The sequence below is a fragment of the Salmo salar genome, chromosome 04, assembly GCF_965601325.2.
Source record: "Salmo salar chromosome 04, fSalSal1, whole genome shotgun sequence".
In the NCBI taxonomy this organism is placed as follows: Eukaryota; Metazoa; Chordata; class Actinopteri; order Salmoniformes; family Salmonidae; genus Salmo; species Salmo salar.
In genome coordinates, this window is record NC_138294.1 from 72,904,386 (window position 1) to 72,965,333 (window position 60,948).

At 42.6% G+C, this 60,948-nt stretch overlaps 3 protein-coding genes and 1 long non-coding RNA gene across 4 annotated transcripts; 1 reads left to right on the forward strand and 3 right to left on the reverse strand.

Moving 5' to 3' along the window:
- Positions 1-2,076: 2,076 nt before the first annotated feature.
- exoc3l2a (exocyst complex component 3-like 2a) lies at positions 2,077-27,273 on the reverse strand. Its single transcript, XM_014197686.3, has 13 exons — positions 22,983-27,273; positions 20,951-21,442; positions 18,982-19,202; positions 16,079-16,808; positions 14,742-14,856; positions 12,647-12,757; positions 12,366-12,466; positions 12,152-12,262; positions 9,509-9,644; positions 9,137-9,259; positions 8,712-8,867; positions 6,571-6,692; positions 2,077-4,511 (listed from the first exon to the last, which is right to left on the reverse strand). The coding sequence occupies exons 2-13, from the start codon at positions 21,415-21,417 to the stop codon at positions 4,193-4,195; spliced, it is 2,712 nt and encodes a 903-aa protein (XP_014053161.2). The 5' UTR covers positions 21,418-21,442; positions 22,983-27,273; the 3' UTR covers positions 2,077-4,192.
- A 7,079-nt stretch (positions 27,274-34,352) lies between these two features.
- Positions 34,353-40,113, reverse strand: LOC106603698 (protein phosphatase 1 regulatory subunit 14A). Its single transcript, XM_014197690.3, has 4 exons — positions 39,813-40,113; positions 37,442-37,522; positions 37,285-37,317; positions 34,353-36,435 (listed from the first exon to the last, which is right to left on the reverse strand). The coding sequence occupies exons 1-4, from the start codon at positions 40,008-40,010 to the stop codon at positions 36,259-36,261; spliced, it is 489 nt and encodes a 162-aa protein (XP_014053165.1). The 5' UTR covers positions 40,011-40,113; the 3' UTR covers positions 34,353-36,258.
- Positions 40,114-40,597: 484 nt separating this feature from the next.
- On the forward strand, positions 40,598-43,784 carry LOC106603697 (uncharacterized). Its single transcript, XR_001328473.3, has 3 exons — positions 40,598-41,030; positions 42,414-42,534; positions 43,574-43,784. It is a non-coding gene; the product is annotated as an uncharacterized LOC106603697 (long non-coding RNA).
- Positions 43,785-52,489: 8,705 nt separating this feature from the next.
- On the reverse strand, positions 52,490-58,690 carry dlb (deltaB). Its single transcript, XM_082974708.1, has 7 exons — positions 58,412-58,690; positions 58,071-58,310; positions 57,903-57,960; positions 57,533-57,790; positions 56,068-56,429; positions 55,531-55,747; positions 52,490-54,268 (listed from the first exon to the last, which is right to left on the reverse strand). Exons 1-7 carry the CDS (start codon positions 58,460-58,462, stop codon positions 53,547-53,549), a joined length of 1,908 nt encoding a protein of 635 aa, XP_082830834.1. The 5' UTR covers positions 58,463-58,690; the 3' UTR covers positions 52,490-53,546.
- Positions 58,691-60,948: the final 2,258 nt, after the last annotated feature.

The following is a 60,948-nucleotide window of genomic DNA, read 5'->3' on the forward strand; positions in this document are numbered from 1 at the left end:
TCAGGCCTTTATGGTAGAGCGACCAAACGGAAGCCACTCCTCAGTAAAAGGCACATGATAGCCCGCTTGGACTTTGCCAATCAGCACCTAAAGACTCTCAGACCATGAGAAACAAGAGTCTCTGGTCTGATGAAACCAAGATTGAACTCTTTGGCCTCAATGCCAAGCGTCACATCGGGAGGAAATCTGGCACCATCCCTACGGTGAAGCATGGTGTTGGCAGCGTCATGCTGTGGGGGATGTTTTTCAGTGGCAGGGACTGGGAGACTAGTCAGCATCGAGGAAAAGATGAACGGAGCAAAGAACAGAGAGATCCTTGATGAAATCCTACTCCAGAGCGCTCAGGACCTCATACTTGGGCGAAGGCTCACCTTCCAACAGGACAACGACCCTAAGCACACAGCCAAGACAACGCAGGAGTGGCCCAGCCAGAGCCTGGATTTGAACCCGATCGAACATCTCCGGAGAGACCTGAAAATAGCGTTGCAGCAACGCTCCCCATCCAATCTGACAGAGCTTGAGAGGATCTGCAGAGAAGAATGGGAGAAACTCCCCAAACACAGGTGTGCCAAGCTTGTTGCGTCATACCCAAGAAGACTCGAAGCTGTAATCGCTGCCAAAGGTGCTGCAACAAAGTACTAAGTAAAAGGTCTGAATACTTATGTAAATGTTATATTTCCTTTTTGTATTTTGAATACATTTCTAAACATTTCTAAAAAAACAGTGTTTGCTTTGTCATTATGGGGAATTGTGTGTAGATTAATGAGGGAAAAAACATTTGAATCAATTTTAGAATAAGGCTGTAACGTAACAAAATGCGGAAAAGTCAAGGGGTCTGAATACTTTTGGAAGGCACTGTATATATACATTATGTATTTACAGTGACAGCGTGAAAAGAAGAAAGTCTGTACAGAATAAAAATATTCCAAAATACTTGTATATACTGTGCCTTCGGAAACTATTCAGACCCTTTGACTTTTTCCACATTTTGTTACGTTACAGCCTGATTCTAAAATGGATTAGGTGTCTAGAGCTTTGCACACCTGGATTGTACAATATTATCACATTATTATTTTTATAATTCTTCAAACTGTCAAGTTGGTTGTTGAACATTGCTAGACAGCCATTTTCAAGTCTTGCCATACATTTTCAAGCCGATTTATGTCAAAACTGTAATTAGGCCACTCATGAACATTCAATGTCATCTTGTTAAGTAACTGTCTCCCAGTGACTGTTAGAAAGCAGACTGAACCAGGTTTTCCTCAAGGATTTTGCATGTGCTTAGCTATATTCCATTTCTTTTTATAAAAATAAAAACTCTCTAGTCCTTGCCAATGACAAACATACCCATAACATGATGCAGCCACCAATATGCTTGAAAATATGTACAGTGATGTGTTGAGTTGGATTTGCCCCAAACATAACGCTTTGTATTCAGGACATAATGTTTGCTTCTTTGCCACATTTTTTGCAGTATTTCTTTAGTGCCTTATTGCAAACAGCACGCATGTTTTGGAATATTTTTATTCTGTACAGATTTTCTTCTTTTCACTCTGTCATTTAGGCTAGTGTTGTGCAGTAACTACACGTTGATTCATCCGCAGTTTTCTCCTATCACAGCCATTGAACTATGTAACTGTTTTAAAGTCATCAATAACCTTGTGGTGAAATCCCTGAGCGGTTTCCTTCCTCTCCGGCAACTGAGTTAGGAAGGACCCCTGCAGCTTTGTAGTAACTGAGTGTATTGATAACCATCCAAAGTGCAATTACTAACTTTATAAAAAAATGTTTTACCAATCTACCATTAGGTGTCCTTCTTTGCGAGGCATTGGAAAGCCTCCCTGGTCTTTGTGGTTGAATCTGTGTTTGAAATTCCCTGCTCGACTGAGGGACCTTACAGATAATTGTATGTGTGGAGTACAAAGATGATGTAGTCATTCAAAAAGCATGTTAAACACTATTATTGCACACAGAGTCAGTCCATGCAACTTATTACGTGACTTAAGCAACTCTTTCCTCCTGATTTTATTTAAGCTTGCCATAGCAAAGGGGTTGAATACTTATTGACTCAAGACATTTCAGCTTTTCATTTTTAATTAATATGTGAAAAATTCTAAAAACATAATTCCACTTTGACATTATGGTGTATTGTGTGTAGGCAAGTGACACAAAATCTAAATGTAATACATTTTAAATTCAGGCTGTAACACAACATGTGGGAAAAATCAAGGGGTTTGAATACTTTCTGAAGACACTGTAGGTAAAGACCAGATAAAATTTGTGCGGTGTCCAAGACACCTACTAGAACTTCTTCGGGATCGGTGTCCCTTCCACGGGACGGTTGAGCTAACATAGGCTAATGCGATTATCATGAGGTTGTAAGTAACCAGACAATTTCCCAGGACATAGACATATCTGATATTGGCAGAAAGCTTAAATTCTTGTTAATCTAACTGCGCTGTCCAATTTACAGTAGCTATTACAGTGAAAGAATACCATGCTATTGTTTGAGGAGAGTGCACAATTTTGAACATGAAAAGTCAATAATAAACAAATTAGGCACATTTGGGCGGCCTTGACACAAAATTCTGAACAGAAATGTAATGGTTCATGGGATCAGTCTAAAACATTGCGCTTACACTGATGCCATCTAGTGGCCAAAGTCTAAATTGCACCTGGGCTGGAATAACACATTATGGCCTTTCTTTTGCATTTCAAAGATGATGGTACAAAAAAAATACAAAAAAACTGGGTTTTTTTTCTTTGTATTATCTTTTACCAGATCTATTGTGTTATATTCTACTACATTCCTTTCACATTTCCATAAACCTCAAAGTGTTTCCTTTCAAATGGTACCAATAATATGCATATTCTTGCTTCAGGGTCTGAGCTACAGGCAGTTAGATTTGGGTATGTCATTTTAGGCAAAAATTGAAAAAAGGGGCTTTGTCATTATGGGGTATTGTGTGTAGATTGCTCAGGAAATTGTTTTATTTAATCCATTTTAGAATAAGGCTGTAACGTAACAAAATGTGGGAAAAGCCAAGGGGTCTGAATACTTTCCGAAGGCACTGTATATGTTTCATAATGCTTTTGAATTACACTTACGGTTTTTGCAGGAAATACCGGGTTACCCAGAAGATTAATGATTTATTCTTGAGATGGAACATTTGTAAAATACCGGGAAAATATTCAATCCTAGTGCTGCAGCACCCTCAGCACCCCTACTTCCTGCGTCTAGCAATTTGAGTTCTAGACAAATGAGCTTCAGCCTCTCGCCATTTGAGTGACATCTTGCAAGATGAAGAGCGAGAGAGAGAGAGAGAGAGAGAGAGAGAGAGAGAGAGAGAGAGAGAGAGCGCAATGACGTAGTGCACATTTCTGCACATACTGTATGTGACATAGTGTGCAATTTCTGGGGACCACTTTTGGCTCATGAGTGGTACTTTCAGAACTACTGGCTAAAAAGTATTCAAAAGTACCAGAGAATTTATTTAAATCGGTAACACTTTACATTAAGGTGTACTTAAAATTATTTACTAAAGGTTTATAAGTATTTTATAAACTATTAGTGTTTAGTTATAAACAGTTATAACACATTGGCTAAAATTGTGCAGTCATGTAAGCTATCTTTAAACAGTTTATTAACTACTTATAAATGTATACAATTACACCTTAATGTAAAATGTTACCCAATAAGGTTTACAAAATGATTGTAAACATGAAGAAAAATCTGAGCTTGAAGTACAGTAGATGGGGTTGGATCTGTGGTACCTGATATCAAGTTCTTCTTATCGCATTCCATTCAAATGTCTGTAAATGAGTGGGAAGATCATTTACAGATGAATTAAAAACATTTCATTTCATGTTTCTATGGGGACTTTGCATTTCTTATCAGTAGTAGTAAGTTTCACAGTAGTTTGTGATTCTGCCCCATTGTAGTAGTCGCAGCACATACAGTAATATGACAGAATTTAAGATTGAGTACTCTTTGAAGTGTCATCATCAACAAACCTCTACCTCTCTTATTTAAAGCAGAAATCCAAACATCCAAAAATCCAAATTCGATCATAAAGCTCCATCAGTATCAAGTAGTCATAGAAATGCACACATGGATACAGAATTACAGGTGAGCGAGCCTCTGTTCTACCAAACACTTTATGTGCATCAACTCCATATGATTTCCTTGAAGTCAATCATAATCCATATCCTTGTCCTCTTTCAGGTGTTCCGGTGGCAGCGTGGTTCTGTTTCTGGGGCTTCTCTTACGGTGTCGTCGAAGCCGGGCCTCTGAGAACCAGTTGGCGAGGGTCATGGCAACACGGATGAGGCCCAGGTTGATGCAATGCACCTCAGAGGTGACAGGGATGTCCGAGAAGAGGGCATGATCCCTGCTTGGCAGGGTAGAGCCGTTGCTGCTCTCAAAGTCTCGGACCACGTTCAAGATTTCCTGGCGCTCCGCCTGACGTATCATCCCCCGCACATTTAGCAGGGTGGAGATGTGCTTCTTCCTGCGGTAGGATGAAGGGAGGAAGAGAAAGGAAAGATAGAGAGGGAAGATAGAGACCGATGTTAGTGTGTTTCGGTGGTTTCAGTAACCTTCATGATCCAATCATGTTGTAGAGCAAAGGGCCATGACTTATTATGTTCAGTTGATCTATTGATAATTTTTAAAATTATATTTCACCCCAAATGGACATATGGGGGAGTCCCAGTGGTAAACGGCAGACTTTGATCTATGAAAATACAAGCGGCTAGTAAGAAAACAAAAGAGTGATGCTTGCAGAGACTCCTTGTGCCTGAGTGAGTTAACATGTGTCCAGGTTGTCTTGACCTGCTCCAGCTCCCTCCTTTGATTCCAGAGCATGGCACCAGACTGTCTCTCACAGGTTGGCAGGAACAGGAAGTACTCTGCAGCAGCTTCCTGTCTGCCTGGCTACGGGTCATGCGTCACACATTGGGTACGCTGCCAGCTAGCCAGCCCTTAGCTGACCCCACAAAACCCACAAACAACGAGGGGCCTGGGACCTTGTGGGGCCCTCCAGCCTCTGCCACTCAAAACAGCCCCTTGGTCCTCTCCAAGAATAAAGCCAGTACACTCAACCTATATGGACAGGGCTAAATTGAAATGTTTCTTACAGAATAAATATGAAATGCATATGCACAACCATGGTAGCAATTGAAAGGAAACAGTTTGGAGATTATGGGAAAATTATTAGGACAAAGGTGAGGACGCAACAGTTCACCTGACACAATACTGAATCCAATGATTTTATGTGCATTTTACATTTACTGTACTTTTCGTCGCATTTGCTGATAACAAAATCTGACAATACTCTGGATATATTCAGTAATATGATAAGAATATTCCTGGAAAATGTGGGGTAGGTGCGACATAAGCCAAAACTAACTACAAGGGTTTGTGTGAGAGTGGCCACACACCTCTCCAAAGTGTTCACAGTTCCTAAGTCATTTTAATGCACTTTTATGACTCAAAGTAGAGTCTTCAACTATAAGGTGTTTTTTTCAGCTCTCCTAGCTGTGCCGTTGAGGAACTACAGAAAGCACACTTGTAGGTTTTTTTGTTTGGAACACAACCCTGCATCCCAGCACTCACACAATTACTGTTGTTGTTTATGCAATCCAAGAACAGTCCATTATAAATTGCTATCTGGGCCAGGTGGGCATCATTTTTAAGCATGTTCTATTGCCAACATGACTAGCTAGGTTATAAAATACGATATTACAGCGTTAGGCTTTCACAATGCAATTCAGGGAATCAGATAATGTTAGTGCTTGTTCCGTGCTAATTGTCTTCACAATAGACAAACATATATACTCATTCTGTTCAGAACAAACCAGGGTATGACGCCATGTCATCTTGTAACTGTACATCAAACATAGTGAACCTAAACATTGACGCTGTATATGACATGAGTTTTATGATATGGAAATGTGAAGTGCACATTTGGACTCATGGGTGTTTGGCTTGCTTGAATGACATCAAAGCGGTATTTATTATAGTCCTCTTAATTTACAGCATTTCCCTCACTCAGACAACAAAACATTTGCAAAAGTTACCCAATTTGTGGGAGGGATGGGGGCAACTTCTTGTCGCGCAAGGTGATCAAGTTCAGAACGCCTGTCAGTCAAAACCCATACAGCGTTGTTAAGCTCAGAGCCAGAGCTCTGACATCATGTATAGCTTGTTATTTTACAGAAACTGCGTTCCAATTTAGTCGTTTATCACTGCCCAAATTCGCCATTTTCAACTTGTATACAGGCAGGAGTGTAAAGGGTTAATAATGGTATGTTCCCACTTTCTGCTGACCTATTGCGTCAACAGAAACTCTATACGTGGACTTAATTTCGGCTACATATGTCCAGATGTCAAAAACAGCACTTTGTGAAACTGCACCGTGGCATGTATGTTCTGGGTACTGTGGCATAGTGTATTTAGGAAATGGTGACCAATGAACGACATTTGCCAAATTTGTTCATTGTTTTCCAACTCTGGACTATCAAAGCATTGCGCAATACTGTATTCCCCAAAATGATGAAAACCCTTACCGTATATCTGGAAACTCTTTCACCAGAACAGCAACCTCCATCTGGATGGACGGAGTGTCCTCCAGGAGAATGATGTCAGCCAGGTGAGCGAGGACACTGTCCAGCCAAGAGGATCCTGACTCCTGAAAGAGGAAATATTATGTAAAATAAGTAATTATAAACGTTTGTAAAACAATTGATATGGACGAGTTGCATAAGTACAAAGGTCAATCATCTCATTGTCCATCAGCCATCAACAGATAGGTGCAATCCATCATTTCCTGACACAAAAGCTCTGTGTGGACGTACCCATAGAAATTAATACCAACATCATGCACCAAAATCATCTATCAAGATTCGTAGTCCTAGATTCTTAGAATAAAAGGTGCTATCTTGGACCATAAACGGTTAATTGGGTTTACAAAACAGTTGTTGGGAGTGTTGAGCTAAATCATCTTATCGCGTTCAGATACAGTTGAAGTCGGAAGTTTACATACACCTTAGCCAAATACATATAAACTCAGTTTTTCACAATTCCTGACATTTAATCCTAGTAAAAATTCCCTGTCTTAGGTCAGTTGGGATCATCATCTTTATTTTAAGAATGTGAAATGTCAGAATAATAGTAGAGAAAATTATTTATTTCAGCTTTTATTTCTTTCATCACATTCCCAGTGGGTCAGAAGTTTACATACACTCAATTAGTATTTGGTAGCATTGCCTTTAAATTGTTTAACTTGGGTCAAACGTTTTGGGTAGCCTTCAACAAGCTTCCCACAATAAGTTAGGTGAATTTCGGCCCATTCCTCCTGACAGAGCTGGTGTAACTGGATCAGGTCTGTAGGCCTCCTTGCTCGCACACGCTTTTTCAGTTCTGCCCACATATTTTCTATGGGACTGAGGTCAGGGCTTTGTGATGGCCAGTCCAATACCTTGACTTTGTTGTCCTTAAGCCATTTTGCCACAACTCTGGAAGTATGCTTGGGGTCATTGTCCATTTGGAAGACCCATTTGCGACCAAGCTTTAACTTCCTGACTGATGTCTTGAGATGTTGCTTCAATATATCCACATAATTTTACTTCCTCATGATGCCATCTATTTTGTGAAGTGCACCACTCCCTCCCTCCTGCAGCAAAGCACCCCCACAACATGAAGCTGCCACCCCCGTTCTTCACGGTTGGGATGGGGTTCTTCGGCTTGCAAGCCTCCCCCTTTTTCCTCCAAATATAACAATGGTCATTATAGTCAAACAGTTCTATTTTCGTTTCATCAGACCAGAGGACATTTCACCAAAAAGTACAATCTTTGTCCCCATGTGCAGTTGCAAACCGTAGTCTGGCTTTTTTTATGGCGGTTTTGGAGCAGTGGCTTCTTCCTTGCTGAGCAGCCTTTCAGGTTATGTCGATATAGGACTCGTTTTACTGTGGATATGGATACTTTTGTACCCGTTTCCTCCCGCATCTTCACAAGGTCCTTTGCTGTTGTTCTGGGATTGATTTGCACTTTTCGCACCAAAGTACGTTCATCTCTAGGAGACAGAACGCTTCTCCTTCCTGAGTGGTATGACGGCTGCGTGGTCCCATGTGGTTTATACTTGCGTACTATTGTTTGTACAGATGACCGTGGTACCTTCAGGCGTTTGGAAATTGCTCCCAAGGATGAACCAGACTTGTGGAGGTCTACAATTGTTTTCTGAGGTCTTGGCTGGTTTCGTTTGATTTTCCCATGATGTCAAGCAAAGAGGCACTGAGTTTGAAGGTAGGCCTTGAAATACATCTACAGGTACACCTCCAATTGACTGAAGTTATGTCAATTAGCCTATCAGAAGCTTCTAAAGCAATGACATCATTTTCTGGAATTTTCCAAGCTGTTTAAAGGCACTGTCAACTTAGTTTATGTAAACTTCTGACCCACTGGAATTGTGATACAGTGAATTATAAGTGAAATAATCTGTCTGTAAACAATTGTTGGAAAAATGACTTGTGTCATGCACAAAGTAGATGTCCTAACCGACTTGCCAAAACTATAGTTTGTTAACAAGAAATTTGTGGAGTGGTTGAAAAACAAGTTTTAATGACTCCAACCTAAGTGTATGTAAACTTCCTACTTCAACTGTAGTTGTTTATGGTCATTACGACCGTAAATCAGAGGGATGACTGACCAGGTCTTTAAAGAGCCCTTTGAGCTGCTTGGCCTCGTCCTGCAGCCGGAATGCCATCCTCTTCCTCATCTTCGATGATGTGCAGATGACCCGTCCTCGCATGATCGCACGCAAATACTCCACCAAAACCCGCCTGTGTATCTCCCCCACCAGTATCTGTCAATCAAACAGTCAACCACTCAACCATTCAGTCCCTCAATCATAACATACAGTGCCTTCAGAAAGTATTCAGACCCCTTCACTTTTTCTACATTTGTTACGTTACAGCCTTATTCTAAAATGGATGAAAAGTAAATAAAAAATCCTCAGCAATCTACACACAATACCCCATAACGGCAAAGCGAAAACAGGTTTTTAGAAATGTTATTGCATGTATTTTGTGCAACATGTTATCATGTGTTAGGTGTGTGGTCATTGGTGGAGACCTGATAAGGTGGGCAGTCCATTCTTCTGAACTTCTTAAAGTGTTGTTTGACGCTTGCTTCGATGGCCTCAAAGGCCTCAGTGTTGTTTAGCCACTTCCTTTTCACCAGCTTGTCAAAGAACGGCTGGAACAGAAATACACAGCTTTGACCCACATGAAGTGATGAACATTATGCTCCTATTGTAAAATGCACATCTGTGTAAACGTTAGAGCATGTGTGTTTGATCAGTCATATATGACTGTGGAACTGGCAAGTTGTGTGTTGGGGAAGGAATGTTTAGATACATTTATGTTTTGTGTCAATAAATTGTAAGGAAAACATTTTTTTGCGCCCTACCAAAGGAGGATACATTTAAAAAGCACATTGCCTCACCCTGATGTGCTCAAATAGTCTTTCCGTCAGAACCCGCACTGATTGGTTAACAATCCTGTCCAGGGAGGAGTTAGCTCTCTGTGTGGACTCCTCATTGCTCTGTGGGTCACACTGCCTGCAACGCTGTACAAAGGATCTACACAAAAAGTGGAATGCAAACACTGTTGGTGAGTTCAGGTAGTGTCAGAATGATCTGAAACTCATATTTCTGACTTGGAAAAACCGTTTGAACCATTTACAACCTTAATAATGTGGATAACCTAATTTGACCATGTGGTCTATTTGTCCCTTTGTCAACAACAGTTGGTGCATGATCATTAATATTAAGGAAGTCTGAAGGTTCTGCTTGCCTGAGTTAAAATTCCTCATGATAAGCTGCATACCACACTATTTACCAAGAGAGATTTCATCTATATTTTTCGTAGCTGTCTATTTACCACCACAGACCGATGCTGGCACTAAGACCACACACAACAAGCTTTATAGGGCCAGAAGCAAACAAGAAGATGCGGCGCTCCTAATGGCCCGGGGATTTTAATGCAGGGAAACTGAAATCTGTTTTAACTCATTTCTACCAGCATGTCTCCTGTGCAAATAGAGGCAAAAAAACTCTACACACAGTGGGGCATGCAAAGCTCTACCTCACCCTGCATTTGGCAAATCTGATCATAACTCCATCCTCTTCATTTTTGCTTACAAGCAAAAGCTCAAACAGGAAGTACCAGTGATATGCTCAATACGGAAGTGATCCAATGAAGCGGACGCTAAGCTACAGGACTGTTTCGCTAGCACAGATTGGAACATGTTCCAGGATTCACCCGATGGCATTGAGGAGTTTACCACATCAGTCATCGGCTTCAATAATAAGTGCATCGACGATGTAGTCCCCACAGTGACGGTACGTGCATACCCTAACCAAAAGCCAAGATTACAGGCAACACCTGTACTGATCTAAAGGCTAGAGCTCCCGCTTTCAAGGAGAAGGTCACAAATCTGGACGCATATAAGAAATCCCCCTACGACCGACGAACCATCAAACAGGCAAAGTGTCAATACAGGACAAAGATCAAATCCTACTACACCGGCTCTGACGCTAATCTGATGTGGCCGCAGGGCCAGACGGATTACCAGGATGCGTACTCAGAGTATGCGCTGACCAGCTGGCATGCGTCTTCACAGACATTTTCAACCTCTCCCATATGGGTCTAAGCAGACCACCATAGTCCACGTGCCCAAGAACGCCAAGGTAACCTGTCTAAATGACTATCAACCCATAGCACTCACATTTGTAGCCATGAAATGCTTTGAAAGTGTGGTCGTGGCTCACATCAACACCATCATCCCAGACACCCTGGACCCACTCCAATTAGCATACCGCCCCAACAGATCCACAGGTGATGCAATCTCTATTGCACTCCACACTGCCCTTTCCCACCTGAACAAAAGGAACACCTACATATGTGAGAATGTTGTTCACTGACTACATAGTGTCCTCCAAGCTCAACACTAAGCTAAGGACCCTGGGATTAAACACCTCACTCTGCAATTGGATAATGGACTTTCTGACGAGGGTAGGCAAAAACACATCTGCCACACTGACCCTGAACATGGGGTCCCCCCGTCCTTAGCTCCCACCTGTACTCCCTGTTCACCTACGACTGTGTGGCCGCATATGACTCCAACACCATCATTAAGTTTGCCGACGACACAACGGTGGAGCGTCAAGTTCCTCTGTGTCCACATCACTAAGGACATATCATGGTCCAAACACATCAATACAGTCGTGAAGAGGACACGACAATGCCTCTTCCCCCTCAGGAGGCTAAAGAGTTTGACATGGGCCCTCAGATCCTTGAAAAGTTCTGCAGCTGCACCATTGAGAGCCTCTTGACTGGCTGCATCACCGCTTGGCATGGCAACTGCTCGGCATCCGACCGCAAGGCACAACAGAGGGTAGTGCGTACGGCCCAGTACATCACTGGGGCTGAGCTCCCTGTCATCCAGGACTTCTATACCAGGCTGTGTCAGAGGAAGGCCCTAAAAATCTTCCGGTACCGGAAAGTCAAGTCTGGGACCAAAAGTCTGCTAAACAGCTTCTACCCCAAATCCATAAGACTGCTATACAGTTAATCAAATAGCTACCCAGACTTTTTGCTTTTACCCCTACCTACATGTGCATAGTACTTCAATCAATCACCTAACCAAACCTACATGTATATATTACCTCAATCAATCACCCCAACTACCTCGTAACCCAGTACATTGACTTGGTACCAGTACTCCTTGTATACAGCCTGTATATAGCCTCGTTAATGTTATTTTATTGTGTTACTATTTTCTTTTTTATCTATTTGCTAATTGTCTTACTTTTTAACTACATTGTTGGGAAAGGGCTCGTAAGTAAGCTTTTCATGGTAAAGTCTGCACTTGTTGTATTTGGCGCATGTGACAAATACAATTTTACTTATCAACTTTAGCAAGATTGCCAACTAATTGTAAGCAATCTTAGCTAGCTAACTGGAGACGCTCTCGTCTCATTTACCACTTCACCAACTGAAAAATACACGTTTTCGATAAGCATTTGAATGGAGCATCAGTTAACACAGATGCCACAGGAGATGACTTCTCTGTCTGGGTATCTACCTGAGAGGCGGGCAGCAGTTGACCAGAGAGATGGTCCTGGAGACATATCCATCACCCCGGTCCCCAAACTCAGCCTGGGTCTCATGGAACATCCCCACCTTTCTCTGGAAACTGGACATAGTAACATTATGAAATTAAATCCATATATTGATTCACATTGAGGTTGTTGATTGAACTCAATGTCCATGTCTTTATAAACACATCTTCTCCTCACCTATATAGGAAGTCAGACAGTCCATTAAGATTGCAGCGGGCCACCCTGGCCCCCAGAAACTGGCTTACAGCTGTTGATCTGTCCAGGTCTACCTTTAGTCTCTGTAACAACCACGCACAGATACTGATCAGAGCAGGAACTTCAAAATCCAACCATCCAAAATAGGTCACTCCTATATTAATGGGAGATTTACAAATGTCTTTGAGTTGTTTGCCACAATGTCCAATGGTGACCTACAGATCTAATGCACAGTAGTGTCTGTGAGTGATAGTGTGACAGACCTGGATGACAGAGCGGGCCAGATTGGACTGGTACTCCTCTATGTGCAGCGTTTGGGCCCACCGCCTCTCCTCCTCATCCAGAACCTGAGTGAGCTCTGTGGACACCTTCTCCTGCGATAAACAGAACACACACAACCATAAAGTCCATTGCCTACCCAAGAAACAAGTATGGGAAGTTTCAGTACCGTTAGATTAGTGCCAGAACCATTACCTCTGTAGGTGGGATTTTTTTTCCCCCTGACAGTGTTCAGTATTAATGGACAATTCCACCACTTTTCAACCTAATTTTCATTATCGCCATCACAATACCAGTCTCTACATATGTGAAAATGGCGCATTTCTGTTTTGTAGAAAGATATATAAAGGTTCTACCTGATGATATCATCGGAAGTTAAAGCAATGATTTTCAAACACTACTGTATGTGTTTTGCGGTGACTTGGGGAGCAAGAAAATACATTCCAAATAATATTAAATAAAATGTTATTTGTCACACGGGCCAAGTACAACGGGTGTAGACTTGAAATGCTTGCTTACGAGCCCTTCCCAACAATGCAGAGTTAAAATGTATAATAAAAAGAAAAATAGTAGCACAAGAGGAATAAAATGCACAAGAATGGAGCTATATACAGGGAGTACCAGTACCAGATCAATGTGGAGCTATATACAGGGAGTACCAGTACCAGATCAATGTGGAGCTATATACAGAGAGTACCAGTACGAGATCAATGTGGAGCTATATACAGGGAGTACCAGTACCAGATCAATGTGGAGCTATATACAGGGAGTACCAGTACCAGATCAATGTGGAGCTATATACAGGGAGTACCAGTACGAGATCAATGTGGAGCTATATACAGAGAGTACCAGCACCAGATCAATGTGGAGCTATATACAGAGAGTACCAGCACCAGATCAATGTGGAGCCAAATACAGGGAGTATCAGCACCAGATCAATGTGGAGCTATATACAGGGAGTACCAGTACCAGATCAATGTGGAGCTATATACAGGGAGTACCAGTACCAGATCAATGTGGAGCTACATACAGGGAGTACCAGTACCAGATCAATGTGGAGCTATATACAGGGAGTACCAGTACCAGATCAATGTGGAGCTATATACAGGGAGTACCAGTACCAGATCAATGTGGAGCTAAATACAGGGAGTACCAGTACCAGATCAATGTGGAGCTATATACAGGGAGTACCAGTACCAGATCAATGTGGAGCTATATACAGGGAGTACCAGTACGAGATCAATGTGGAGCTATATACAGGGAGTACCAGCACCAGATCAATGTGGAGCTACATACAGGGAGTACCAGTACCAGATCAATGTGGAGCTATATACAGGACGTACCAGTACCAGATCAATGTGGAGCTATATACAGGGAGTACCAGTACCAGATCAATGTGGAGCTATATACAGGGAGTACCAGTACCAGATCAATGTGGAGCTATGTACAGGGAGTACCAGTACCAGATCAATGTGGAGCTATGTACAGGGAGTACCAGTACCAGATCAATGTGGAGCTATATACAGGGAGTACCAGTACCAGATCAATGTGGAGCTATATACAGGGAGTACCAGTACGAGATCAATGTGGAGCTATATACAGGGAGTACCAGTACCAGATCAATGTGGAGCTATATACAGGGAGTACCAGTACGAGATCAATGTGGAGCTATATACAGGGAGTACCAGTACCAGATCAATGTGGAGCTATATACAGGGAGTACCAGTACCAGATCAATGTGGAGGCTATATACAGGGAGTACCAGTACCATATCAATGTGGAGCTAAATACAGGGAGTACCAGTACCAGATCAATGTGCAGGGGTATGAGGTATTTGAGGTAGATATGTACATGAATGCAGGGTAAAGTGACTAGAAACAGGTTTTGAAAATCACCGTTTTTCTTACTTTTAATCCTATCCCTGTGATGTAACAGAGAATCATTTTTTAAGACCTTTCTTCTTATCTTTTTAACCACAGATCATATAAATGCGGCATTTTCACACATGTAGACACTAGTATGGTGCTGGAGATAATGAATATGAGGTTGAATTGCACTTTAAAAGCAATGTGATTTTACCCTGACAGTGTTCAGGCAGTCCTGTTCCAGTTGGTCCACTGTGTCTTGGTGCAGTAGGGGTTCCAGTCGGGAGTAGTTAATTGGGGTTTTCATGCCAACGGTGCCCAGGACATCCCTTAAAAAAGACGAGAGGGAGAGTGAGGAAGAGATACTATGTGTCACTATGCAGTCAAGTCTCACATTTCAGATCTGAACAAATACCTGTAAAGATCTATGTTAATATTCACGTACATGGACTTCCTTGATGTTCTTATCTTACACTCTTATATAAAAATATATATTTTTGTCCCCATAGGTGAACCCTTTGGTGGTGAAACAGGTTCTACTAAGAACGTATAACATTGTATTAATGAAAGGGTTCCACTGGAACCAAAAATTGATAATGGGCGCGTTTGAGTTGTAAGGCTAACGTAGCCGACTGTAGACGAATGTCAACAAGAGCAGTCAGGGGAGGTGCATCTGCAACAGCCGAAAATGGCGGACACTGTTGTGGTTTTCCTAGATGAACATGGCAGTGTCAACATAGTTGCCATTGTTTGTGAATGTTTTTCTTTATAATATCAAAATAAGCATGTCTCTAACCCCCAGATCACACAGTCACAAACTGAAATCATATGTGGGTACATTGTACAATCAATTGATGAGAGAGAGGTCTCAAATATCACATTCATTTCTGAACTATTGTCCAAAGTACCTGTACATCCATGAATGAGTTTCTATGATTTGTAACTATTTTTGATGTATGTAATGTGATGTATTAATCAGTATTATTCATTCATTATTCTACCATTTCATGTATTTTTATTCATTTATTTTTGTTTATCTCATGATTGATTTTACATTTGCTATTAGATTGCCGAATGGGGGGTGGGAGTTTTTAAATACATGAATAGAAATAATAAAAACTTGATGCGAAAAACTATATTACATTAATTTGTATATATCCAATGTATACCAATGGACTTTCACGTGGGTCAAACAAAAACACCCTAATGATTGGTTGACAATAGAGCCTCCCACAATGCAGGTGATGGCTGCAGGATGAAGTTGGTGAAGAGAAACTGCAGAAACTTGCAGTTGACTACAGTCAAAACGTCATAACCTTTGATCACGTGGTACATGCAGTCGACATGTAGGCACAAGTCTGAAAATGTTTATACACATAATGCAACACACTTTGAAAGGCAACTTGACAAAATTGATACGCTCGAACGCAACCATTTTCATAGGGTTTTCCTAAGGGGACAATTAAATAACCCTTTATGGTTCTAGGTAGTACCTTCTTTTCTAAGAGTGTATACATTTAATGTTGTTATGTTATGACTTCTGACACTGACCTGTTGTAAATGTTGTAGAACCAGTCCAGCATAGAGTAGACGTCAGTGATCTGAAGCTGGGAGCTGGTAATGATTTTCAGGCGTCTGGCCACCGCCCGGTGGTAGCTCTGTACATACACCTGGAAGGCCTGGAACTCCTCCGGGTAGACCGACACCACGTTCCTCCGTGCCGCGTCCAGGTCGTCCACCATGCGTCCCCTTAACCTCTCCAGGTACGAGGCCAGCTGCCCCGCCTGAGTGTCCACCTGCTGCGGCAGGCTCCAGTCTGCCGCCTCCGCCACCGCCTGCCGCCATTTCAGCTTGAGCTGACGGGGCCTCTGGCTATGATGGGGCTGGAGGCCCTCCCTTAAGGGCTGGGTCTGGGTCTCCTCTCTCTGGGCCTGGGCAATGTCAGCCTGCTCCTCCTGCTGAATGACCAGCACCACCAGTCCCAGGTTGGGCCCGGCTGTGGGCTGGCGGAGGGACTCCCTCACCACGTCCCACATCTCCTTCTGCAGGGCCTCATACAGCAGCTCCACATCCTTGGCCTTGCGCCTGCTGGCGTCCCGTGACGCGTTGGGGCTGGAGGGGTTGTCGAAGGACCCGGGAGGGGTCACTCCTGGGGGTGTGGATGGAGACGTGGGGGGGTGTGGCAGGAAGGCCAGCAGCTCGCACTCGTGCTCCAGCTCCTGGATGTGTGTGTCGGCCAGGAGGAGGTCCCTCTGGTTGACCAGCTGTAGGATCTCCAGCACTGAGGGAAGAGAGGGAAGGACAGATAGAGGAATCCCTTTCAAACTGTTTAGTATATTGGTTTGTACAGAGTATTACCGTATGGGTAGGAACAGGTGGGGTAAGTGAGGAGAAAAAGTACATGTTTTCATCAGGCTATATTGTGTATGAAATATCAACATTGACATATTGAAGGATGCTGATACAGTTGAAGTTGGAACTTTACATACACCTTAGCCAAATACATTTAAACTCAGTTTTTCACAGTTCCTGACATTTAATCCTAGTAAAAATTCCCTGTCTTAGGTCAGTTAGGATCACCACTTTATTTTAAATGAAATGTCAGAATAATAATGGAGAGAATGATTTATTTCAGCTTTTATTTCTTTCATCACATTCCCAGTGAGTCAGAAGTTTACATATCCTCAATTAGTATTTGGCAGCATTGCCTTTAAATTGTTTAACTTGGGTCAAACGTTTCGGGTAGCCTTCCACAAGCTTCCCACAATAAGTTGGGTGAATTTTGGCCCATTCCTCCTGACAGAGCTGGTGTAACTGAGTCAGGTTTGTAGGACTCCTTGCTTGCACATGGTTTTTCAGTTCTGCCCACAAATTTTCTATGGGATTGAGGTCAGGGCTTTGTGATGGCCAGTCCAATACCTTGACTTTGTTGTCCTTAAGCCATTTTGCCACAACTTTGGAAGTATGCTTGGGGTCATTGTCCATTTGGAAGACCCTCTTTGCGACCAAGCTTTAACTTCCTGACTGATGTCTTGAGATGTTTCTTCAATATATCCACATAATTTTACTTCCTCATGATGTCATCTATTTTCAAGTGCACCAGTCCCTCCTGCAGCAAAGCACCCACACAACATGATGCTGCCACCCCCATGCTTCACGGTTGGGATGGTGTTATTTGGGTTGCAAGCCTCCCCTTTTTACTCCAAACAAATCAATGGTCATTTTTGCCAAACAGTTCTATTTTCGTTTCATCAGACCAGAGAACATTTCTCCAAAAAGTACGATCTTTGTCCCCATGTGCAGTTGCAAACCATAGTCTGCCTTTTTTATGGCGGTTTTGGAGCAGTGGCTTCTTCCTTGCTGAGCAGCCTTTCAGGTTATGTCATTATAGGACTCGTTTTACTGTGGATATAGATACTTTTGTACCTGTTTCCTCCAGCATCTTCACAAGGTCCTTTGCTGTTGTTCTGGGATTGATTTGCACTTTTCGCACCAAAGTACGTTCATCTCTAGGAGACAGAACGCTTCTCCTTCCTGAGCAGTATAACGGCTGCATGGTCCCATGGTGTTTATACTTGCGTACTATTGTTTGTACAGATGAACGTGGTACCTTCAGGCGTTTGGAAATTGCTCCCAAGGATGAACCAGACTTGTGGAGGTCTACAATGCTTTTTCTGAGGTCTTGGCTGATTTCTTTAGATTTTCCCATGATGTCAAGCAAATTCGCACAGAGTTTGAAGGTAGGCTTTGAAATACATCCACAGGTACATCACAATTGACTCAAATTATGTCAATTAGCCTATCAGAAGCTTCTAAAGCCATGATATCATTTTCAGGTATGCGTCTCCTTCCTGAGCAGTATGACGACTGCGTGGTCCCATGGTGCTTTTACTTGCGTACTATTGATTGTACAGATGAACGTGCATTTGTAAATTGCTCCCAAGGATGAACCAGACTTGTGGAGGTCTACAATTTTTTTTCTGGGCATGCTATATACTACACTGTCCTTTGACTGTCCCTTGTCTGCTTTGCTCCCTACGGAGCTCTGTGAACAGTTGCTCTGGATTAAGTTTTATCTGAAGGGATCAGCAGTGGGAGGAAGTGCAGTCATTTCCTGCTTTCACAGTCTGGTGCTGATTGAACCCGATGACTGAGGGGATCTGGGGACCGCTCACAGCTCATCAGAGACCAGCGTGGGATTGGTGGAGGAAGTACTGCAGGAGCTGACCAGGAAGTTCCTGAGTTTCCGACTTAATAGACTCAAGTGAGGTTGGACTCGTAATGTGAACACTGAAACGTACAACGCTGACTGACATGCCACAGACAGAGGTAACCTGCTCTGATCCTTACATGATTCAGAGGTTTCAGATTATGTGCCCTGTGATTGGCTGAACCAGCAGAACACATACCATATCTCCCCACTTGATTGGTTTGTTTTGGAGCACCTTGTATACCTGAGAGTGGTTCCCTAGGTTTGACCACTGGCTCTTCCTCCTCCAGCTCCTCCTCGGCCTCCTGGGAGTTGTGGTCTGACAGGGACTCCCTCTTCAGTTTGCTAAGGCTGACCATCCTGAGGAAGGAGGGCCGGCGGCGAGACTCATCCTCGCTGTCAATGCCCAGGTCCCCGCAGGGCAGGCTCTCTCTACGCTGTGTCTGCTTCCGCCGCCCTGCAAATCTAGAAGCAGAAGAGAACCATCAGGAGAGAATAGGAACTATATTATGGCTTGTTACACTGTCAACCTCATAGTATGGCATTGAAGAGAGAGAAGAGCTATGTGTGGATTCCCAGAGTCAGAGATATTGTGTGGGAATTAAGGTTCCATCTCAAATATAAATGGAATGGGATACATACGTGTTATCAAATACTGAAAGGTTCAATGCTAACAGGTGACTACCATATCCAGACTATCATATGCTATAAATAAGCAGTTATTTACATGCTTGTGAGGTGATTGTAGCTCTAAGCCAGGGATGGGCAACTGGGGGCCGCAGCCCCCCTTTTGAAGGCCCTCAGTTAAATTTCCAAATTTCCCAGGAACTCAGTCAGGGTCTCAACTTACTGTTGCGAGTTAGAATAGTAGAACACACAAGGTGCAATTTTGAAATTTGGTTGTGCATCAGAGGTTTCTCATTATGTCAGTCACTGATGGTCAGTCACTGATAATCAATTGTGGGTTGGATGTGGGTATGGATGTAGGTACACAGACCTGCGAGAAACTGCGGCCCCTCATGAGGAGTTCTGATTTTTTGTGGCCCCAACCCCCATCAAAGTTGCCCATCCCTGCTCTAAGCAATCCAGATTGGAATTTTTGATGGCTGCCTTTCCCTGACTGCAACAGTCAAAGTGAAAACAATGTCCCGGTTATACGTAGTGCCATTCACTCAATGCTTAGGTACACAAGATAGCATTAGCAAACAAAGGGAGTTCCATACATAAACATGGTGAATTTTTACATTACATAACCAATTAGGAAATGATTATGCTATACGCTGTGAGCATTTCCGTCATTTCGTTACAGCTATCACAGTGCTACAAAATAGTTTCTAACTGAGTCATATTACAGTGCCTACAGAAAGTCTACACCCCCTTTAACTTTTTTCACATTTTGCGGCCTTAAAATTGTATCTAAAATGGATTAGAATTGTTTGTTTTTTATGGGTATGCTTGTCATCGGCAGAGACTGGGGAGTTTGTCAGGATTAAAATAAATATGAAAGTAGCAAAGCCCAAGTTAGAGTAAAACCCACCTCAGTCTTCTGAAAACCTAACCCTAGGATAGGGTTTTATTTTTCAGAGAGACAATTACACAAATATTTATGCAGAAACACACCAGAATAGCTTTCCAAAAGGTGTTGAGTGGTTTAATCACAGTCTTGACTTAAAATTGCCTGAAAATCAGAGACAACGTTTCAATATTGCTGTTCATCAATCATTCCCAACCAAACTAAATGAGCTTGAGCAATTTTGGAAAAAACAATGGATATATGCTGCCATAAGAGAGTGCAAAATTGGTAGAATCTTATTCCAAATGATTCACAGCTGTAATGGCTACCAAAAGCTGCTTCCACCAAGTATTAACTCTGGGGTTTGAAGACAATCAAAACAATCAATAATTTAGAAAAAGTTACTTTCTTTCAATTTGAAAATGTGGACTAGGTTGTGTAGATCTGTAGAAACAAATTAATTGAATCCCTTTTTAGATTACATTTTAAGGCAGCAGAATGTGAAAAAAGTTAAAGGGGGTGTAGACTTTCTATTGGCACTGTATATATAGAGAGACATTACATTTATGTTAATCTGTGGCTCTGGACCCGTATTTATAAAGCGTCTCAGAGTGGAAATGGTCCTCCCTGTCCATGCAATCTTATTCATTATGATCTAAAAGGCATCTGATCCTAGATCAACACCGTCCATCCCACTTACCGTAGCAGGGTCATGATCTCCTCTGAGCTCCTGCGGATGCCCTTCCTCTTCTCTTTCTCTGGCGAGGGCGAGTGGGGGTCCGTGGGGCTTCGTAGGGACGGGCTGGTCCCCCACACGCTGCACCCCGACATACGCAGCCCCTTCCCCAACTTCTCCAGGGTTTTCAGGGGGGAAGAGCCGCAAAGTCGCTCCAGAGTCCCCCTCAGGGGTCTTCCCCCTTTAGGGGCCCCGGTGCCGTGCCTCTCCATGTTCACCTCATTCTCCTCCTCTTCCCCATCTCGCGACAACCTGCACTGGAGGGATTTTGCTCCACGGCCCACCAAAATGGGGGGTTCGCCCTCGTTCCTCTCCTCCTCCAGGTTCACCTCCTCGAAGGGACTCAGGCCCAAGTTTAACCTGGGCAAGATGAGTTCACTGTTCCCATGGTTACTCCTGGTCCTCCCTGGAAGGTTTTTAAGGATGGGCATGATGCTTGTGCTCAGGGATCTAATACTGCAAGGACACAAGGCCACTTAGTTAGAACAGAGAAAGAGATCACAGATCATATGAACAAGCTAGTTAGGCTAGCAATACCAAGACCTCAATATGAGTGTGGGCTGGAAAAGGTTGAACAGAACACCCCAGCTAAAACCAGAATGAATGAGAGAGTAACGTTGTAATTGAGGACCTACAGAATATTCTAATAGCATAAGAACCGTTGCAATGAGACTATTCTGTACAGGCTTTACTCAGCGATTAAATACAAACACAGACGATTACCCAGCAGCTTTCTCAAGTTACCGACAGTACAACATGTGTATGGGTAACTGGCCCACCCCGGGGGTGCCAGTTACCCCAGGAGAAGATTATGGCATGGGGTTTCACACTAGTGTTAAAATCCTTTAATCAGTTTTACTTTGAAATTCTTTAGTAGGTAATACTTAAAAGCTATAAGTCTAGTTGTCTTATTTTAATTATTTAAATAAAATATTGGGGAGGAAATGATGTTGCACATGTCACAATTAATATCCACTCTATGTGGAGATTTGATGTAAAGTCCCTCTTTTTAACTCAGGAAATAAAAAGTGGTGTCTGTCTGCGGCTGGCTACATTATTTTGTTTCACTAAAGCACTTAAGAATATAAACAATTTGATATAACATCGGTCTTGATGAAATCACTTAAAATTCCTCCCTAAATTCACGGTGAAAGAATTGATTGGGTCAAGTGGTTTTAGTGCTTGGCTGCCTGGGACACTAGTTTGCTGACACTGCATGTAATTACACTAAGTACTGTAGACTACTATGTAACAATGTGTCCTCATACACTACTGTACAGGTATTATAGCCACACTTATTATAAAGTGGAACACAGAGGTTTTTCTCCAGAAATAACCATGCAAATGCATAGTAACTAGTTGTTCTTAAAGTCCTGGTAAATGGAAACATTAAAGGTATATGAAAATAATTGAATTACTAGCCCTGTCTAGAAATATATCATATTGGTTATAAAACTTGTTTTTCCCTTTTTGTTCCTTAGAAACCTTGTCAGCGTCTGAAAAGGCCTACATTGAAATTGTTCATTATGACCCTGTATGTATCAAATCCTAGGATTTAGTTACCAAATTGTAGTACCAAACAAATAGTACAAAGTATTACCTTGTTATTTTCAAGTACTTATAGCATAGACCATAGATGATTGTAAACAAACATCTACCTGTTTCTGAAGAACAGCAAAACAATCCACAGTGGCACATACTTCATTTTTTCTTTCCTTGTAACAAGGTAGACTTTATGAGCTATAAATCTAAAGGACTTCCTGAAGATACAATACTTATGACAGAGAGACTACAGTAGGGTATCCTTCTCAATCAAACGTTTTGATATCTCATGAACTCTCAGTTTTTTAGAGCAAACCAGAACACACCATCACAACGGTAATGCAAAGCTATATGCATTATTGTATCGGCTTTAAAGATTTAGAGAAAGGACGGCAAGAGGCACAGCAATCAGAGGTGCACCATAATAAGATAATAAGATCTTAATTCCTCTTACCTTGTGTAGTTAATGCACAGTGTCTCAGTAGAATGTCATCCCGGTGTGTGTATCTCCACTGTTGCTCAGGGGAGCACTGTGCTCACCCGGCTTCCTGACTGGTTGTATTGTAGCTGAAAATGATGCTTTTTCCTGAGGAAACTGTGTGTGTGTGTGTGTGTGTGTGTGTGTGTGTGTGTGTGTGTGTGTGTGTGTGTGTGTGTGTGTGTGTGTGTGTGTTGTATTAATGTCTGTCTGAGCTTCAGTTGATAAGTCTGTGTGGTGCTTTTACATTCTGAATTGACCTGAGTAACAGAGAATATCTTCAATGGCTTCCAAGCAAATTTACTCTATGAAGCATTTAAACAATCGCCTGCACTGCTTCGACATGCGGTCAGTCTAACATATACAATATTCCGGAAAATGTCAAAAACTGTTTGTAATATAGATCTCGAAGAGATCATGTGAACAGATAATGGGCTGGTGTGTTTGATATCTTCAATGACAAATCAAAAGTATTTTGAGGCCCACAGTGCGTCAGGAATCAGACATATAGAATTGATATTTAGCTCATATTCAAAGATACTAGTTACATTTCTTAAGATGGTTGCTTTGCTTAGAAACATTTACAGTGGAGAGTTCACTTTAGTGCCTACTTACAGTTTAGCATGTCAACACTAATAGATTCCATGCAAACTTCAAAAGCAGTGACTTCTAACTCTTGGACCACCAGGGATCCATTTTGTCCCCCTGTGCCCTCTAGTGGTGGAATTGTGGACCATCGCTCCATTCCTACATAACCAACAGAAAGGGGGATGTATTGCGGCAGGTGATGTTTGTATTAGTTGAGGATGTTGATATAATCTGGCTATGGCTTTCTTAATTGCCCCTGATTGGGTAAATATAGTTGTATTTAATTGAAGAACACAGCTGTCTCAGACCAGTGTCTAACAATCATACAAAGACAATATTTGAACTGCCTGTTAAGTCAAGGTCCTGTATTTTGTTTTTAGAGTTAATATCCAAATATATTAAAATGAGGTGTCCGACTTCCATAGAATTCTCATCTGTAGAGTCTCAGTATGCCCTAACCTAGTACACATGCATGTAAAGTGTCCTTTGAATGTGCTTTCAATTAAGTTGGATTTGATTTGACTCTACAAAAGCCAGCCAGAACACTGATAGGGAACAGAGGTTTGTCTTCTAAGCCAATCAGCTCCCTTCTATTGTGTGACTTACATAGTAACGGTAGCATTCCTCTCATACTACCCTGACCCAGCCCTTTCCTGTCATGCAGACAAACCTGTACAGAAGAATGACGAGCTATAGACTACGTCACATGCATGCCCAGAGTAGTAACACTGTTGCCTCTCTTTGAACTAGGGCCATAGATTAACTGCTTACAACAGTGCATGTAAGCATGACAATCACAGGCAGAGGAGTTTTTTGTCATTTTACCGGTAGGCCAGTTGAGAACAAGTTCTCATTTACAACTGCGACCTGGCCAAGATAAAGCAAAGCAGTGCGACAAAAACAACAACACAGAGTTACACATAAACAATAACACAATAGAAAAATATATGTTCAGTGTGTGCAAATGTAGAAGAGTAGGGAGGTAAGGCAATAAATAGGCCATAGAGGTGAAATAATTACAATTTAGCATTAACACTGTGGTGATAGATGTGCAAGTAGAGATACTGGGGTACAAAAGAGCAAGAGGATAAATAACAATATGGGATGAGGTAGTTGGGTGTGCTATTTACAGATTGGCTGTGTACAGGTAGTGATCGGTAAGCTGCTCTGACAGCTGATGCTTAAAGTTAGAGAGGGAGATATAAGACTCCAGCATCAGTGATTTTTGCAATTCGTTCCAGTCATTGGCAGCAGAGAACTGGAAGGAAAGGCGGCAAAAGGAAGAGTTGGCTTTGGGGATGACCAGTGAAATATACCTGCTGGAGCGCGTGCTACAGGTGGGTGTTGTTATGGTGACCAGTGAGTTGAGATAAGGCGGGGCTTTACTGAGCAAAGACTTATAGAGGACCTGGAGCCAGTGGGTTTGGCGACGAATATGAAGCGAGGGCCAGCCAATGAGAGCATACAGGTCACAGTGGTGGTTTGTATATGGGGCTTTGGTGACAAAACGGATGGCAGTGATAGACTACATCCAGTTTGCTAAGTAAAGTGTTGGAGGATATTTTGTAAATGATATCGCCGAAGTCAAGGATTGGTAGGATAGTCAGTTTTACGAGGGTATGTTTGGCAGCATGAGTGAAAGAGGCTTTGTTGCGAAATATTAAGCCGATTCTAGATTTAATTTTGTATTGGAGATGCTTAATGTGACTCTGGAAGGACAGTTTACAGTCTAACCAGACACCTAGGTATTTGTAGTTGTCCACATATTCTAAGTCAGAACCATCCAGAGTAGTGATGCTAGTCGGGCGGGCGGATGTGGGCAACAATCGGTTGAAGAGCATGGATTTCGTTTTACTAGCATTTAAAAGCAGTTGGAGGCCACGGAAGGAGTGTTGTATGGCATTGAAGATCGTTTGGAGGTTTGTTAACACAGTGTCCAATGAAGGGCCATATGTATACAGAATGGTGACGTCTGAGAGGTGGATCAGAGAATCACCAGCAGCAAGAGCGACATCATTGATATATACAGAGAAAAGAGTCGGCCTGAGAATTGAACCCTGTGGCACCCCCATAGAGACTGCCAGAGATCCGGACATCAGGCCCTCCGATTTGACACACTGAACTCTATCAGAGAAGTAGTTGGTGAACCAGGCGAGGCAGTCATTTGAGAACCCAAGGCTATTGAGTCTGCCGATAAGAATGCGGTGATTGACAGAGTCGAAAGCGTTGGCTTTTATTGATGGCGGTTATGATATCGTTTAGGACCTTGAGCATGGCTGAGGTGCACCCATGACCAGCTCGGAAACCATATTGCCGAGTGGAGAAGGTACGGTGGGATTCAAAATGGTTGGTGATCTGTTTGTTAACTTGGCTTTCGAAGACCTTAGAAAGGCAGGGTAGGATAGATATAGGTCTGTAGCAGTTTGGGTCTAGAGTGTCTCCCCCTTTGAAGAGGGGGATGACCGTGGCAGCTTTCCAATCTTTGGGGCTCTCAGACGATACGAAAGCGAGGTTGAACAGGCTAGTAATAGGGGTTGCAACAATTTCGGCAGATAATTTTAGAAAGAGAGGGTCCAGATTGTCTAGCCCAGCTGATTTGTAGGGATCCAGATTTTGCAGCTCTTTCAGAACATTAGCTGTCTGGATTTGGATGAAGGAGAAGCGGGGGGGGGGCTTGGGCAAGTTTCTGCAGGGGGTGCTGAGCTGTTGGTAGGGGTAGCCAGGTGGAAAGCATGGCCAGCCATAGAAAAATGCTTATTGAAATTCTAGATTATTGTAATTTATCGGTGGTGACAGTGTTTCCTGGCCTCAGTGCAGTGGCCAGCTGGGAGGAGGTGCTCTTATTCTCCATGGACTTTACAGTGTCCCCCTTTTTTTAAATTAGTGCTACAGGATGCACATTTCTGTTTGAAAAAGCTTTCCTAAATGACTGAGTATATTGGTTCCTGACTTGCCTGAAAAGTTGAAAATCGCAGGGGCTACTCGATGCTAATGCAGAACGCCACAGCATGTTTTTGTGTTGGTCAAGGACAGTCAAGTCTGGGGTGAACCAAGGACTATATCTGTTCTTAGTTCTACATTTTTTGAATGGGGCATGCTTATTTAAGATGGCAAGGAAAGCACTTTTAAAGAGCAACCAGGCATCCTCTACTGACGGGATGAGGTCAATATCCTTCCAGGATACCCGGGTCAGGTTGATTAGAAAGACCTGGATAGTACAGTCGTGGCCAAAGGTTTTGAGAATGACACACATATCAATTTTCACAAAGTCAGCTGCCTCAGTTTGTATGATGGCAATTTGCATATACTCCAGAATGTTATGAAGAGTGATCAGATGAATTGCAATTAATTGTTAAGTCCCTCTTTGCCATGCAAATGAACTGAATCCCCAAAAAAACATTTCCACTGCATTTCAGCCCTGCCACAAAAGGACCAGCTGACATGTCAGTGATTCTCTCATTAACACAGGTGTGAGTGTTAACGAGGACAAGGCCGGAGATCACTCTGTCATGCTGATTGAGTTCGAATAACAGACTGGAAGCTTCAAAAGGAGGGTGGTGCTTGGAATCATTGTTCTTCCTCTGTCAACCATGGTTACCTGCAAGGAAACACGTGCCGTCATCATTGCTTTGCACAAAAAGGGCTTCACAGGCAAGGATATTGCTGCCAGTAAATCAACCATTTATCGGATCATCAAGAACTTCAAGTAGAGCGGATCAATTGTTGTGAAGAAGGCTTCAGGGCGCCCAAGAAAGTCCAGCAAGCGCCAGGACTGTCTCCTAAAGTTGATTCAGCTGCGGGATCGGGGCACCACCAGTACAGAGCTTGCTCAGAAATGGCAGCAGGCAGGTGTGAGTGCATCTGCACGCACAGTGAGGCGAAGACTTTTGAAGGATGGCCTGGTGTCAAGAAGGGCAGCAAAGAAGCCACTTCTCTCCAGGAAAAACATCAGGGACAGACTGATATTCTGCAAAAGGTACAGGGATTGGACTGCTGAGGACTGGGGTAAAGTCATTGTCTCTGATGAATCCCCTTTCCGATTGTTTGGGGCATCTGGAAAAAAGTTTGTCCGGAGAAGACAAGGTGAGCGCTACCATGAGTCCTGTGTCATGCCAACAGTAAAGCATCCAGCATCGCATTCATGTGTGGGGTTGCTTCTCAGCCAAGGGAGTGGGCTCACTCACAATTTTGCCTAAGAACACAGCCATGAATAAAGAATGGTACCAAAACATCCTCCGAGAGCAACTTCTCCCAACCATCCAGGAACAGTTTGGTGACGAACAATGCCTTTTCCAGCATGATGAAGCACCTTGCCATAAGCCAAAAGTGATAACTAAGTGGCTCGGGGAAAAAAACATTGATATTTTGGGTCCATGGCCAGGAAACTCCCCAGACCTTAATCCCATTGAGAACTTGTGGTCAATCCTCAAGAGGCGGGTGGACAAACAAAAGGCCACAAATTCTGACAAACTCCAAGCATTGATTATGCAAGAATGGGCTGCCATGAGTCAGGATGATTCCCAGAAGTTAATCGACAGCATGCCAGGGCGGATTGCAGAGGTCTTGAAAAAGAAGGGTCAACACTGCAAATATTGACTCTTTGCATCAACTTCATGTAATTGTCAATAAAAGCCTTTGACACTTATGAAATGCTTGTTGTAACATCTGACAAAAATATCTAAAGACAGTGAAGCTGGAAACTTTGTGGAAATTAATATTTGTGTCATTCTCAAGACTTTTGGCCACAACTGTATGACAGAACTCTGCAGGCTATCTCTGCAGTAGATTGCAACTCCACCCCCTTTGGCAGTTGGCTAAAATACATACAGATCTCCAGGCCCGTATTCATAAACCGTCCAAGACTAGGAGTGTTGATCTTGGATCAGGTCCCTCTGTCAATGTAATCGTATTCATTATGATCTAAAAGGCTAAACTGATCCAAGATCAGCACTACTACTCTGAGATGCTTTATGAATACAGGCCCTAGGACCAGGCTAGGCATGATGTTCCTTTAAAACCTTGTCTAAGCAGTTTTTCTACAGCACCTTTGTGAATAACATCAACGACAACACAGGTCCTATAGCGATTTACATATTTTATTTACTTCTATTTTTTTATATATTTTAAAATCACTCAAAAATAAAGTTGGCAGTGCAAACCAAGAGGACAAACAGTTAAACACTAAATACATTAATGAAGGTATTTGATGACAATTCATCTCACTGTAGTTGACTTAGGTGTATATTCACTGCATAATATTTAGGCAAAAAATGAGGTACAGGTAAACAAACTCAAAACTGTTATAATTATAGTAGCTATGTTACAGGAATAATCAGTGTTACTCCGAGAGGGATGACTCAGAGACATGGCTGGATTAAGAAATCATCGGCCCCAGGGGAGGTAGCTAGTATGTACATATCTGTAGGGGTAAAGTGACTAGGCAACAAGATAGATAATAGACAGTAGCAGCAGCATTTGTGGTGTGTGTTTGTGTGTGTCTCATCAGTATGAATGTGTGCTCATGTTATGTATGTGTGGGCATATGTAGTGTGTGTTGGGGTGTTAGTGTAAGTATGTATGAGTACAGGAGGGGACAAAGCACACACCCCTGAGGGGCCCCTTTGTTTATGGTCAGCATGGCAGATGTGTTGTTGCCAACCCTCACCGGCTGGGTGTGGCACATCAGGATGTCCAGAATCCAGTTGCAGAGACATTACATTAGTAGAATATTGTTTAATACCACACAAATTAAGTAAATGAGTGGCTACTCTGACACTGACAAACTGAGATCAATTCAAATGATCTGGTCTTAAATTCAAACAATAGCCTAGGCCAATGAAGCGACACACAGATTGTAAAATATTAGGAGGATATATAGTGCCTTTGAAAAGTATTCAGACCTGTTACATTACAGCCTTATTCTAAAATTGATTTTTTTTTTTAATTCTCCCTCAGCAATCTACACATAATGACAAAGAGAAAACATATTTTTAGAAATGTTTGCAATGTATAAAAAACAGAAATACCTTATCTACACAAGTATTCAGACAGTTTGCTATGAGACTAGAAATTGAGCTCAGGTGCATCCTGTTTCCATTGATCATCCTTGAGATGTTTCTACAACTTGATTGGAGTCCACCTGTGGTAAATTCAATTGATTGGACATGATTTGGAAAAGGCAAATACCTGTCAATATAAGGTCCCATTGTTGACCGTGCATGTCAGAGCAAAAACCAAGCCATGAGGTGAAAGGAATTGTCCGTAGAGCTCAGGAACAGGACTGTGTGGAGGCACAGATCTGGGGAAGGGTACCAAAAAAGGTCTGCAGCATTGAAGATCCCCAAGAACACAGTGGCCTACATCATTCTTAAATGTAAGAAGTTTAGAACCACCAAGACTCTTCCTAGAGCTCGCTGACTGGCCAAACTGAGCAATAAGGGGAGAAGGGCCTTGGTCAAGGAGGTGACCAAGAACCCGATGGTCACTCTTGACAGAGCTAGAGTTACTCTGTGGAAATGGGAGAACTTTCCAGAAGGACAACCATCTCTGCAGCACTCCACCAATCAGGCCTTTATGGTAGACTGGCCAGACGGAAGCCACTCCTCAGTAAAAGGCACATGACAGCCCGCTTGGAGTTTGACAAAAGGCACCCAAACACTCTCAGACCATGAGAAACAAGATTCTCTGGTTTGATGAAACCAAGATTGAACTCTTTTGCCTGAATGCCAAGCGTCAGAGAAAACCTGGCACCCTCCCTACGGTGAAGCATGGTGGTGGCAGCATCATGCTGTGGGGATGTTTTTCAGTGGCAGGGACTGGGATACTAGTCAGGATCAAGGCAAAGATGAACGGAGCAAAGTACAGAGAGATCCTTGATTAAAACCTGCTCCAGAGCTAAGGTTCACCTTCCAACAGGACAACGACCCTAAGCACACAGCCAAGGCAACACAGGAGTGGCTTTGGGACAAGTCTCTGAATGTCCTTGAGTGGCCCAACCATAGCCCGGGCTTGAACCCGATCGAACATCTCTGGAAAAACCTGAAAATAGCTGTGCAGCAACGCTCCCCATCCAACCTCACAGAGCATGAGAGGAATGGGATAAACTCCCCAAATACAGGTGTACCAACTTTGTAGTGTCATACCCAAGAATACTCAAGGCTGTTATTGCTGCCAAAGGTGCTTCAACAAAGTACTGAGTAAAGGTTCTGAATTCTTATGTAAATGTAATTTCTATTTTTTATTAATACATTTTCAAAAATGTCTACACCTGTTTTTGCTTTGTCATTATGGGGTATTGTGTGTAGTTTGAGGGAAAAAAAGATTTAATCAATTTTAGAATAAGGCTGTAACATAACAAAATGTGTAAAGAGTCAAGGGGTCTGAATACTTTCCAAATGCACTGTATATATATGCACACAGTACAAGTCAAAAGTTTGGACACACCTGCTCATTCAAGGGTTTTTCTTTATTTTTACTATTTTCTACATTGTAGAATAATAGTGAAGACATCAAAACTATGAAATAACACATATGGAATAATTTAGTAACCAAAGAAGTGTTAAACAAATCAAAATATATTCTTAAAAGTAGCCACCCTTTGCCTTGACAGCTTTGCACACTCTTGGCATTCTCTCAACCAGCTTAATGAGGTAGTCCCCTGGAATGCATTTCAATTAAGGTGTGCTTCATTAAAAGTTAATTTGTGGAATTTCTTTCCTTCTTAATGCATTTGAGCCAATCAGTTGTGTTGTGACAAGGTAGGGTTGGTAAACAGAAGAAAGCACTATTTGGTAAAAGACCAAGTCCATATTATGTCAAGACCAGCTCAAATAAGCAAAGAGAAACGACAGTCCATCATTACTTTAAACACTTCTACAGGATCGCTCCCCCCCACCCCGCGGTTGAGATAATGTAGGCTAATGTGATTAGCATGAGGTTGTAAGTAACAAGAACATTTCCCAGGACATAGACATATCTGATATGGGCAGAAAGCTTAAATTAGTCAAAATAAAAATTAAACCTCTTGAATGAGTAAGTGTGTCCAAACTTTTGACTGGTACTGTGTATGTATATATAAAAACAAATATATTAATATTCGTTTTTAATAGGCTACAGTAGGCCAGTGGCGGAAAAAAGTACCCAATTGTAATACTTGAGTAAAAGTAAAGATACCTTAACAGAAAATGACTCAAGTAAAAGTGAAAGTCAGTAATACTACTTGAGTAAAAGTTTTAAAGTATTTGGTTTTAAATATATTTAAGTATCAAAAGTAAATGTAATTGCTAAAATATACTTCAGTATCAAAAGTATATAAAGCAAACCAGATGGCATACTTTTCTTGTTCTTATACATTTATGGATAGCCTGGGGCACACTCAGACATAATTTATAAACAAAGCATGTTTGCTTAGTGAGTCCGCCAGATGAGAGGCAGACCAGGGATAAGTGCGTGAATAGGACCATTTTCCTGTCTAGCTAAGCATTCAAAATGTAACGAGTACTATTAGGTGTCAGGGGAAATGTATGGAGTAAAAAATACATCAGTTTCTTTAGGAATGTAGTAAAGTAAAAGTAAAAGCAGTAAAAAATATAAGTAGTAAAGTACAGATACCCCCAAAAACGACTTAAGTACTTTACACCACTGGAGTTGGCTACTAAATAAACTTTCCAGTGGTAAACTGACACACCCAATGATAAAGATGACTCCATAGGCTACTCACCGGTGATGGCCGATGCACTCATAGGAGACAATATCTCAAGATGAGCTACTTCGAAAAACAGTGCTGCTGTTCTCTCAAAAAGGGAGTTTAGAAAAAAAAAGTATATTGGTTGCACAGACAGATGTGTTTTCTTTTCAGCAGTCGTTATTTACTTTCCAAACTACTGTATTTTGAAAAGGTGCCTTGAAGCTGTTCTGGCAGCTCGTGGTGGCCCAACAACCTATTAAGATGCTTTATGTTGGCATTTCCTTTTATTCTGGCAGTTACCTATATGTGCTTGTGATATAATTGTTGTTATTTTTTATTTGAAACTGTTGATCCTTTGTGGCAAAATTATGCTCTCTGGTGTATTTTGAACATTGAGAGCAGCCTCCGGTGGTAAAAAAATAAAGTTGATTCATGTTTTTCTCTGCCTCTCTGGCCCCCTACTGGCTTGGTGGGCCATTAAGCCAGCCCTTCTCAGAGATACAGTTGAAGTCGGAAGTTTACATACACCTTAGCCAAATACATATAAACTCAGTTTTTCACAATTCCTAACATTTAATCCTAGTAAAAAATCCCTGTCGTGGGTCAGTTAGGATCACCACTTTATTTTAAGAATATGAAATGTCAGAATAATAATGGAGAGAATGATTTATTTCAGCTTTTATTTCTTTCATCACATTCCCAGTGAGTCAGAAGTTTACAGATCCTCAATTAGTATTTGGCAGCATTGCCTTTAAATTGTTTAACTTGGGTCAAACATTTCGGGTAGCCTTCCACAAGCTTCCCACAATAAGTTGGGTGAATTTTGGCCCATTCCTCCTGACAGAGCTGGTGTAACGGAGTCAGATTTGTAGGACTCCTTGCTCGCACACGCTTTTTCAGTTCTGCCCACACATTTTCTATGGGATTGAGGTCAGGGCTTTGTGATGGCCACTCCAATACCTTGACTTTGTTGTCCTTAAGCCATTTTGCCACACATTTGGAAGTATGCTTGGGGTCATTGTCCATTTGGAAGACCCATTTGCGACCAAGATTTAACTTCCTGACTGATGTCTTGAAATGTTGCTTCAATATATCCACATAATTTTACTTCCTCATGATGTCATCTATTTTGTGAAGTGCACCAGTCCCTCCTGCAGCAAAGCACCCCCACAACATGATGCTACCACCCCCGTGCTTCACGGTTGGGATGGGGTTCTTCGGCTTGCAAACCTCCCCCTTTTTACTCCAAACATAACAATGGTCATTATAGTCAAACAGTTCTATTTTCGTTTCATCAGACCTGAGGACATTTCTCCAAAAAGTACGATCTTTGTCCCCATGTGCAGTTGCAAACCGTAGTCTGGCTTTTTTATGGCGGTTTTGGAGCAGTGGCTTCTTCCATGCTGAGCGGCCTTTCAGGTTATGTCGATATGGGACTCGTTTTACTGTGGATATAGATACTTTAGTACCCGTTTCTTCCAGCATCTTCACAAGGTCCTTTGCTGTTGTTCTGGGATTGATTTGCACTTTTCGCACCAAAGTACGTTCATCTCTAGGAGACAGAACGCGTCTCCTTCCTGAGCGGTATGATGGCTGCGTGGTCCCATAGTGTTTATACTTGCGTACGATTGTTTGTACAGATGAACGTGGTACCTTCAGGTGTTTGGAAATTGCTCCCAAGGATGAACCAGACTTGTGGAGGTCTACATTTTTTTTCTGAGGTCTTGGCTGATTTCTTTTGACTTTACCATGATGTCAAGCAAAGAGGCACTGACACTAAGAGGCCTTGAAATACATCTACAGGTACACCTCCAATTGACTCAAATGATGTCAATTCGCCTATCAGAAGCTTCTAAAGCCATGACATCATTTTCTGGAATTTTCCAAGCTGTTTAAAGGCACAGTCAACTTAGTGTATGTAAACTTCTGACCCACTGGAATTGTGATACAGTGAATTATAAGTGAAATAATCTGTCTGTAAACAATTGTTGGAAAAATTACTTGTGTCATGCACAACGTAGATGTCCTAACCAACTTGCCAAAACTATAGTTTGTTAACAAGAAATTTGGGGAGTGGTTGAAAAACAAGTTTTAATGACTCCAACCTAAATGTATGTAAACTTCCGACTTCAACTGTACATCTCATCCCATCCTCATTTCTTGCCATGACAACAATAAATAATGAAGTACTCAAGAATCACTTTACTTGGTGGATGCAACTCGGACATACATTACTCAAAAGTGACCTGATCGATATCCCACTGGGCACAAACTGCTTAAATCAACATTTTTCAATGTAATTTGTCAACGTATTGTGAAGTGGAATCTATGTGGAAAAAACATAGCATTTCTTTTGAGGGTAACATTTCAACCACAGGATTTCAACATAGAGAAACCTTGAATAAAATATGTTGAATTTGTACCTTTGAAACAACAAGATCTTCAATGTAATATCCACTATAAGAAAAAAACAATAGGCTGGACAGCACCTCCTACAGTACTACAGTTGATCAGTCTACAGCTTTTATGTTTTTTTTATTCTAGATAACATTTTCTTTGGAAAAATGCACCAAAAATGTCTTTAGTATTTTACAAATAGAAAGATGAAAAAGTAATTTATCTACTCTGGACAAGTCCAGTCCTGGAATGTCTTAAAGTGATACTTTGGGATTTTGGCAATGAGGCCCTTATCTACAGTACTTCCCAAGAGTCAGATGAACTCGTGGATATCATGAAGGAAGTTGCTAACTACCTTCAAACAGCCCGCAGAGACATAAAAATTGTATCCACAAGTTCATCTGACTCTGGGGAAGTACTGTAGATAAAAGGGCCTCATTGCCAAAATAAAGTATCTCTTTAACAAAATGAAAAATAAATATTTAGGCCTACTTCATCCGGTGTCCAGAAAAATGGATTTGCGCGACATGCAAATATGTCATATTTAATGACATATTGCCTCATTTGCACATTTTAATAAAATATTTCAGAAACATTATATTGTGTGTACATTCAACTGGTAAAAGTTGATTGTAATATGATTAAGTGGGGCAAACTACCCTATGAGGGTGTGGTGCCTGGCCTTAATAGAGTCACTGTTGCTATTGAAGTCATTCCAAAGGGTGGTTCAACAGAGCAAACGAAATGTAACCATACTTTATCAATCATATATCATCAATGAGGCTATTTAGGCCTGTATAGCATTTGGGAAGTCATCAAGTGCTATTATTTAAATTCAGCCCAGGATTCAACTAAAAATAGACAATCTTCACAATTACTATAATAATCTGCACAGAATCTCAAACGGCATTGATCACTTGCACCGTGTACTTTAACGTCATCAACTGGAATCCAGGTCATTTGGTTGTGCTATTAGATGAAGCACAATGATAACACATTAAGTTCTTTTATAAATAAACTATTTTAGCATTGTTGTGCTTTTAAGTGGTTAAAAAGGAAGTGATAACACATTTAGGTGACAAATAAACTAAACTAAATAAATCTGGTTGTGCTTTTAGATGGGAATTCAAACTTTTGGCTGTCTTTTTCAAAATAATTTGAAAGCTCATTGTTCAACATATCTAGCAAATACCCAATTCTGTTGAAATGACGAAGTGTGCCCAGTGGGATGTGATCCAAAGTGCTGTGACAACATGGCAACAGATGTTGTTCATGTGACATGTTAAGATCAGTGTGTGAATAGAGTCCAAGGGTGGTCCGAGGGTGGTCCGAGGGTGTGTGTGTTGGGGGAAGGGGGAATGGATGAAATGGGGTTGCTGGGAAACAAAAGTCCAGAAACGTTCCCCAAATTCCCAGGTTTTTCAGCAATCCCGATTGGAAGATTCCTGGAACAGTTGGAGGATTTCCTCCCTGCTTATTCCCTCCTGATTCCAGAAATATTCCAACAGGAATTTATGGAAAACCAGGTAATTTTGGGAAAGAATTTTCCACCCCTAGTCAGAGGTCAGCTGTGTGGTGAGGTCAGAGGGTCTGGTGGGTGTGGGTGTGGGTGCGGGGGCAGTGGGGGTCGTTGAAGTGGTACGGCTCATGGCGGTGCTGGGGGTGGTTGCAAAGGGAGGGGTGTTCAATGCCCTCTGTAGCCAGCTCCTCCTGCTTGTGAAGGCCTTCCAGCTTGACCAACAGCTTGCCGATGAATGTCTGGCAGGGAGGGACACACAGTAGCATCATATAGCTAATGTTGAAGTATTTTTCCCCTTCACATTAGATACTACATAGACAGAAATGAGAGGGGGAGACTGAAAATGGAGGACTCTGAAGCCTCAACCCCAGTCGCTCTAAGTTTGGTCTCTAGAACACCTGGATTTAAGCCCAGTCCTGGACTAAAAAGCATGTTCATTGGGACACTTCGGCTTAATCAGTGTCCAGGAAACCAGCACTTAGTGTTCTTCAATCTTTTGTGATATTGATTTGAAACCAACATGTGTCCAACGTGTGTGTGTGTGTCTCAGTGGAGGCTGGTGGGAGGAGTTATAGGAGGATAGGCTCATTGTAATGGCATAAAGGAACAGAGTCAATCATGTGGTTTCCATATGTTTAATACCGTTCCCTCTATTCCATTCAGCCATTACAATGAGCCCGTCCTCCTGTAGCTCCTCCCACCAGCCTCCTCGGGGGGGGGGGGGGGTGGTGGTGTGTGTGTGTGTGTGTGTGTGTGTGTGTGTGTGTGTGTGTGTGCCTAAGCAAGCCACTGTGAGCCCTGTCCTTTGTCAAAAGAGGTCCTGCAGCAGGGAACAGAGGGAAAGAGAAGAGAAAGGAGAGGGAGGAGAGAAGAGCGAGAGAAGGCCAGGACAGACGGCCATTGTAAGGCATGTGGCGTGACAATGGAAGGTGTCAGACACCGCTGCCTCCTATTGGAGGCCAATACAGTGAGGGGGTGTGTGTGTGTGTGTGTGTGTGTGTGTGTGTGTGTGTGTGTGTGTGTGTGTGTGTGTGTGTGTGTGTGTGTGTGTGTGTGTGTGTACAGAGACTACTGATGGTAAAGCATACCTCAGTGTTGTTGCTGCATGTCTGAAGGATCTCCTGATGATGAACAGAGTTTAGAGAAGAGAAATCATTGTATCAAAATTCCAGCAGTTAAATTCTCTGGCAAAGTCAGGTTGGTCTGAGTACATGTTCAGAACAACATTGGGTGGGCGGGGCCTACCTGTAACTTTTTCACTCGCTCCTCATTGCTAGGCAGGTCTATCAGGTCATCAATGTTTACCTCATCTGGCACGTCTTCCTCCTGCAAAACACAAACACATTAAAAACACACACGTATACTGTATATTATTAGAGTGGAAAAGCTTGTGCAAATCTCAATACATGACTTATGCAAAAGTTTGAGTTATGTCTGTACATATTAAGTTGAGCTTTGAGTCCTACTACATGTCATTTCCAAATGGAACATTTGGCAGGATTCATTCAGAGGGCTTCTGGTTGGATAATAACACTGGCCATGTATCCAACTGGATCAGTTGCCTGGCAAGTCAGAACCGAGCTCCAGACCAGTAGAAGATCAGCCTCCTCTCTCTGTCGTCTGAAGAATCACCCTGCCTGCCTGGCACACATTCAACTTCTGGTGGGTAGGATTTTGAAGACAGTTCCTAAAATGATCGGACTGGTTCCCCTGTCGTTGGTGACGGTTATTGATCTTCTGATCAAATGCTCAGCTGAGATCCGGCACAGGCCACCACGGTGCATTTGTCGCCCTATAGGGTTGAGTCTCCTGCTTTACACTGGTACTGTACTACAATATATCAATGCAGTATTGTTACAAAGGGTGTATCCAAAATGGCACTCTATTCCCTAGAGAGTGCACTACTTTTGACCATTGGGCTCTGGTCAAAAGTAGTGCACTACATACAGACTAGGGTGTCATTTCAGATGCAGACAAGAACTGGAAGCAGTATGTGTTCCCAAACATCGCAGGAGAGCAGAACATCTAGCTAGTGATGTCACATGGCCAGCTGCAGTATGTTTACCCCCTCAGGGAGTATTAACTCCATCACCCATTAGCCCCACCCTGGGCACTGGAGTACTCTCCCTTCTCTGCACACGTCACCCATTAGCCCCACCCTGGGCCCTGGAGTAACCTCCCTTCTCTCCACATCTTCCTTCCTGTTTCTCATCCCTCATTCTTGTTCAATTCCCTTTTTCCAAGTGGCCATGTAAGGCAGTGAGTTAAAATTCCCTAGCCACCATGTCTCTGTAAGGAGGCTGCTGCGGTGGCTGAAGACTTAGGCTACATCCGGAATGGCACGTTATTCCCTAGTGCACTACCCATAGAGCCCTGGTCAAAAGTAGTGCACTATATAGGAAATAGGGTGCCATTTCGGATGGAGCCTAAGTCCACAGTGCACCTCACACCTTCTCCAGTCCTTTAACGGACACTGTGCACTCTCATAACATCCATATTGTATACACCTTTTATATACATTTCATATCACACGGAAGTCTGTTTAGTCCTGTTAAGGAGGACTACGCAGAAGAGTTGGTTTAGAAATGCCTCTGTAATTTCGACAGAGTGCAAGTTATTGTGTTGATATACACTACAGTATTTATTCTACATTGTTTGTGTCTCACAGGAGTGTTCATCTGTAATGTTAAGATTCATGTATCATGTACAGTGTCTTAACAGGCCTTTTCTACATGAATATCCAACTCAAAGCTTAAGCCTCTTTTTTAATTTTTTTTACATAAAGTTAAGCCTTTTCCCCAATTCAATTGATTCAGGCAAAGGTGAAAGAGCAAAGTTCTCATTCTTAAAGGAAGGGAAACTTTCAGATAGTACTGCCTGATTAAAAAGTTAAGAACTTGCCATATACCTAAAATCTCTTTACTATCTGAAACCTATTGCCTGAGCACATGCGCAACACTTTAGCCTTGTTTACACTTTGCGCTAACATGAGAGTTTCATGATCTGATCGATATGATCCAATCAGTATCTGATCAAGGTGTGTCACGTCTACACATTGTATTAAAAAGTCTCTCTTACCCATCCACATTGTGACCAGATTAGCTAGTGTCTCCCTGTATGCAATTTATTTAACAGATATTCTTTCAAAATAATATGAATGTATTTATTTTAGGACAATTACTGATGCCATAATTTAATGGTGCTACCTGAGGCCATTATGAGTATGATTAAATGATTTGACCATCTAGATCTGTTTGATATCCAGACAATGTGTGCCTGACAACCTCCAGATGTGTTCAGGAATATCTAATAATACCAATAGTAAATAATTACTCAAACGTTTATAGCGCATTTCATTAGACATAATCTCAAAGCACTTGTTAAGCAAAATAAAAAGTTATTTAAAGATTAATTGAGCCTACAATAGATAGATCAGCTAGATCAAGTATGTTTGAGTGCTTCTTGAAGCACAATCCGATCAGTGTATTTTAATTGTCTAGACCGGTTTAATAAAAATGTGGGCACAATCGGAATGCGGAAAAGTACAGGACACAGGTATAAACGGGGCTTTTGTGTGGCCCTTGTTTATGGTCCAAGGGGATACGACGGCACTTACCTTGCCCAAGTACAGCTCGTTCAAACAGTCGTCTATCCATTTCTCCACGTCTAGTCGTCTCTGCAGCTCTTTTCTGTTGTATTTCACAGTAACTCGAGCTTGTCTCTTCTGAAGGTTGCCTCCGCGTTCCGGAGACGTTCCCAAATCTGACGAGTGGACTTCATCTGCGTGCGTTCTTCCGACCCTGTTGGCTGCCATGTCTGGTCTGACTGGTTCCCAAGCTAAATGGGGACCGACTCACTATTTCAATCCCATCTCTCTCAGAGCGCCCTCCGTAGTCACGTGTTGCTGACAGAACTCCGAGGGTGACTTCCAGAGATTGACTTCCCAACCAACACATGACAATATGTGATTGTCTGTAAACAATCCAATGAGGTGCAGACGTTTGTATGCGACGGGACAAGACTGTAACAACCAATTGGATATCACGAAATTGGGGAGAAAAATGGGGTAAAAAGTACCCCAAAAATAATTTGTTAAATAAACGTTGGTATGATGTATTAATTGGGTCAGGGGCCTTCTTTCAGGAAGCAGAGCAATTTGAGCACATGGTAAGAGCATGGTGTGAGCTTAGGGTGAGATGCATGTCATTGTTTTGCATGTTTAAATATATAACTTTTTATATATACTACATGACCAAAAGTATGTTGGATGCCTGCTCATTGAACGTCTCATTCCAAAATCATGGGTATTAATATGGAGTTGGTCCCCCCCCCCCCCCCTTGCTGCTATAACAGCCTCCACTCTCCTGGGAAGGCTTTCCACTTATGGAACGCCGTTATCTTTGCGTGTCAAAAAGATACACATCAAATAACACTATTTGACATATTATATAAATAAGCTTCTTTACCAATCAGGACCTGAATATGACTCCACGTCACACAATAATTTAACACGTTCATTAATTTTGTACGTAGTTATTACACATTGATTACACTCTCACTCGTATTTCATATGTCACATCGATTCACCGAGACGTATGCTAAGAGTCATAGATTTTGTCACTGATGATCACATTTGCATAAAGGTCGTTTGGACTCCGCCCAAGTCTCAGGTACTGATGAAAGACGTTCACTCAACTTCTGTCCTTCCGAGGTCAAATTAGCTAGCTAGTTAACAATGGCAGCCCAATTTCTCGAAAATTGTAAATCTACCATTTGATTGCACCAGACTGCTGCTCACGGACAGAAGAGATGGACTTCAACCATCAATAGCCAGGTAACGTTAACTTAATGTTAGCTAGCTATCTAACGTAGGTGTTGAGAGTGAGTGGTGTAACAGCTGCAAAAACAGTAACTACATAATATAACACTAACGTTACCTAACTACCAACGGTGTTAGCTAGCTAACGTTATATCTGCCTGCCATTGATATTTAACTGAACTCAAGATAGCTAGCTAAAGTTAATTGTTCATAATCTAACGTTAATTATGGAATCTATAAAACGTTAACTAGTTACTGCTGTACAGTAACGTTAGCTAGCTAGCGATGTTGAATGAAGATACTTATTTTTTTAGCTAGTTTGTAGCTAAAGTACTGTAGCGACCCGCACTGACAGCTGTGGGTTATGTGCTAGGCTATTAGTGGGTTGTGTTGTACTTACCAGTGTTCGCGGGGTCTGACATGCCAATCAACCTGCTATCTGCCAATCACGGGAATGCCTGGAATGTTCTGATGCCGGGCAGCCTGGTGGTTGGCGGAGTGGCGTGGAGGGGGGTTGGGCAGGGGGATGGAGCATTGGAAGTTAAGACCGGCTTTAGCCATTGTTCTCTCTCTTACGTCTGGCCTTCACAAGAGAAGGTCACGGTTGGTTTGTAGGGTACCTTTCATTTATTTGGCGTGGGCTACGGCCAAACAGTAGCCTGTGTTAAGTTGGGTTAATAAACCGTCAATTCGTTAACGCCATCCTCTGTCTGGAAAATTGTTCCTTTATGATCTAGTCAGGTCATTACAGTACGTTAGTTAAAACTGCATCGCCTGTCAATGCACGGTTGTCTTCATAGGCCGGAGGCTCAGAGTTGGGACAGTTTAGACAAGATAACACTTTAGGGGTTGTTACCTACATACAGATAAAATGTCACTGGACCCATCGGGTCTGCGGTCTATTTTTCAGGCTAGAGACCATGTTGCGGAGCCTTCAGTGGGCACGCGGTCATTTGATTGATGAAGAGATGGCCAGCAATTTAATTACTGTTGCAGAGGAGTTCCTACAAGAGGCAAATTACATCCAACAAGCCCCTTTGGAGTGAAGGCGGTATCACATCACCAAGGAGCAGCTTGAGTTCCTCATAGATTGTCATATGACCATCAGACAAATGGCAGATGTTCTCAATGTGTCGCACCCTGTGGTCAAGCATGAATAAAGCAATTGTAACACAAGAGGGAGATCTCTACATCCTCTCTAGATTTGATCACATTCCTGATTGATGTGTCTTTTTGTGTTATTTTTGTTTTTAGTCATTTTCAGCTTTTCAGGTCCTACTCACTGTTGTCAGACGCTCAGCTGGATGAGAGGATCAAAGAGCTGATATCAATAAAAACAGAATGGTGTCACTATAAGAGAAAACAATGGTTTTGTAAAACAAATGTCTTGTTTTTTAGGTAGAGGTTTGTTATCCATGGTGCTGTGGATGGTTACAGCAGATGGTTAAGGCCTCTGACAACAGCCACAGTCATGGAGTCATTCGAAGCAGCCATCATCAGCTACGGAGTACCCTCCCAGGTGAGATGTGACTGGGTGGTGAAAACAACCTTATCTGTGCCTTCATGGAGCAGTTCAGGGGTGGTGAGAGGGGAAGTAGCACTCACAACCAGAGGATAGAGCAGCTGTGGGGGGACGTCTGGCATGGAGTCTCCAACGTTTACCATGACCTGTTCACCTTCTTGAAGACGGAGCAGATCATCGACATCAGCAATGAGGTGCACCTGTGGGCACTGCACTTTGTGTTCCTGCCACGGGTGAACAGAGATCTTACTGTGTTTGCCAGTCAGTGGAACCACCATGGGCTGAGGACTGAACAACGGCAGTCACCTCTGCAGTCGTTCGTCTCGGGTTCCCTGGCAATGCAGAGGGCCAATCTGACAGCAGTAAGGGATTTGTTCGCCCCAAATTCAACCACCATCAGCTCTCAAGCCACCACCTCAGCTCCTCCAACCACCAGCTCAGCTCCCGCAACCACTGGCGTTGCAGCTCTTTATTGGTCGGAATGGGTGATTGTGCCACAAATCCAGTTCACCATCAGCAACACACAGATGAAACTGTTGCGGACAGTAATTCCATTGGAAGGCCCCAGAGGCAGCCTGGGAGTTGACAATCTACAGAGGGTTATGGCAGTTATATCTTCAGCGCCACTCGTTCCTACTCCAACCTGACTTACTACATATACCCCTGATACTCCCCTACTGGGATGAGGGATTGGATGCTATATCTTCAGCGCCACTCGTTCCTTTGAATCAGTTCATTTTTATAATACTATTATACATTTTATAATACTAACATTCCCCCTCTTTCAGACACTGTATGATTTGGTCTCTAGAAAGGTACGATAGACATCTTCAACTCTAAACGGATGGGGTCCAGAGTTTAGATACAGGTGGCCTTAACAAAAGTTAAATACTTCCCCATTCCAGTACGATTCTGTCTGGCCATATTTGGAGAAAGTCAGGTACTGTTGATATACGGCCTATGGTTATTGTATTTTGCTTTATGGCGCTTTAGCACAGCATTCCATCTTCTGACACAATATTTGTCTTCCACTCAGTACAACACGACCCAGGAGAGGCCTACTGCAAGCACTGGTTTGGAGCCTTCAGAGTGTGCCTGCTGTGGGAGGACAACAGAACATTCTGAATGGACATTATTAAAACAGAACTTACATGTTTGTAATGCCCAATTGGGACTTTTATAAATTGTTAAAATAAATAATTGTGTGGAGAACGCCCTATAGTTAAAAAAATAAACTGAAGATAGTGGTTCGCCCCCGTTACATTTTATATAATTGTGATTAACAGCAACCTATTACAGTTAGTAACATAACACTGTTGACACATTGTGACAGCTCAAATGATGTGGTTGAAGATGGACTTGTGCAGGGCTCCTAACCTTGTTCCTGGAGAGCTACTGTCTTGTAGGTTCACTCCGACCCTAATCTAGTGCACCTGATTTTAATAATTACCTGCTTAATAAGTTAATGAGGTTAGTTAAAACTGAGGTTGGATTGAAAACCTACAGGAGGGTAGCTCTCCAGGAACAGGGTTGGAGAGCCCTGATGTAAACCTACAGGAGGGTAGCTCTCCAGGAACAGTGTTGGAGAGCCCTGATGTAAACCTACAGGAGGGTAGCTCTCCAGGAACAGGGTTGGAGAGCCCTGATGTAAACCTACAGGAGGGTAGCTCTCCAGGAACAGGGTTGGAGAGCCCTGATGTAAACCTACAGGAGGGTAGCTCTCCAGGAACAGGGTTGGAGAGCCCTGATGTAAACCTACAGGAGGGTAGCTCTCCAGGAACAGGGTTGGAGAGCCCTGATGTAAACCTACAGGAGGGTAGCTCTCCAGGAACAGGGTTGGAGAGCCCTGATGTAAACCTACAGGAGGGTAGCTCTCCAGGAACAGGGTTGGAGAGCCTTGGACTAATGGATCTAGTTCTTACATCAATGCATTTGAAATTCAATAAGTCACTACGAAGGTGCAGTTCCCAGAAGTGGAGCTGATAATGGCTGAAGTTAATTTGTTCTTAATGTAGGACATCAAATGATCAGATTTGGATGAGTTGGCTGCAATATGGCAGCAGTACTTCAGTCAATATCAGTAAAGGATATCGGTTATTAGTGAAGTGTCAGTAAAGTGTTTCTAAAAAAACTAAACCTTAACACCAAGACAAGCAATATGGAAAGTTTAATTTAATATTAATGATCATTAAGTGAACAATAACGGCCAATATGGAAATACAGTGTATTTGGAAAGTATTCAGACTCCTTGACTTTTTCCACATTTTGTTACATTAGAGCCTTATTCTAAAATGTATTAAATAAAAATGTAGCGTCATACCCAAGAAGACTATGCTGTAATCGCTGCCAAAGGTGCTTCAACAAAGTGCTGGGTAAAGGGTCATACATGTAATATTTCCTCTTTTTTTTTACATTTGCAAAAATGTCAACCTGTTTTTGCTTTGTCATTATGGGGTATTGTGTGTAGATTGATGGGGGGGAAATTCTGGATCCATTTTTGAAGAAGGCTGTAACGTAATAAAATGTGGAAAAAGTCAAGGGGTCTGAATACGTTCTGAATGCGCTGTACAAACAATACAGATGGAAGTAGATAAATGCTTAAATGTTGATGTGCAGTTACATTTTCAAACACTCAATTGCTACTGTAATTTAGTGCTACTAGATACAATTATGTATCGTAAAAATGTTTTTATGCAACACCGAAATGTGGGGAATTCACAATACCGGAGGTAATACTTTTTCTTCTGCTGCCCAGCGAGATGCCCTCGCGCTGTGTGGAGGAATTCGATGTTCGGGGTGTCCTCAAACCCAAGGGGTGGCAAACTGTTGTCCCTGTAGCAAACTCCAACACCATCGCCACTGTTAGAGGACATTCTCCATCTGAGGAGTACACAGTAAAACATTTAAAATACATATTTAAATCACAAAATGGAATAATATGCAGTTACTGATAAACTTGAACAATTGACTATTTTACCTTGCACCTCAGCCAGCCAGTTGAACAGTGGCAGATGGTGTCGCTCTCCAAACACCGCCAGTTGCCACCAGGTATGGAATAGGTTACTTTAAACAGGTCCCTGGCATTGGGAGGCTTTATGGAGTCCACAAAAAGTGCTCGGAAGCTGTCCGGGTGATTCCCCAATGCTTCGAGCAGCCCAAGAGAGTTGAGACGATATTTGAACCTGTTATGGTTTAGAGATAGTATGTATATTTAAAATAAGTGTTAAGGACAATATAGTGATGTGTATTGATTTAGGGGGGTGGACTGATTAAAAATACTTATGTTAGAGGAGGTAATAACAAGTACTTCACAGATTTATGACAGAGTTGACTTACTGCTCCAAGGCCACCTGCATGCTCCCTTGGACAAATTGTTGAGCCACCAATTCAACCACACCATCTCTGTCCTCCATTGTCTTGACAACAATCCTTTTTGTGTAGGGGAACTAGCCTCCTCCTGTCCTGTCTGTCTTAAAGGCCTCTACATTTGGATTCATCTGGGGGAATGTTTCCCCCAAAACCTTCAAGAAGCTGCTCTCCTCCTGACCATAGGGTACTTTGATCTGCCTCACAGGATACTCTAAAGATACTGAGATATGGAAACATTATTTAAATCTAATAAAACGTATCCTAATATAAAACAGGGAAATAGTCCATGATCTTTAAATCAGTAAAATAACCTACAATAAGTCTATGTTTAATCACAAGATAGATTCACACCTAGCTTACTTACAAAGCAAGCACTGTGCATCGCACTGTGTCCTCATGTACTACATGGATATAGGGAAAATGTACCTATCCTGTTCAGCTGCTGGATGGTAGGGTCAGCGATCAGACAATCCCTCATAGTTATCAACCTGCTTCTCCCGGTTTGCCGCCTTTGGACTCCAGCATTATTCCGTCGACTGAACGATTGAAATCTGACGTGAAAACGTTATAAAAGTTCCAATAATGACACTCAGCATAATCGATGCCGCCCATACTCGCGCACCCAACGGTATCTGTTGCAATCATTAGCAAGCTAACGTTACTAGGTAGTTGTGCTGGTTAATGTTGACCAAACTTTACAGTTAACACTATGCATTGGGCCAGGTAGCATTCTCCTGGCATCTACCAAACCCAGATTTGTCCGCCGCACTGCCAGATGGTGAAGCTTGATTTGTATTTGTATTTATTATGGATCCCCATTCTTCCTGGGGTCCAGCGAAATTAAGGCAGTTTATACAATTTTTAAAACATTACCATACATTCATAGATTTCACAACACACTGTGTGCCCTCAGGCCCCTACTCCACCACTACCACATATCTACAGTACTAAATCCATGTGTATGTTATCGTGTGTGTGTGTGTACGCATGTGTCTGTGTCAATGTTTGTGTTGCTTCACAGTCCACGCTGTTCCATAATGTTTTTTTAAATCAAATTTTACTGCTTGCGTCAGCTACTTGATGTGGAATAGAGTTCCATGTAGTCATGGCTCTATGCAGTACTGTGTGCCTCCCATAGTCGGTTCTGGACTTGGGGACTGTGAAGGGACCTCTTGTGGCATGTCTTGTGGGGTATGCATGGGTGTCCGAGCTGTGTGCCAGTAGTTTAGACAGACAGCTCGGTGCATTCAACATGCCAATACCTCTCAAAAATAAAATAAGTGATGAAGTCAATCTCTCCTCCACTTTCAGCCATGCATATTATTAATATTAGCTCTGTGTACATCCAAGGGCCAGCTGTGCTACCCTGTTCTGAGCCAATTGCAATTTTCCTAAGTCCTTTATTGTGGCACCTGACCACATGACTGAACATTAGTCAAGGTGCGACAAAACTAGGGCCTGTAGGACCTGCCGTGTTGATAGTGTTGTTAAGAAGACAGAGCATCGCTTTATTATAGACAGACTTCTCCCCATCTTAGCTACTACTGCATCAATATGTTTGGACCATGACAATCCACGGTTACTCCAAGCAGTTTAGTCAACTCAACTTGCTCAATTTCCACATTATTTATTACAAGATTTAGTTGAGCTTTAGGGTTTAGTGAGTGTTTTGTTCCAAATACAATGCTTTTAGTTTTAAAAATATTTAGGGATAACTTATTCCTTGCCACCCACTCTGAAACTAACTGCAGCTCTTTGTTGAGTGTTGCAGTCATTTCAGTCGCTGTAGTAGCTGACGTGTATAGTGTTGAGTCATCCGCATACATTGACACTCTGGCTTTACTCAAAGTCAGTGGCATGTCGTTAGTAGCTCAGTTGGTAGAGCATGGTGTTTGCAACGCCAGGGTTGTGGGTTCGTTTCCCACGGGGGACCAGTACAGAAAGAAATGTATAAAATGTATGCATTCACTACTGTAAGTCGCTCTGGATAAGAGCGTCTGCTAAATGACTAAAATGTAAATGTAAAAATTGAAAAAAACAAGGGACCTAAACAGCTACCCTGGGGAATTCCTGATTCTAACTGGATTATATTTGATAGGCTTCCATTAAAGAACACCCTCTGTGTTCTGTTAGACAAGTAACTCTTTAACCACATTATAGCAGGGGGTGTAAAGCCATGACACACAAGTTTTTCCAGCAGCAGACTATGATCGATAATGTCAAAAGCTGCACTGAAGTCTAACAAGACAGCCCCCACAATCATTTTATCATCAATTTCTCTCAGCCAATCATCAGTCATTTGTGTAAGTGCTGTGCTTGTTGAGTGTTAATGCTGAAATTCTGTTGTCAATTTGTTTACTGTGGAATACCATTGTATCTGGTCAAACACCATTTCTTCCAGAAGTTTACTAAGGGTTGGTAACAGGCTTTTTGGTCGGCTATTTGAGCCAGTAAAGGAGGCTTTACTATTCTCGGGTAGCGGAATGACTTTAGCTTCCATCCAGGCCTGAGGGCACACGCTCTCAAGTAGGCTTAAATTGAAGATGTGGCAAATAGGAGTGGCAATATCGTCTGCTATTATCCTCAGTAATTTTCCATCCAGATTGTCAGACCCTGGTGGCTTGTCATTGTTGATAAACAACAATAATTTTGTCACCTCTTCTACACTGACTTTACGGAATTCAAAAGTACAATTCATGTCTTTCATATTTGGTCCGATATACTTGGATGTGTAGTGTCAGTGTTTGTTGCTGGCATGTCATCCCTAAGTTTGCTTATCTTGCCAATGAAAAGTAATTAAAGTAGTTCGCAATATCAGTGGGCTTTGTGATGAATGAGCCATCTGATTCAATGAATGAAGGAGCCGAGTTGACTTTTTTTCCCAAAATGTCATTTAAGGTGCCCCAAAGCCTTTTACTATCATTCATCTTTGTTTCATATTGTAGTTTCTTTTTCTTTCGTTTAGTCACATGATTTCTTAATTTGCAGTACGTTTGCCAATCAGTTGGGCTGGCAAACTTAATTGCCATACCCTTTGCCTCATCCCTTTCAACCATATATTTTTCAATTCCTCATCAATCCAAGGGGATTTAACAGTTTTTACAGTACTTTTCTTAATGGGTGCGTGCTTATTAGGAACTGGAATAAGTAGTTTCATAAAGGGGTCAAGTGCAGCGTCTGGTTGCTCCTCATTACACACCACAGACCAGCAAATATTCTTTACATCATCAACATATGAATCACAACAAAACTTCTTGTATGACCTCTTATACACTATATTAGGCCCAACCTTTGGAACTTTGTTTTTCCTAGATATGGCTATTATCTTGTGATCACTACATCCTATGGATTTGGATACTGCTTTAAAGCAAATATCTGCAGCGTTAGTAAAGATGTGATCAATACATGTTGATGATTTAATTCCTGTGCTGTTTGTAACTACCCTGGTAGGTTGACTGAGTGTTTTCCTGAGTGGGCAGCTTGATGATAGCCAGTCAATATTTAAATCACCCAGAAAATATACTTCTCTGTTGATATCACATACATTATCATGCATTTCACACATATATTATCCAGATACTGACTGTTAGCACTTGGTGGTCTATAGCAGCTTCCCACAATAATGGGCTTTAGGTGAGGCAGATTAACCTGTAGCCATATTACTTCAACAGTATTTAACATTAGATCGTCTCTAAGCTTTACAGGAATGTGGTTCTGAATATAGACAGCGAAAACCGCCTCCGTTGGCATTTCTGTCTTTTCGGTAGATGTTATAACCATGTATTGCTACCACTGTATCATCAAATGTATTATCTAAGTGAGTTTCAGAGATAGTCAGAATATGAATGTCATCTGTTACAAGCAAGTTATTGACTTCATGGACCTTGTTTCTTAGGCAATATATGTTAATATGGGCTATTTTTAGCACTTTTCTGGGTCACTTGATTGTTTTTAAAGCTTCTGGGAAGCTTATCAGAGGTAGACTTACTCATGTTATTTACATTGGAGCTGATTATGCAGTTCACCCTGCACTAAGTGGTCTTCCAACTATTGCACACCGCCTCAGTGCTAACAGTGTAACTCTGGGTTATAGGCTCATGATTACTGCTTACAATAGTTGTTGGATAAACAGATGTATTCGGTGCAATTAGGGGTACATTACTTACATTGTGTTTGCCAATGCCCCTAAGATCATGTACATTTGATGCAGCACTATGACGACTCATTGTCACAATGGTAGGGATAAACTGAGCTGGTCTTGGATCATTTACCAGTCATTGTTTCAACGCAGCGTTGAAATGCGTGGACAGAGTCCAGGAGCCAAGATGATTTGGATGGACTCCGTCATTCCTGTAGAGTATCTTCTGTTTACAGAAGTTGTCAAAATTATCAATAAAAGTGACTCCAGCAGAGCTACAGTACTGGACCTGAAATTATTGACTGGTTTTTGGAGTCTTTTAATGCTAAAATCAGTTCTTTAAAATCAATTTTCAAATGTTCCGAGCTAGCCCTCCTGATGTCGTTTGACCCCAAATGGACTACGACAGTGTCAGCTCCCGGCATCTGTGGTAGAACACTCGGAAGCAGCCTTGTTATGTCCTGTAATCGTGCTCCTGGGTAGCACAGGGTTCTTGCCTTTGAGACCGAGATGTTTCTCACCATAGAGCTGCCTATAGTGACAGCTGGTGATGTTGAATGGGCCGGTCTCTCAGGCAGCCTCACGGTCTGGTGAGGCTGGGAGCTCCGAGGATCTGAACCCAAGGTAGAAGCCACCAGAGAGGGTGACAGAGCCGAGGACGAAGACGCAGGTACCTCTGGATCCGATCTTGATTGGAAAGCCACAAAGGACGAAGGCGCCGGACCCTCTGGATCCAGGGCAGCAAAGCTGTTTCTGGTCTGTGTCAGTTCCGGGCTCAACATCTCCATGGAGACCCCCGTTGCCAGAGGACGACTTCTTTGACTTCCATGGCAATTGACGTACCTCCATGGCTGGTTGGTTGGGTCGAGATCAGCTCTGTTCTCCAGGGAAGTGAGAGACCCCGTCGGGGTAGGAACCCTGCCTAGCACTGGCCAGTCAGCTGTGGAGAGCCGACACGGCGGTTCAACTTCCACCAGACCAGAGCGGCGTCCGGCTACTGGGGTGGAAGAAAAAGAAAAAGTAGGTGGGCGTGGGTTCCCCAGTAGCATATGTAGGTTTGCTACTTGCTTGCTAAGAGTAGCTACTTCGCTCCTGTAGTCCTCCGCAAGCAAGCAGTTGCTACATTGAAAGTCAGCGTGGTCCACATTGTCCCAGAACAAAGCAAAGTAAACACAGCTCCTGCAACGCTGGAAACATTCAATAGCGGCCTCCATTTGAGACCGCCGAGCCAGCTAGGCTAGCTGGGCTTTCGCATCTCTTCCCCTATACGGAATCTGGCAGGTTCCCAGGACAGGTAGCAGCGCTCACAGCAATTTAGCCCAACAGAGCCGCAGGATTCAAAATAAAATAAAAGTATATAAAAACACTCAGCTTTTAAACCGAGGTCTTTAGTTCAGGTTTCAGCTTTCGACAGGTTTCAGTTTCGGCGTTCAACAACAACAAACATACGTCGCCCTCTGATTCATCACTCCAGAGAGAGCGTTTCCACTGCTCCAGAGTCCAATGGCGGCGAGCTTTACACCACTGTGTGCGGCTGCTTGGCCATGGAAACCATTTCATGAAGCTCCCGAACAGTTCTTGTGCTGACGTTGCTTCCAGAGGCAGTTTGGAACACGATTTATACGCGCTTCAGCACTGGGTGTTCCTGTTCTGTGAGCTTGTGTGGCCTACGCCTTCGCGACTGAGCTGTTGTTGCTCCTAGATGTTTCCACTTCACAATAACAGCACTTACAGTTGACCGGGGCAGCTCTAGCAGGGCAGAAATGTAATGAACTGACTTGTTGGAAAGGTGGCATCCTATGACGGTGCCACGTTGAAAGTCACTGAGCTCTTCAGTAAGGCAATTATACTGCCAATGTTTCTCTATGGAGATTGCATGGCTGTGTGTTAGATTTTATACACTTGTCAGCAACGGGTGTGACTGAAATAGCCAAATCCACTAATTTTAAGAGGTGTCCACATACTTTTGTATATATAGTATACACAAAAAAATATATATATATTTTTGTTGCCTCAGGGCAACCCTTTTTTGTTGCCTCAGGGCAACGTTGTGCAGTTAGGTTACTTTACAGGGCAATATCATGCTAAATGGAAGACATGTAAAATGATGGCCTTGGTCAATGTTTTTGCCAACATATCCACTAACATTCACAGGCAAATGGACACAGGGACATTCTATGGGTGAAAGTAGCCTAATGGAGCAGTTAGGTTCATACCCTCTGATAGTGAGGACAGCAAGGAAGAATGGGGCCACAGATTCAGGTTTGAGAGGCGGTGAAATACTAGCTCATGCCCAATTTGTATTTTCTTATGAAAATAGTGCTTGTTTCTACTATATTGTCTTACGTAAACCCCTATGAAAACCATTTTAACTGAATAACATTTAATCCTATATCATATGGCCAACGTACTGTATGTTGATAATCGATAGGCTAGAAAAGCTGATGATTTTATAGTCTTTATTCAACACATTACAAACACAACAACAAAAAAACAGAGCAAATGCCAGACAAAACACAAACTTTGGCATGAACAAAATTACACTGGCTGTTCTTCAGAAACAACAATACGTATGTCATGATCTGTGTATCAAAGTTACATGTTCATTGATTTCAGGTCATAAATCAATTTTGTGTTTCTTCCTGGAGTATTCATGGGCTATTTAGAATACACAGCAACACACAAAGATGCAGAACATCCATTACAAGTTGTTCATTTAGGATCACATAAATATATCTCTGGATTTGTGGCAAAAAAGGTGAAGATTTGACAAACATTTTACACATAATAAATAAATAACAAATAAAATGATGGTATACCGACTGATGTATGTACTACTGTATGTTAGAAGAAATCACAGTACATTTTCAATGGAAAAAAAAAAGTTTTATCTTTTGGAATTGCTCAAATGAGTTCTGGTGAAATGTGCAAACAATCAAAAACACAGTGAAGTCAATCCAGAAAATATATCTTCTCCTTGAAGGTCATTGATAAGTCTTTATTGTGCACTGGTCTTCCAAAAACATACAGGTCAGAGAATTAGGTCTTCCTGTATTTGGTTTAAATGGTTCTTCGAGTCATTTGGTGAATATGACTGTGTTGCAGCAAGGGCAATGATAGGTCAGTGTCCAACGTAAGTGGTCATGTGGTATTGGTAGTCGTCTCTTTGGGTTATTTGACGTGGAAGACCTTTCTCTGAGGAGATTTCCTAAAGTTCCCGAACTTCAAGAGGTCACTTACTGTTGTTCTTCATGACGAGAGGTTGTTTTCCAACATGTTTTTTTCTTTGTTTGTTTAAATTTGAAACGTAAAAATTATGACAGGAATTCAACCATTCGTAGCATTTGTCCTTTTCTTCATTCACTTATCATTTCATAAAAAGAGAAAAAAGAAGTGCTAACGATCCCCTGTTCTTCCTCCCCATTTCTGTCCCACCCTCCCTACCCAGGTGCGTGGCTGTCCTGTATCCTCTTTCTGTCCTTCTTGAGTCCAGACCAGTGGCTCATCTTAGCCCAGCCCCACTCTCCCCCCTCCAGAGGTAGTCCTGTCCAGGGGAAAGAGAATGGTGCTCCCCCCCAAGTCCCCGGCCTGTCCTGTCATCTGGGGGGCTTAGCGATACGAGCGATGCCAAGCTGAGGCGCGGGTCGCTGTTGCTGATCTTGAACAGGCCACTGGGCCCCAGGAAAGCCTCTCTCTCGCTGGGGAAATGGTTGATCACCGTCTCCAGGTCGTTAAACACCGCTGTGTCGCTCAGTTGCTTCCTACTACGCAGCCGGTGCCGCCGCAGCACCACGATGCCCGCCGCTAGGCCAAGGGCAAGTAACGCCAGGATGCAAGAGGCGGTGAGGGTGGCGGAGGAAGGCTTATTTGTCAGTCGGGAGGCGGGCTGGAAGCTGAGCTGCAGCGTGAACTCACAGCTAGGTCCCATGAAACCTGTCGGACACTGACACACAGGACCCGTGAAGTGGGTGAAGCAGGTGCCGCCGTTCTGGCAGGGCTGGGCGCTGGCACCGCGGCCACAGGCGTCCGAACGCACACTGCAGTTCTTGCCGGCGTAGCCCAACGTGCACGAGCATGTGTAGTCGTCCACGCTGTCCTGGCAGGTGCCAGCATTCTGGCAGGGTACTGAGGCACAGTCGTCGATGTTGATCTGGCAGTTGGCACCGGTAAACCCGGAGCGGCAGCGGCATAGCACGCTCTGACCCAGGTCTAGACACTCACCACCTATAAGACAACATATGACACGGCTCCACTTAGTGCACTGCAGCCTACCACATTCTGAAGTAGTACAAGATGGGGTACATGGGCTTTCACGCTGTTGCCACTTAAGTCTTCATGGCGTCTGTCTTTATCAAAATAACATGATTCTGTCAACAGACTGGGATGCGATGACTAACGAGGAACTTTTGTTCCCATGTCACTAATCATTTGGACAATTCACAATTTCGCAGGTGCTCGCATCTTTCAAATTTCAGAAGGGGACATTTGGGGACATTTGGCCCATAGACTTTCCCCGAACATGCTGAGAGGGAGTGGAGCTTACGCTCCTCGCTCTGGTATCTTTTTAACACATCTCCCCCCAGAACTTAATCAACCATCTGATGCAATTACACAAGATTTTAGTTCTGTGTTTCCGAGAATAATATTTTATTGACTTTCTCCAGGAAGATGTGCTTAGGTTGTGTGCATTGATATACTTTGCAAACATGTATTCATTCATTGTTCAACCAGCCAAGTCCAGTACTTCATTAGCAAGTACTACCAGCAGGTGCATACTTGAACCAATAGAGGTCATCAGAACCAAGACAAGCTCCTCTCCATCCACTTTCACCTGCTTCCACATTTTTTTTGAGCAGATGAACTGTTTTAAGTTCCTGGGCCTAACCATCTCGTCCAATTTGACATGGTCAGCCAACACAAATGCCTCTATTTCCTGAGGCGACTGAGGAAGTTTGGCATGAGCACAGGCACTCTAGTCAACTTCTACGGAGTCACGGTAGAGAGCATCCTGGCTGGATCCATCACCGTGTGGTATGGTAAACCAACACAAGACACAAAAGGCTTCAGAGGGTAGTGTTCAATGCAGAGAGAATCATTGGCACTACCCTCCCCTCCATCGAGGCCATCTATGCTGACAGATTCCGCACTAGAGCCCAAAAGACAGTATGGTACCCCAGCCACACAATGCTCAATGCTCACTTGGTGGTCAAGAGAGCATTGTCGAAATCAAAACCCAACCCTCAAGTGAGTCATGACGAACTCACTTACAAAACTCTGTTTTAGACAAGACTGACTTTATGAACAAAATTATACTATTCACACTTTGTAGTCAATTTTGACACTGGAATAAATGTTTCTGAATAACATCGATGCCACAGGCTTTTTTTCAGATAAGTTGTTTATTGCCTTCAGTTGCACTTTAATACTTGCAAATGTAAAAAAGAATAAAAAACTACTTGAACTTGATACACTACAGTCAGACTCACCATTCAGACAGGGGCTGTTGCTGCAGCGGTCCAGTTTCTTCTCGCAGTTGGAGCCGGTGTATGTGGGAGGGCAACGGCAGGTATAGCCCCCCGTTAGCGTCTCCATGCAGGTGCCCCCGTTGAAGCAAGGCCCGTCGGCACACGTCATGGCAATGATCTCACAGTTCTTCCCATAGAAGCCCTGGGGGCAGGTGCACGAGTAGTCGTTCTCCAGGTCCTAAAGAGAGAGAGTATTGTTGTTAGAGAGACACCTAGACTGGGCTTTGGCTTTTTACAATCCATAGATGATCCATGATTACTGATCATGTTTCTGACATTGTCTTATTTTAACATATTTATTACTAGAATGTGTTTGTTACACTGTGTTTGTGTCAAGGATACATTTCTATTTTACCCTCAAATGGACAATTAAGTTGAAATAAAAAATTAAAACATGGCATTCCAAGTTAATTAAAATAAAAGTTTGTTTAACACAATTCAACTAAACTAGCCAATATTGAACAACGCCTATTTCCTGCAAGCAGAAATATTACTCACATTGCAGCTGCCTCCGTTCTTGCAGGGGTTGCTGTCACACTCGTTGGTCTCCAGCTCACAGTTGGTGCCGCTGTAGCCCGGGCGGCAGGTACAGGTGTAGCTGCCCTGGCCTGTGTTGGTGCAGGTGGCATCGTTGGCACATGGCCGGTGGTTGGTGCAGTAGTTGAGGTCCTGGTCACAGAAGAGGCCGCCCCAACCCTCCTTGCAGTCACACTGCCATGGCTGGCCACAGGTGCCATGGAGGCAGCCTGGGTAACGCACACACTCATTGCATGAGGGCCCCTGCCAGCCCATCCTGCACTTGCAGTCCCCAGGGGCCTCGCAGTAGCCGTGCCTCTCGCTGCAGTCCGCCGAGCAGATGGCTGGAGGAAGGAGGGGAGAAATGGGAGGGTGATTACAATGAATGGGCAGATTGGGCACCCCCCCTGCGCTTTACATCACAGAACATACACACACACACACAGACACCCAACCCTGTCTGCTCCCCCCCAGCCCCATCTCAGACTTCAACTGTTTAAGTATGAAACCAAGCAGCTGGTGAGCACACAACCGCAGGAACAAAAGCCAGTTCTTTCTTTTCTCCCTCTGCCTCACGCACACCCGCAACACACAGACACACAGCATCTCCAACATGTGTCCCTGGCAGTCACGGTTCTTTCTCCCTTTGTTACAGGGAACAAAAGGCAGATTGAACTCCACAAGCAATCAGCAGTTAAAACAATAACAAAGCTACTCCCTGCCACTGTTTCACCAAAATGGAGCACTCTCAAATCCGTAGACAGAGCTATAAATGCAAGGACTGACCATCCATGGTATTAAAATTATAGGTTTCATTTTTTTAGGCTATACAGTGTTTGTTTACATTTACTTTGTTTGCAAACATTGGAGTAAAACAAAGGTGATATTTTGGTTTCAGAGGGATACGACAGTTGATCTAAGCTCATGGGGCATTTCTAAGTTATATTCTTCAAGAATCAATAGGTACAAAATGGATGTAGTTACTGCAGATTGCCCCTTTAAGACTCCTGCAATTATGCCTGTCTAAAATAGTAGAATGGCTGGTTAAAGGATTAAAGTGAAATCCTTTAGGGAGACGTAATCTTAATTTAGAAATAACTTGACACGAACATTTTCATAAAACAAGGGTGAATTAAAGTGTTGCACATGCTTCATTGTTGGTGTGATTGTGTAGGCCTGTATGTAATAATTATTGTCACCAATCATTCAGGTCTAAATGCTGCCTCTATGCTGTCCCTGTGATACCTTTAAAAAGTATTAATTGTGTTTTCACCAAGGAGAATGCCAATTATAACATTAGCCTCATTGATCAATTAATAATTGCGTGCACTGTGCAGTCTATCCACAATGGGCCTGTACAGTGCAGTCCGTCCAAACTGGTTGACAGCATCTGAGTCTGGACAGTAACGTAGCCTAAAGTCATTGACGTTTACTCGATTGTACTTACGATCAGAACAGTAGTTGCCCTTCCAGCCCTCCAGACAGTGTTTGTTCCCCTCCTCGTCACAAGTGTAGTGGCCCAAAGTGTCGTCGCGGGGTCTGCAGTACTCGGCGCAGCTATCGCCAAAGTAGTACTCGTCACAGAATACGTGGTAGGAGTAGCGCAGCTCGCTCTGCTCTCCGAAGTGGACGTCTTGAGACCAGTCCTCGCCGATGGCCAGTCTTCTTCTGGTTGCCAAGCGGCTGACAAGGTTGTTTTGGTTGTCTGAAATATACAATAACATTTGTATTTTAGTAGCCTATTGACATATTGAATGTTTGAACTTAGGTAGGCTGTTAAGAAAGGCTATAATATGTCTACTGCAACAACACCTTACCTGTGTATTCTGTAGGGGTTTCTGCGTTCCATGCTTCAATTATCAGCGAAAATGTTCCCTGGAATAGAGGTCAATCCTGGGTTAAAGTTTACGCAATAATGATATACAGTAACATAATTTGTATTTCCATGTATAACATTTAATATTTATGTATAAACGGTTATTTACCGGCCACTTGAAATGGAACGGTATTCTAATTGGAGCGCTGCTGGAAATCGAGGTCTGATCTGCGCGGATGACGTTGGTGTGTCCGGTTCCAAACGTGCACGGTGGCTCCGCATGAATAACGTCCTCCGAGTGTTTTAGACAAATTCGGAAAAATATGTGGCAGTCCCTATGCCTTCTGCATATGCGGTGGGCAGTGTTGAACGAATGGACTTTCAGCTCAAACACACCAGAGGACGATACCTGCCAAGAGAAGAACGAATTGGACATTAGAAATCATATTTAAGCCGTGTGTAAAGCAAGGCAATATTGAATGGTTCCTTATTGTTACCTTTCGTACTTACCACTTGCATTACAACCAAAGCCAAGACACATCTAAAAGGTAGTGAGGCCATTTATGGCAGTTGTTTGGTTGGTAGCTATACAACAATCCGCAGGTGTATACATTCGTTGTGTCCAATAGAAGTGACACGCGCTTATTCCCAAAAAAACAAATGGCTAAAGCTGTAGAAAAATATCCTTGCAGTCACACCATAAAATAAGTGTGAAAAGGCATAAAAAGTCCTCGCTCTTTCCTTTTCCCTGGTCGTGGTTTTCACTTGTTTTGGTTCTGGTGCTTAATGAGATTGATTGGGTTTTATACCCCTGATGCGCCCTCTTCACGCGTTAGGAGGCGGGACAGGGAAAGACCCAAGGGACAACCAGTAGATGTGGGATGCGTGTGGATTTGGTGCTGATTAAATTTGTCAGCAAAATGTGAAGGCACAAGGCCTATACTTCGACCATAATCATATTTAAAGTGTGATTGGACCAAGACGAATTGTATACAGTAATACGAATAGCCAAATGTCCACTAATTTGGAGATATGTGGGCTAGCTAGCTTATGGAAATAGTATGACACCTGCATCTAAAACGGCATGTTTAGACCTACATATTTAATTATTCAACTTCTATCAGACATAAAATAAAATACCAAATTGGAAACATGTAAAGAGAAAGTTGTTAATTTAAGAACTTTAGCCAACCGGTATGAAATAAATTGTTTATTAATTGATAGACAGTATCACCTGACGGACTAAGATACATTTGTGGTTATAGGTGGTTATAACCTATTATTTGATACAGCCTATATACTTACGCTTATAATTTATATTCTAAATAAGTTCACAAAACGTTGGCATAATAATTCATTCCCCTTATTGTTTTTTTGGTAGGCTAAATATCGATCTGAAGGCAGTAGGGAAGAATTGCATGGTCTGCCCTTTCTTCAGACCCAAAATAATTGCTCAGACGCGTGCTAGCCGACAAAAGCAGACAGGTTACGGATAAGACCTTTCATTGTGCGCCTCGGGGATATTCGGGGGTCTATTGTTAAGTGGTTGAATTGGGGAGGGCACTCGCGCTAGAGTTTTGGATATCATGGCAGTTGCCTTTGTGTGAACTCCATGCGAACAGCTGTATGGTAATCAATGGCACATGGTCTACGGTGCAGTGTCCCCACACACTATTGTTTTCTCGAACCATCCTTCCCAACTGCGCACTACTTTCTTAATGCATATTGATTTAGGGGGCACCAACAGTGGTATTTCCAGCATCTGTCGTGCATGGGCCTTTTGCCAGTATAGCCTATAGGCCTACATCATTCTTTCATAAACTGTATTAGGGGGGGTGAATGATTCAAATGCACACCACAGGCTATTAATAATGATCATCTGCCCAATAGCGTCTATTAACATTGGACATTTGCAAAATATTGAGTGGCAGTAGTCTGCCACTGGTCAAAAACAGGTTGAATCAATGTAATTTCAACAAAACAATTACATGTGATGATGTTCAATCAGCGAGGAAACTGATTTAGCAAAAAGTCATCAAAGTAAGGGAATTTCGTATTTTTGTCATGCAACTTTTAACCTAAATCCAATGACAGGGTGGCATTTTTTGGTTGATTTCACGTTGTTTGACATCTCAACCAAAAAAACAAAACAAAACTGACGTCTGTGCCCAGTGGGCTAGTATAGCTATACGTTACTTCAGACCATGCACTTCAATAACCTTAATATTCAAACAGTTACTATGGGATGTTGGACTATATAGTCAATTTAACAATTAGCCTACTATATAATCTCCTACAAATAATATGGGTAGCCGGGTGCGTTTTATACAGAGATTAGATTCATTATTTGTTCTTATAAATTGCGCAGAGATGTTGAAGTAACCAGTTTATTGAGAACAAACCCTTCTTTCAAGCAGAGTCATAAAAATTGCTTCACTCCAAAGTGTGTGTGTGTGTGTGTGTGTGTGTGTGTGTGATTTAGAGGGGGAAGGGCCACTGCTGTTCGCTCGTACATTAATATTCTAACGAGCGAGGGGCGCGTGGCGGCAATGAACCACACATTATCCCTGGCACACTTCTATGCTAAAACACTAATTCACGTCAAACCGTGAAGTTGGGCACAGATCAATCAACAGATGTAGCATAATGAAAGGAGTCCTCAACACCATAGAAATATAAAGAAATGTTCAACAGAAATAAATATTAAAAGCTTAAAAAGGTCCTTTGTCGCTCAGTTGGTAGAGCATGGCACTTGCAACGCCAGGATAGTGGGTTCGATTCCCGGGCCGTAAAATGTATGCACGCATGACTAAGTCGCTTTGAATAAAAGCGTCTGCTAAATGGTATTCACTGAGTGTACAAAACATTAGGAAGACCTTGGGTTAAATGCGGAAGACATATTTCAGTTGAAGGCTACAACTGACTAGGTATCCTCCTTTCAAATAAAATTGTATTGATCACATACACATGGTTAGCAGATGTTATTGCGAGTGTAGCGAAATGCTTATGCTTCTAGATCTGACAGTGCAGCAGTATCTAACAGGTAA

What these genes read in the sequence shown, in the direction of transcription:
- exoc3l2a (XM_014197686.3), bottom strand. Translation starts at nt 21,417, where the DNA reads ATGCCCATCCTTAAAAACCTTCCAGGGAGGACCAGGAGTAACCATGGG. An exon ending in ACTGCCTGAACACTGTCAGG is followed by an intron (nt 12,758 to 14,741) that starts GTAAAATCACAT and finishes TGTTTATCGCAG; the next exon opens with GAGAAGGTGTCCACAGAGCT. An exon ending in GACTATTTGAGCACATCAGG is followed by an intron (nt 9,260 to 9,508) that starts GTGAGGCAATGT and finishes TTTCTGTTCCAG; the next exon opens with CCGTTCTTTGACAAGCTGGT.
- LOC106603698 (XM_014197690.3), bottom strand. Translation starts at nt 40,010, where the DNA reads ATGGCAGCCAACAGGGTCGGAAGAACGCACGCAGATGAAGTCCACTCG. An exon ending in ACGAGCTGTACTTGGGCAAG is followed by an intron (nt 37,523 to 39,812) that starts GTAAGTGCCGTC and finishes TGTGTTTTGCAG; the next exon opens with GAGGAAGACGTGCCAGATGA. An exon ending in AGCGAGTGAAAAAGTTACAG is followed by an intron (nt 37,318 to 37,441) that starts GTAGGCCCCGCC and finishes GTTCATCATCAG; the next exon opens with GAGATCCTTCAGACATGCAG.
- dlb (XM_082974708.1), bottom strand. Translation starts at nt 58,462, where the DNA reads ATGGCCTCACTACCTTTTAGATGTGTCTTGGCTTTGGTTGTAATGCAA. An exon ending in CGTTCCATTTCAAGTGGCCG is followed by an intron (nt 57,961 to 58,070) that starts GTAAATAACCGT and finishes CCTCTATTCCAG; the next exon opens with GGAACATTTTCGCTGATAAT. An exon ending in AGAACGGAGGCAGCTGCAAT is followed by an intron (nt 55,748 to 56,067) that starts GTGAGTAATATT and finishes CTCTCTCTTTAG; the next exon opens with GACCTGGAGAACGACTACTC.